At 38.0% G+C, this 72089-nt stretch overlaps 2 protein-coding genes across 4 annotated transcripts; one reads left to right on the plus strand and one right to left on the minus strand.

The window, feature by feature from the left end:
* The first annotated feature begins 6241 nt into the window (after window positions 1-6241).
* LOC136209933 (anthranilate synthase beta subunit 2, chloroplastic-like) lies at window positions 6242-9738 on the plus strand. The gene is made up of 8 exons (XM_066001566.1): window positions 6242-6473; window positions 6552-6706; window positions 8336-8406; window positions 8522-8559; window positions 8656-8766; window positions 8943-9042; window positions 9197-9332; window positions 9415-9738. The coding sequence occupies exons 1-8, from the start codon at window positions 6359-6361 to the stop codon at window positions 9523-9525; spliced, it is 837 nt and encodes a 278-aa protein (XP_065857638.1). The 5' UTR covers window positions 6242-6358; the 3' UTR covers window positions 9526-9738.
* Window positions 9739-10444: 706 nt separating this feature from the next.
* On the minus strand, window positions 10445-19300 carry LOC136209007 (protein PTST homolog 3, chloroplastic). Of its 3 annotated transcripts, none has more exons than XM_066000343.1 (13): window positions 18982-19300; window positions 18667-18786; window positions 17656-17798; window positions 16852-17577; window positions 15719-15920; window positions 15546-15609; window positions 14715-14765; window positions 14572-14625; window positions 13742-13861; window positions 13242-13366; window positions 12212-12263; window positions 11431-11581; window positions 10445-10934 (listed from the first exon to the last, which is right to left on the minus strand). In XM_066000343.1, exons 1-12 carry the CDS (start codon window positions 19047-19049, stop codon window positions 11483-11485), a joined length of 1824 nt encoding a protein of 607 aa, XP_065856415.1. In that variant the 5' UTR covers window positions 19050-19300; the 3' UTR covers window positions 10445-10934; window positions 11431-11482. The 3 variants fall into 3 exon arrangements, with proteins under 3 accessions (XP_065856415.1, XP_065856414.1, XP_065856413.1); XM_066000342.1 differs by having other exon boundaries at window positions 16852-17574; window positions 18876-19300; XM_066000341.1 differs by having other exon boundaries at window positions 18876-19299.
* Between the last annotated feature and the right edge of the window lie 52789 nt (window positions 19301-72089).

Raw genomic sequence — 72089 nt, forward strand, 5'->3', positions numbered from 1 at the left:
TGGTGTTTCTCGGGTATGTGGTCAGTGGGAGTGGTATTCGAGTGGATGAAGAAAAGGTTAGAGCTATTCGGGAGTGGCCGACTCCGAAGACAGTTGGGGATATTAGGAGCTTTCATGGGCTGGCTACTTTCTATAGGCGCTTCATCCAAAATTTCAGTGCTATCGTGGCTCCTATGACCGAGTGTTTGAAGAAAGGTAGGGGCTTCAAGTGGGGAGATGAACAAGAGAGCAGTTTCACATTGATAAAGGAAAAGCTGAGCACTGCTCTAGTTTTAGCATTCCCGGACTTTGATAAGCTCTTCGAAGTAGAGTGTATTGCTAGTGGAGTGGGAGTTGGAGGAGTATTGATGCAAGAGAAGAGGCCCATAGCTTATTTCAGTGAGAAATTGTGTGACTCGAGGCAGAAATGGGCCACCTATGACAAGGAGTTCTATGCGGTTGTGCGGGCTCTTAAGACGTGGGAGCACTACCTCATTGGAAAGGAATTCATGTTGTACACCGACCATCAAGCCCTCAAGTACCTAGGAAGCCAAAGGCAACTCCGGAGTCCTATGCATGCCAGATGGTCCGCCTATGTGGATAAGTTCCCCTATAAGCTTCTCCACAAAGCGGGTCAACAAAACAAGGTGGCGGATGCTTTGAGCCGAAGGGTAGCACTTATCAAAACAGTGGCCTTGGAGTTAGTAGACTTGGAGCACCTTAAAGGGGAGTACTGTGATGACCCGGACTTTGGAAGTGAGTGGGAGAAGTGTAGGAACGGCACCGAATGAGGGGAGTATCAGTTAGTGGACGGGTTCCTCATGAGGGGTAGCCAATTGTGTCTCCCGGGTACGTCCATAAGAGAAAGAGTGATCCGAGAACTACATGAGGGAGTGTTGGGAGGTCATTTCGGTCGAGATAAGACCTTTGAGGCAGTTAGCTCCCGATATTTCTGTCTTAAGATGAGGAGAGATGTGGCGTACATCGTGGAGTGATGCGAAAATTGCCAAACTATGAAGGGGCATGCTACTAATGCCGGATTACGGATGCACCTCCCGATCCCGGAAACCATTTGGGAGGATCTTTCCATGGATTTTGTGTTGGGACTACCAAGAACCCAACGGGGTATGGATTCTATATTCGTGGTGGTGGATCGATTCTCTAAAATGGCTCATTTTATTCCGTGTCGTAAGACTAGTGACGCCACCACCATTGCCAAGCTTTTCTTCCGTGAGGTGGTGAGGCTACATGGGGTTCCGAGGACCATAGTATCTGATCGGGACACTAAGTTTGTTAGCCACTTTTGGCGGACTCTTTGGGCCATCCTCGGATCCACTTTGAAATTCAGCACCACGGCTCACCCCCAAACGGATGGGCAAACTGAGGCGGTAAACCAGACGTTGGGGAATCTATTGAGAAGCAAATATCGAGATAAGCCCCAGATGTGGGATTATGTGATCGCTCAAGCCGAATTTGCCTACAACTCCACCGCGAGTTCGACCACCGGGAAGTCCCCTTTTGAGATTGTGTATACTAAAGCTCCGAACCACTCACTTGATTTGGGCGAAGTTCCGAAGGGAGAAAAGAAGAGTGTAGCGGCTCAGAATTTGGTCAATGACTACCACCAAATGCACCAAGAAGTTCGACATAGCATTGAGGAGAAAAACAGTAAGATTAAGGCCAAGATTGACGAACACCGGAGAGATGTTCAGTTTGAGGTGGGGGGTGAAGTGATGGTGTACTTGGGAAAAGAGCGACTCATGCACGCTACTAATAGCAAACTGAGGCCGAGGAAGTATGGTCCCTACCGGGTCACCAAGAAGATTAATACCAATGCCTACCAACTAACCCTTCCCAATTGGCTTGGGAAGATGTCTTCTTCTTTTAATGTGCAGGATTTGAGCTTGTGGAAGTCGGACGGGTCGTTACCAACCCCGAAACCCAAGGCGGAGTCCGACTCTTTCAAAGAAGGGGAGAATGATGAGGGCATCTTGTCCACGAACACGAGGACAAACCCGGATACTCAAAAGGAGGCACGAGAGGAACCAATGGAGGAAGGCAAGGACAGCAGCGCCAAACCAGATACGCGGGGCGTGACTAAAAGCACGCGGGGCGCAGGTAGCAGTTTCGAGCAAGAATCCTCTCAGGAGGTCAAGTACGCGGGGCGTACGCCTTGGACGCCACGCGTAGATCCAAGTCCACATGACCATCAAGTTCAGGAGCCTAACTACGCGAAGTGTGACCCCGAAGGCGCCACGTGTATACCTTACCCTACGGAGCCTCAAGCTCAGGAGTCGAGATACGCGGGGCGTAGTCCGGAAGACGCCACGCGTAAGGAGCATCAGCGAGCGTCCCCAAGCTCAGGGACTCACACACGTGGGGCGTAAGCCCAGGTACGCGGGGCGTACCGCGCTGGAGATTGCTTCCCCTCCAAGTTCTCAACCTGAAAGAGGGGACCATTTCACTTATGTTAATTGCTACTTTGCCATTACCCTTTTATTACTAAACTACCCTTATTCCCTATCTTCCCCATTTTACCCCTATTGTTATGCTTTACTAGGAAACCCTACTCAAGGGCTTTTAGTACTTTTTCATATGTTGGGAGAGAGTATTTAAGCCTCTCTTTTTGTAAGGATTGGCAACTTTTGATGAATTAAACTTAAGCCTCCATTGGAGCACCAAGGTTTCACCTTGTTTTGGGTTAACTCAACCTTCAAATTAAGCTTGAGAAGATTGTATTCTTTGTTGGTTTACGATTAAAACCTTCAATCGACTTTAATCTACATCAAAAGGAATTAATGAAATTTGTATAATATTATATGCTTACATGTTTTTTTTGAGAAGTATTATACTTACCTTAATCCATTATTAAGTATATAATATATATTTCATAAAATCCTAAAAATTCAATTGCTAGTACCAATTAAAAGGTAAAAAAATGATTTACTAAAAGATAATAAATAATATATATTAACCAAATCAATTAAATATTTATTTTACAATTTTTCATATTGTAAAATTTCCTTCATAATAAATAAAATGAAATTTTCAAAACTTAACCAAAATTATTATTTATAAAAATAGGAAAATAATAGAAAAATACAGTCCCCAACTTTAATTCCTTATAATTGAACACCCAAACATGTTTTTCATATTTTCATTCTTTTAATTAATAGATATAATAATTGATTTTGGTAAATGAAATCAACTATACAAAATAATTATAATAAAACACCTTATATTTGTCAAATATTCAAAACAATGGTCTGAATATAAAATTAATGTGTTCTTTTATTTTCCACAACTAAAATTGTAGAAAAAAAGATCAGCCACAAACTTAAAATCATACCTTCGTGAAGAAATTAATTCACTAAGAGATATCCATTACAATACATAAAGCTTCTTCATCAATTCTTCATCATAAGATTTGAAGAGTTTGAACACATCTACAGACAGTGAACTAAAAGTCAAAATGGGCAAATAACTCAAATTTGGGTTCGGCTCCATTTTGTTAACTTTTAATGTATGTTTTTACTCTAGATTCATGTTACTGATTTTTGCTCTAATACTTTTGGGACCGTCAAATCAACGATAGAGCTTAAAGATATGGTAAACTTTATTTTGTCCATTGCAAGAATAGTTTTTTTTACCCTCCTTTTATAACTTATTTTTAAAGGAAGGAAGAACAAAAGGTTCTCTAGATAATTAATGGATACAATTAATATAAGAGGAAGATGTTTCAATTAAAAAAAATGAAAAGACTCGTATGAGACAAATGTTGGAAATGGAAGAGGTTTTATTATTATAATAATTATAAAATAAAATAATTTTTATATTTTGAGATATCACCTTTACCGACTTATTAATCTTTTAAACATATTTATATTTATAAACTGAAATCTGTTATGCAACAAATTAAAAGAATGAAATAAAATAAAATACACTCAAAACTAGGGCTGCACAAAACTAATCGAAAAACCGAAAAACCGATTTCCGAAACCGAAACCAAACCGAAAAATAGGTTAACCGTAACCGATGGACTAGTGTACGGTTTTTATTTTAAAAACCGATGGTTAACCGAAATCGAAAAATAAACCGATTATGTATTAATACACATAAAACTAGTATAAATATATATAGAAATTTAATTATCAATCTATAAATCTACATATTTGTATTTAATATTTAAGTTAAAAATATCAAAATAACTTAAAACTTATTTGTTTTGGCAATTTTGTTAATTAAATTTGAAGTTACATATTTTTATTTAATATTTAAATAATTATATACTTATTTTAAAGTGAATAATTATAAATGTAAAGAGATATTTGCTACGAAAAGTCACTAATGGTTAACCGACCGAAATATAGGGTAACCGACCGAAGTTTATATTAACCAAAATATGGTTAACCGAATTAAATGGACTGGTTAATGGTTTTTGTTAATGGACTGGTTAACCGACCATGTGCACCCCTACTCAAAACCCTAATCTCCTCTCCTTAGGAGTTTTCTGTCTCTTTTTGGTAAGAGTTGACTGACTGCGTTTTCTACTTGGTAGCTGTTATGAATTCTAGTATGGCGAATCTCTCATTGATGGAGGTCAAACAAGTCGAAGCCTTGGACTTCACGGTAAGGCAAGAGGTGTTAGACGATTGAAATAAGGGATTATCCCTAGTGAGCAGATTCCTTACAAAAAAAAATTGCCATAGAAAATTCTGGTATTTTTATGGAAGCTTGGCAATAATTGCCTTCCCAATCATTACTATTTAATAGTCATGCATTTCAAAGTTCCGTTGAAATGTGTTATGTGCGATTCTGAAGTCGAACACGGGTGGCACTTGTTTATGGAATGCCATTATGCGGTCGTCTGTTGGACAGCTGCGGGGTTACCTATTCCAATTGGGTCATAGAGTGGAGGACTGGTTCTTTCAATACTCGTGTTCGAATAATATGGAGATGGTTGGCAAATACGCCATGGTTCTCTGGACTATTTGGGAAAATTGGAATAGTAGTTTGTGGACGGGACAATGTCTACTAACGGAAGCTACGATTGGCAGAAGCTTGGGGTTTTTTGGTGAGTGGAGGCAGGAGCAATGGGGAACTGTAACAATTCAGCAAGGGGTAGCAGCAACCCAGTCTCTTCACCGCCCTACCAGATGGAAATCACCGGGTGAGGGGCAACTAAAGTGTAATTTAGACGCGACTGTCTTTGAAGAATAAAGGAAAAGCGGTGTGGGTGGAGTGCTTCGAAACAGTGAGAGAGTTTGCTTAGGAGTGATGAGTGCGTTCATGGAGGGCAATTTTACACCGTGTATTGCTGAAACTGTATCACTCAGAGGGAGACTTTGTTGGGTACTTTCTCTTGGCCTGAATATTGTCTGTTTTAAGGTGGATGTAAAAAATGGTTGGGGATAGTGTGAACTCCTCAAGGTGTGATCTGACTGTATTTAGAGTCATTATTCAGGAATGTCGAGAGTTATTTAGTCAACGTCTAAAATATAGCGTGGCGTATATTTCTAAATTAGCGAATGGAGTTACCTATTTTATAGCTATATATGCGCTTTCCAATGCTGATTTTTTTTTACTTCTGATATTATTCCTAATTAGCTTGAAAGTAGCTTATGTAAAGACTTTGATTATGAGTAATAATATTTCTTCTTTTCTTAAAAAAAACGTATTTATATTTATATTATATAATTTTTTAATACATCTTTCTATTTATTTTATTGTCTCCTTTCATTGATATAATTTATAATAATTATTATTATCATGTTCATGTTTTAAAATACCACCAAATGAGTTTTTAGTCTATTCTACTAGAAGGATTTACTATTTAACAGTCTCGATCCCATGCACCTTAATAAGCATGTAGAATTTGCTCATTCAACTTAATGAGCATGTAGAATTAGCATGTTCATGTTAGAATTTGCTTATTAGAATCCTAAAGTGGAGATTCAAAGCATCTTGAGACTTAGATTTAATAAGTCTATATCTAACGGTGAATGAGCAAATTCACTTGCTCATTAAACGGATTTAAATACGGGTTTGAAGCTTATCTTTTAGAGCTTCGATTAAAGAAGAGAAAAAATAAGTGAAAAACAAATACAAAGCTAATCTGAGCCGCTCAAATTTGATGGAGGGCGACGATTAGAATAACAGGATGGCTCCTGTTTCAATTCAACTTTAGAGAATCCGAACCCAACCAAAAACAGTAGGAAAATCTGTGAAATGGTGAAACTAATAATTTCATGGCAGCTACTCATCAGAATGAGAGCGTTTCTGATGCACAAACAGCCAAATACTGCAACAAACTTCCTTTTCTTTCCCCTTCTTCCAATATATACCCATTTCCCCCCTTTCTCTCTCACTCTCACTAACCATGGCTGCTTCTCTTCTCTCTAACCCTTCTTCTCTCCGATCAAAATCATCTTTCTCTCTCAAAACGCCGCTCAATCCTCTTTCTTCTCGTGCCTCTACTCTCTCTGTTCCTTCGAGTAATGCCCTTTCTCTTCCCTTTCTCTTCTGTTTTATATCTGTCTGAATGATTGATTGATTGTATTTCTGTTTGGCAGGAGTGACTTCTTTGGAGAAGAAGGTGAATGGGTTTGCTGCAAAATGTTCTATGGTCGCCACAAAATCGACTTCTCCGTTATCTGATAGTAGGGAGTTGCAGAATCCCTTAGTTGTCATTGATAACTATGACAGCTTTACTTATAATCTTTGCCAGGTTTCAGTCTTTTTCTTGTTAGATTTTGTCTGCTACCTCTTGAATTTGTTTATTGTTTTTCCCTTTTCCTTTCTGAACAACGTTCTAATTCTTGTTTGGGTGCTCGGAAATGTATAGATGAAATTCAAATGGTCTCGTGCATCTATATCACATGATATAAATGTAGGATTAATCAGAGCAATTATAATTGAATTGAATTTGTGTGCAATTGTAAGAATTTTATAGATTTCTTTTAGTACTTTGTCTTAGTTCGATTTCTTATGATGTAGATCACAGATGATCTGATGGATTTTTGTTTGTTGAATTGAACTTCTCAACTGAAGCGCACACATCCTATCCTTTGTTTGTTTAGCATGAATGAGTAATGCATTGAGATCTTAAGACTGAATTTTCATTTATGTGGTATGAGCAAAAGGGCTAATAACAGAAATTCTTTAAATTTCAGCATTTCATGAAAATGCATACCATTTGTCGCAGCCTGGAATAGCATAGTAATTTAAATCCTTTGGGTTGAAGTGAATATAAACATGGGAATTTTCTATAGATCTCGTACTTCCGTTACTGATATCTAGTGAGAGTATCACTCTCTTGGATCAACATCGCAGCAAACTGTTTTTAGTTTTCAGTCAAAAGAATAAAACATGACAACTTTTTCTCAGAAAAAAACCAAACATTTTGTCGCGTGGTGCTTAGACGTTGTGATTTTAATTTCTGTAGTTTACAATGTGAAGAATATAATGTCAGTGCTGGTTGTGCTTCCGACATCCGTTTCTGTGAATGTTATGTTTAATTTATCCATTAATTCCTTGGCGTTTAGTTGGTGTTCTGTTAGATTTTACTAGGAATATCTTGTCTTTGTTAATGCTTCTAATTCTTAACCGCGACAAGCAAAAGCTTTTTATGTCCTGATTTTGTCGTGTGGCGTCTTTTGGAATATTCGGTATGCTGAACTGATTTGTCTGATCAGTTTCCAAACTGTCTACAGACGACAATTTATCCATTCCCTCAGATTTAAGTGAATCTGAAAATGGCAAGTGTATTGATTACTATACTTATGTCTTAATTACTCAACTTATCTTTAAAGCTGTTTTGTTTTGTGGTGGGATGTCATTTGTCGTGATCTGTCAGCGATGTTTTTTTATTATTTTCTAGTTGAAAGTCTAGAAGATGACAGGAAAAAACTGCATGAACGCTTAATTTCGATGAAGTTTTGTCATGTGGCGTCTTGGAACATTCGGCATCCTGAACTGATTTGTGTGATCAATTTCCAAACTGTCAACAGACAGACAGTTTATTCATTCCCTCAGATTTAAGTGAATCTGAAAATGGATTGATTGCTATATTTATGCCTTAATTTCTCAACTTTTCTTTTGTTTTGTATTTGTCGTCATTTGTCGTGATCTGTCACCAATGTTTTTATTATTATTTTCTAGTTGCAAGTCTAGAAGACGACAGGAAAATCTGCATGAACGCTTAATTTCGATGAAGTTTTGTCGTGTTGTGTTTTATAATATTTTGAATTGAAACTGATTTACTTGATCAATTTCCAAACTGTTCCCCCATCACAATTAGCTTAATGTATTCTTACTTAAAAGCCATTGCACTTATACTTGTGGTTCTTTTCTGAAGTACATGGGAGAGTTGGGATGCCAATTTGAGGTTTACCGGAATGATGAGATAACGGTAGAGGAGTTAAAAAGGTAAGACTTCAAATTTTATGCAATTAACTGTCATTATATAAATATAAATCTCATATGATGACATTTAGGCCATTGGTGTTAGCTAATATGTAATATTTGCTTTTGATTTTTATAGGAAAAATCCAAGAGGGGTGCTTATATCCCCAGGACCAGGTTGGTAACATTTATTTATGATGCAGAATCAAAGTTCAGCCGGACGAAAAGAAGAAAAGAAAAAAATTGAATCATATATTACATTTCCTTGTGTAGGCACACCACAGGATTCTGGAATATCGTTAGAGACAGTTCTGGAGCTTGGTCCTCTTGTACCTTTATTTGGTGTGTGTATGGGGCTGCAGTGTATTGGAGAGGCTTTTGGGGGTGAGTCTTCTAATGCGTTTTATTAAAAGCTCTTAAGAGTCTTTCACTCTTCAAATTTGTACTTATTGAAACTTATTTTTTATGTTTCCGTTTGACTGGTGATAATGTTTTTGATTGTACATGTATACGATGGTGGCTGTTGGTTTTATTGTCCCTATTGTTTCATTGTGTTTCAGGGAAGATTGTGCGAGCTCCTTATGGTGTCATGCACGGGAAAAGTTCTCCTGTATATTTTGATGAGAAGGACGACAATAGCTTGTTTTCTGGGCTACCTAAGTATGTTCATTTTATCTTTCTCGTTATAAAAAAAATGTTCAAATTTCTAGTTTCATTTCAGCACATTATGTTTTAGTGAGATGTTAAGATATAGTCTACGAAGTTGGGTTGAGTTCGTTGACATATTCTCATTTATGAATTTTGGTTTTTCCAGTCCATTCACTGCCGGGAGATATCATAGCCTTGTGATTGATTCAGATACGTTCCCCAGTGAAGAACTTGAGATAACAGCATGGACAGCAGATGGACTCATAATGGCTGCTCGGCACAAAAAATATAGGCATCTGCTGGTGAGACATTTCTTACTGATAACTGGGGTTGGTGTAAGGTGAAATTGCAATTATTTGGAGCTAATTTTAAGTGAAAATGCAGGGAGTGCAGTTCCATCCGGAAAGTATCATAACAACGGAAGGGAAGATCATCATTCGTAACTTCCTGAAAATGGTAGATAGTAAAGCGCCGAATCTCAAAACTAGTAGCTGAGTTCTATTGTGTATGAACTTAATTATATTTCAGTTGCCTGTAGTTGAGTTCTATAGGAATCTTGTCGGGTTTGAAGACAGTAGTCGTTATCAGTGTAATCTTGTCGTTTTTATGGTTGGAAATGTTATTTCAGAAACTCTGATTGCTCCTATTACTGATAGTGAGATTAATGAAGGTTTATGGAGTATAATCAAGTTTGAATTGTTTCTTCAAGCATTATTTGGTTGTGATTCCTATATCTCAATCTCTAGAAAAGCGTAGTGATTGTAAGCCTATTTCATGCTGCGTTGTTTTTTAAATATTTTTGACGTAATTGATGTTAAAAAATTTAATAACGAGTAAACCAATTTGGTCTTTTTTTTATTGAAATAAAAATAAAAACAATATTGGTTGAAAATATTAAATATAAATCTAACACTTCCCTAATAATTCGAACAAATTTCAACCTTATTTTTTTTAATCAAAAGACCACAAATTTTTTTTCTTTCTCCTCTCTTTTTCTCTCTCTCTTCTTCATCTTCACAGTTGAGCTTCAACTTCTCTTTCTCACAGGAGAAAATCACTGATTGTCATGAAGGAAGCAATTCGCCCATTAAACAATGCCGTTTCGTACTTTACTAGCTGGAATGCAATGCATCTTTAATCACTCCTAAATTGATCCAATTTATCGACATTTTAAGTGATCTATATTAAACCCTTAGAAATTGACTCAACTTATCGACATTAAACCCTCAAAAGTACCATCTATGATGCTAAAAATATTAAACCCTCAAACGTACCATTTATGATGCTAAAAATAAAATTACTCTTGGATGACTATGAAAAATGTATTTTGTACTTTATTTCATATAAGCTCCTTGAATGAATTAGAATACTGATTAATCTCTAGCATGTTGCTGAAGAATAAAAAATGCAAAGATTAAATGAAGAATTGCAACCATATACAGTTGTGAATCTATGAGTTCGATTTCTCACGTACGAATAGAACTTCAATTAGAAGATTGATCACTTAAAAGGTGTCTAATCAACCTCATCGAACCATCTATTTACCCAAAAGGAACATATAGCCCATATTCAAAAAAATTGATCCTTTCTAATAAAGAATTTACATAATTCTGCTGAAACTACACCTAAACAGCCCTCCTCTTTATTCATTAAAATTTGCCTGCTTGTTAACAGACTCACTGAGAATCCTGTAACCAGATTTCACCTACTGTAATCTTTCTTCTTCCTCTTCAGCGCATCGATGTCTGCTTGTTCCTGCAGCAAAAGTATACAGCAACGCCATCCCAATGAACATGGAAAATTTATACACGGCACATCCAGAGTTCAAGACTCTTGCTTGCATTGACCCAGAATCTCCAAAAGCTCCAAGCTTTTCAATGTTTTTCTGCTACTCCTGTGCCACACTGCAAGCAAGAAACCAGGAAAAGTAAGCTTATGATATATATACGTATAGTTTCCTTATTATCATCATTGCAGTCTGAAGTCATTTTAGAAAACCGTCGCAAACAACAAACCACCAATACACATCTCCGGAGGTGTATAGTTGGTGGAAGCCGGAAGTACCAAGTGTAAATACCACCAAATTACTCTAGTGACGGGCTGAATGGTTAAAGCGACTTCCTTCGGGGCGACAAAAAGGCTACTCAATGGCGGTTGGACCCTCTCCTCCTACGATGTCGAAGAGCTGATTTTTTTTCATGTGTCTCATTCCATATTATAATCAATATAGAATGAATTCATTACTAGCTAGGACTTGGAAGGTGTAATTTCTCTCCTATTTTAAATATTGAATATTTCATATCGAGTTTTATATCAGCGGAAAAGAGTTGAGAAAAACAAAACTTGAATAGTCTTTCAAACTAGTGCAAAGTATCTGAGTGAGAGTAAGTATTTAATTACCTCAAGGTTAGATAGAGAGCTAGAACTCCTAAGCATGATGGCTAGAAAACTTTCATCTGATAACTCGGAGAATGTTGTTACAAATTCCCGCCTTGGTGATTGACTCTCTCTCTTCATCGACGGTCCATTCGCCATCAACAATGAATTTAATCTGCAATTGTAATAAATCAAATTTGGAGAATAGTTACATTATAGAAGGTGAAATACAGACAGAAGAAGGTAGAGCTCAGAAAAATGTACTACGCATCTCACTCAGAGAAATATGACAGAGAGAAGAAGACATATTCTGTGAGAAATAATTGGGGGATTCCTTAGTTAATTGCTAGAATTAGGGGTGGCACATCGTGTTTTTATCGTGTCAGTTATCCGAGTAGTGTCGAATGAGCCACCCTAATGCAACACAAAAAGTTCCATGTCGTAATGGTGTCAACCCACTCGGATTAGTGGCGTTTTAGTGTCATGTTCGCTGATCACATATGATTTTACTACCTCTATAATATTTTGAAACAAAGAAGGAAATAGTAATACTTCTAAATATTTATGTTATTTTTGGATTAGCATGTTTAACTCGACCATCCAAAAGTTTAACCCAAAATCTATTTAATAAACCCCTAATATTATGTTGGGCTCATGTAATGTGTTCACAGGTCACGTGTAATATTACTCTCTCTTTTAAGAATGACATGTAAAAATATGGGATGTTTAGAATCGTGTTCACTAGAATTATAATATTATTACTTCTATTAAGGTGACGTAAATCTTTGGCAGAAGAAATTCAGACCTCATAGAGACCAGGATATAGCCACAGCATTGTTGACCAAAGTCTGGGTTGCCTGGAAAAAACATGTCACCACAACGAGAAAACAATTCATTACCAATTTCAATAAAACAAAATTGAGAAATAATCTCAAGGGAAAAGGACTAAAACAAGAATTATTTGGGACTAAATGTATGGTGCAAAGGAATCGGTATGTTACAATCATGGCCCCTCAACTATAGCGCTACTAACATTATAACCCCTAAACTTCGTTTCTTAACATAAAAATCATTCAACTTTACATTAAAGTCCAAATCAACAAAAATGCATTACGTCAAGAAATAAAGTTTAGGGGCCATAATGTTAGTAGCGTAATAGTTCAGAGGCCATGCATGTATTTTACCGGCAAAGTAATCAAACTGAGACAGGAGAATTTTGATGACTTAATGTAATTGACACTTATGGAAGGAATTAAAGAAATAGACTCATAGTAACACATTAATAAACATATAACACTCTGCAAGAACGAGGATAAATTGCAATGACAGTACCTGAAGTTTGAGGTCTGTTTCGCAAAGGTAACTTAACTTCGTTTTCTTTCAATAAAGTTATTGAACTTCACTTTTGATTTCAATAAAGTCATTCCGACCAATTTGTGCACAAATATGTAGTTGACAATAAGCCAACTAAGTGTCGTGTCGGACAAGGATATGATTTTCTAAAAATATTTTGTGGCTTAGGATGTGTCACGTGGCCGTCACGTATCTGCCACGTCAGCCATAAAAGTCAGATATATTCGACGTGGTGCTTAGTTGAAATATAATCAATTATCTTATGTCACGTCAACATTCCGGTATGTTTTTGCACACAAATTGGCCGGAATGATTTCATTGAAACCAAATGTGAAATTCAGTGCTTTTATTGAAAAAAAATAAAGCTCGGTTACCTTTGAAAAGACTGTCTATACATTTTATCCGCAAGAACATACGTAACTAAAACTTAACCACTGCAACATGATGGTAAACAAAGAAACTATGCTTATTAATTTGGGCACCTTGATCCAGTAGAATCTACATTACTAGAAGATGGGTAAGGATCCATTTTTATTGGGTGATGCCAGCCATTAAAGCTGCCTGCAACCTCCACAATTTCACCTTCCCCACTGTATTGGATGTTAACCTGATAAAAACATGACACCTTGTCAGTATCATAATCAAGTAATCCCAAACAGAAAGTTCAGAAACTAAACTTTCATTATTACAAGTTTTTTCAGGTATAAGATTATCTGATTTTAATCTATTATAATCGAAATCATGTCTTTGACTGTCCTGAAGTTTATTAGGTATATAAGATTGTGCGACTTCCTTCTATTCTTAAAAGATTGGAATTGAACCCTCGACCAGTTGGTCTAAGAGAATCTGATACCATGTGTCAAGGAACCAATTGACCTAAATTTAAGTTGATAGGTAAGGTGCGAGAATTGCTTTTATTATTATCTCTGACAGTCCTAAAATAGTCAATCTTATGTGCACGGAAAGTTATCCATAACGATACCTCCACTAATCCAGAAAGGCCCTCTTCAGCAGCAAGTAACTCAGCTTCTTTTTCTGATATAAATTTTTGAGCTTTGATAATCTCTGTTTCGGTCTTCATTTGCAAGTCAGATAAAGAAAGCTGCAGGTAACAATCAACAGAGCAAACTGATTAAGGCGTCAGAAACAGTATGTGTAAAAGAATAAAGATGCACATGAAGCATTTGTCAAAATTTGCAAACACCATCCAACCTCTGAAATCCGGGTTAATTACATCCATGGTCCTCAAACTCTCAGAAATGAAACAGAATTGCCACAAAACTTAAATTCTTAATGAGAAACCTCTTGTCGTTTGACTTCGTTTCTTCTGTGGCCAGAAATCAGTAAACCCGTTTGCCGGAGATGCCACATGAATCTCAAGTCATTACTCTTTTGACATGAGAGTTAGGGATGCAAGTAAAAAAAAATTACTTTTGTTGATTTTTTTTATTCCCTGCGTGGTTAAAAATGTTTGACACGGCACCCAAGTGACATCTCCGGCAAATGAGTTCGCTAATTTCCAGTCAAATGGTGAGGGGTTTCTCGTTACAAAATAATGAAATTATGACAATTTCATCCATTTTTTATAATTGGACCATTAGTGTAATTAACCCCATGAATTTCAAATATCAATTTAAAGATCCTAATATATACTAAACCATGCTAAGGAAAATGCTATTATGATTAGAGCAACAAATTGGACCGATCTGGCCCGAAATGTCAAGTTGAAGGATCAATCAATGCCCAAAGTACATTCCGGGTAAAAAGATCCCACGATCCTCAGTCTAGCTACTTAAATGAAGTAGGGCATACCTTTTCCTTCTCAATCTGTTCCTTCATATGGGATAGTTCCAACTCCTTTTGGTGCTAAGAAACAAATATATCCAACAAGTTAGCCAATTAAATGAAGTTACATTATCAAATAACTAGAAAACCAGCAAGAACATGATTGTTACCAGCAAGAACTTGAGACGATTTATCTGAACATGATTGCCACTTACGCTGATCTGTATCAGAAACATAAAAATAAATCTTAAGACAAAACAGTATATGAAACCGCAATGAAAACTGTAAATAAAGGCCTAACTCTCCACAACAGGTACTTCAAAGTAGGAGGATTGTTTCACACAGTGGTTTTCACCTGGTCAGTCACTGACCAAGTGAATTTGGTCGGTCACCGGTAGATCAAAGAGGTGTAAATCTAAGCCATACGATTGTTTTAATCTCCACCTTATGATTTTAACAAGTCTAGATCTAACGGTGACTGGCCAAATTCATTTGATAGTCACTGACCAGGTGAAAATCACTGTTGTTTCACATATATAAGAAGTCGTATATTTACGAAGCAATGTGGGATATCTGACACACACACCTTCACACTCAGAACCATAGGGAGGGTGAAGCAAATATTTACGGGTGACCCAACATTTAGTATAGGGCTATGATACCACATAAATAAGGACCTAGCTCACCCCAAAAGGTACCTCAAATGAGGAGGAAAAGGAGCCATATAGTCTCTATTTAAGCAAAATGAGATAAAAAAAAAAAAAGGGCGGCCCGGTCGCACTACGCGTCCCCGCTGAGCGAGGGTCCGGGGAGGGGTCCCACCACAAGGGTGTACTGGGGGCAAGCCTTCCCCTGCCAATTTATTTGGCAAGAGGCCGCTCCTAAGAATCGAACCCGTGACCTCTTGGTCACACGACAACAACGTTTACCGTTGCGCCAAGGCTCGCCCTCTTTAAGCAAAATGAGATATTTAACGAAAAAAAGAAAGACATTATAACAACCTCATCATCCACATCCTCCCTCATATTAGAGCTGGCTAGATCTTCGGCTGACAAATCATCGTTCCTACAAATATTTGAAAACAATAGGAGATGCACTTAGAAATAGAAGGGTAAAAAGAGCAACAATAATGGCCTATAAAAGTAAAATGAGTTGCAAACTTGGATCTACCAACCTAACAAGATGGTTTGCCCGCGCAGGAATCCTAAACTGTTCAGACATGCTCCCATTTGATGCTGAAGCAACACCATTTCTGATAAATGCATGTTCACGGTTTCCTTCAGAAGGAGACTTCGACCGACTTTCAGTCTCATTTTGGGGTTCAATGAATCTTTCACTTTCTTCTGTTCTCTCATCTAACGTGCCGTAGACATCATCTGATCCACAACAAGTCATATACTCAGCTTCAATTCCCAAAGACGTCAAATGAATGTAGATAGACACCATGGCAAGTAAGCTATGTTGCAAGGAAACTTTGATTTTAAAGCATTTCACGTTTCAGGAACCGAAAATCTCGGAAATGTTTCAGAATCAGATCAATGCTGGTCACACATATTCAAGAAATTGGAAACTCGTATCTTAGAATTTGAAAACTGGTTTCCTAGGATGTAATGTGTTTTCAGAAGTAGATCAATGCTAATCACACATGTTCAAGAAATCCCCAGTATTTTCTAGATCATCTTCTACAAGTTTTCAAAATGAAAAATCTCTTTTTTTCCCTCTATTACGCAACATAAATGTAATTCTTTTGATGTATATAAACATACATCCTTAACAACAACAAAGCTTTAGTCCCGAAATGATTCGGGGTCGGCTAACATGAATCATCATATGAAACCGTGCAATCAAGTCGTGTCAGCGACACAAATTCTCTCCCTCCACTCTGTCCTATCCACTACCATATTCTCCTCAATCCCCAATAAACATACATCCTTATAATATTAAAATTTTTATAGATACTCTTATATTTTTATTATTTACATGTTTTCCCCACATTTCCTTTTTCCTATATCTTTTACGAGTGTCCTTTCTCAATATCACTTTCAGTTTCCGCATTGGTTTCCCTTTCCATGTAACATAGCAAGCAAGGCATTGATTTTACGAGAAAAAAAAAGAAGACGAAAATTGACGATCAGATCAACATATATCAGTCAGTTGAAGAAAAAGTATTCAAGGGACATATGAGAGATTTCTTTGAGCTCAATGAAAAATTCCATTCCAAAACCATGCCTCTGTTGTCCCGTTGTATCACAAGGAAAAAACAATTAACGAAGAACAATTTAAATAGATAAATTTCAATAATCTTACCTCCAATAGCATCTAATTCTCCATCTTGAATAAATTTAGCTACTTTATCTTCCAAAGAAGTATTTGCAGCAAGATCCATAGGCACAAGTTCATGATCACCACGATTGAGACCCGAAACAACGTTAACATCATTGGCAGGATACTTCGAGTATGAAACTCTAGGTGAATGTGAAACGGGTTCAGCCATAACGTTGGCCTTCTCGTCCTGAGATTGTGAATTTTTTCGGGCCTTTTCCTCTGACAAGTAATTATCTGAAGTTTCTTCGGGAATGCAGTCGATGACATCAGACTTGGTCTCTAAATTCTCATTCAATTTACCATGAAACTTCACCATGATCAAAACTTGTCTCGATGAGGAGTTATCTTCGGCTGTGCTCCAGACCTCTCTGTCGTTATGTTCTTCCTTGTCATAGGATGTTGACAATGAACTATCTTCAACCCCATCTTGAAGTTCCTCATTCTCTGAAGATGTGAGTTCCTTGACCATGCTTTTAACCACAAAAGTTTGCCATCCTGCATTCGATGATTCATCGGCCGATGATTCTTCAGATATCCGATGGTCACTGTTACTGCTTTCAGGATTAATGCCTACGCTGCTAGAGGACCGATGGTCACTGTAACTGCTTTCAGGATTAATGCCTGCATTGCTAGAATCATCCTCGATGATGCGAATATCAGTTGAAGAACTATCTTCAACAATATCCTCCACCTTCTCATCCTGACCTTCTAAAGAACACGAGTCGATCAACAAAACGGAACTTCAAATAAAGAACCAAGAACATATTAAGAAAAACATATATTGACCTGTATTATGACTGATTGCATCTTGTTGTTCTGCTAATTTTTGCTCTACATTGAATCCACTAATTTCTGCTTCTCTGGAGTTTGAAAGGAGATCTCTAACAAGTTTATATCCTCTCCTCCTCACAATGTTTGCAAGATCAGTCCTTTTCAATTATTTGCCAAAAACAGAAAACTAAATAAGTTTACCAGCACAAGTTTAGTACCATAGTTATTAAAAGCGCAAGACGCACTAAGACGCAAGGGGTCCTGGAGCCTATGGGCAAGGCTCAAGCGCCCCACGACACAAGGCGCATTAAAACAAAAATAATATATAAAATCATAAATAACAAAACAACAACAAAGCCTTAGTCCTGAAATGATTCGGGATCGGCTAACATGAACCATCATACAAAACCGTGAGATCAAGTCGTATCAACGACATAAATTCTCTCCCTCCACTCCATCCTATCAATTACCATATTTTCCTCAATCCCCAATAAACTCATATCACTCTCGATCACCCTCTTCCAAAGTTGCTTAGGTCTTCCCCTACTCCTCACATTGCATCCCTTTGCCACTCTTCAGCCCTCCTAACCGGCCAGCGCATCAAGCGCTCTTCGTCTTACATGGCCAAACCACCTTAGTCGGTTTTCCCTCATTTTATTCTCAAAAAATATAACCCCTACTTTTGTCCTAATTATTTTATTACTCCACACATCCATCTCAACACTGCCCAACACTATTAGACATACCGGGGTCACAAAGGAAACCCGTAGCACTCTTCCACTTCGACCAAATTTAATCCTATGAGCAACGTCTCCATCCGCTTCTCCATCCGTTTGAATAATAGACCTGGAAGCAATCCGAGCCCTGGACAACCCTCCCATCCAGAGTGATTGTCCCTGCCTGCCTCCCTACTCCTATAGCCACTAAAGTGCAGTGAATAGTCAAATACTAAATCATATCCAATTATCCATAACCTTGATCATAAAATGCATGAAATAAAAATCCCAAATTAATAGAGAGTCCAACCTTCCATGAGCAGAAAACTCCTTCATTGTGGGAAAATGACCCTCTGGAAGTCCAACACCAGAGATAAATTCTCTAATGTCATTGCAAAGCTCTTCATTGCTCTTCACATTATTCCTGCGCCTAAAATCACCAACCCAGAATCAAAAACAAAACAAAAAACAAAACCCATCAATCATATAGCTGTAAAAGCAAAATATAAGAATAAAGACCTGGACTTTTTGGCAGCACAGACGCAAATTCTGAAACCTTTTCGACGTGTACGAAGATGGGTATTCAAATTAAACCTGAACTCAGCCTGATTTGGGGAAAACTTACGAGAAGGAAGCAAAAGGAAGCAAGGAGATTGATAAAGCGTCGCCATAAGAGAGTTGGTGGGCAAGCATTGATAAATTTGAGAGCTTGATCTTGGTGGGGAATGAGTGTATAATGATGAAGTTTAGAAGTGATAATTGTTCGATCGATTGAACTTTAATTGTAAACTTTTGCTAATAGATTGTCAAATGTTAATCATAGTATTCTTTCTGGAACTAACTCAAAGCTCTTCCTTTTGAATGTGACTGCTCACAAAATTTCCGCCGCCCATTGGTGAACAGTAAGTTTTCTTCAACCTCAATGAGTATCAGAATGAATATAAATTTGGAATTATCCTTTGGAAAATACATGATGAGGTCTCTATTTTTCCGGAAGTTTGTTGATTAACCTCTTCATTTTAATTGGGCACATTAAAGGGCTAAAAGCATTTAAGGCTTAGATTTAATAAGTTTGGATCTAACGCGAATGACCAAATTAGCTATCACATAATCAAATATTAAAATAGGATGATATAGGTTTAACATTTAAAACGAGCAATAATTTAGGTCTCAATAACGGAACATGACATGTCATAATATCATTTATATTATTTTATTAAGTTCGATAATGGAGTAATATGAATAACGTCTCACGTTCCATTATGAAGACCTAAATTAGTATTCTTTTTTAAACGTTAACTTAGATTGTGTTATTTTTATACGTAGAGTCTAAACCGATACTTCAAAAAAAAACCTTAACTTAGGTGGCGTTTGATAAAACTTAAAATTAAGTGATGAAAAAATAAGTACTGAATTTTAAGTGCTAAATATTATAAATGCTGAAATTAGTAAATGATATAAATGTTTGATAAATACTAAAAATAAGTACTGAATTTAAAAATATTAGTTAATAATGTTCAACTTAAATTTTAAGTTAAATCTTTTGACTTATCAGAATAAGTGATTCTGCGACTTAACTGAAATATTTAAGTTGTGTTATCAAACAATCTTAAACTCAATAAGCACTTCACATATTAATTTTAAGTGTTGAAACTGGTTATCAAACAGGGCTTAGTTTGGAGTTTTTGAACTTTTTTTTTACCCAAATAAATTTAAGAATATTTAGTTGAAAAATAATTGCTAAGACTTATTTTGGAACGAAAAATATTCTAAATATAACAGTTTGATCCGAATATGCGGTTATCATCTTTATCTTTATGAGAAGTTTAACAAAATCTTGATCGGATGTTCCTAGGAGCCTTATAGAAGGTTCGGATGCAGATACACGAGAGGCCAACAAGGGATACTAAATTCAGAACTCAAAGATATGGTTAAGAGTTAATACGGGATCGTTTCAAACTCCTTTCATTAAGGCCAAGAGTACGAGATTCGGATAATAGTCAGCATCGGTAGCCAAAAGATAAAGGTTCACTAGTGTGAACACAATAAAGAAAATGTGATACATGTGTAGGTTTTCTACTGTGATATCATGATCTCCTAGTAGGAAAATCACCGACCACAAATTGACTGGCTTGAACCATGTTGACTGGTCCAAGACTGTCAAAATTTACCTTCACAGTATTAGGAAAAGTTGTCACTTATCTGATGCTCCGAACACAAATGATGAGGATTGGATGGAGGACGATGCTCGGTTATTCATTCAGATTAAGAATTCAATTGATACGAGTATCGTCGGTGTGGTTCAACATTGTGAGTATGTTAAAGAACTCATGGATTTCTTGCAATTTGTATACTCTGGTCGAGGTAACATCTCGCGCATATATGATATCTACAAGTCTTTTTACACTGCTGTGTGACAGGGTCAATCTGTTCAGAACTACTATATGCAACTAATGCAAATTTTTTAATAGTTGAAAGAGTTGGTGCCCTTGAGTACTGATATTAAAGTCCTACAGACTCAATAAGACCAAATGTTTATTCTTAAATTTTTATGTGGACTTGGCTCCGAATATGAGGGGGTTACTTCTCAAATTCTTTCTGGTGCTGATATTCCTGACTCTTAAGAGGCTCTTACTCGTGTTCTCTGTAATGAGCTTGTTATCTCTCCACCTCTTGTTGTTCCCGCCTCTAATGCTCTTATCAATCACAAGAATGAGTCTAACCACTTTTCTACGGGTCCGACTAAGGGTATCACTTGAGATGTTAAACACTCGAGAGAGGGAAGTTGCTCTGTTGTGTGCTATTATTATTATAAGCCTGGTCATATCATGCATACCTGCCAGAAACTACACAACAAAAATCCATGGCATCGGTTTGCTCATGTTGCCACTACTGATGTTGCATCCTCCTCATCAGATCCAACATACACACTTACTGCAGTTGAGTATGCCACGTACTAAGAAACATTAGTTGCACGACATTCATCTTCATCTATCACTGCTCTTCCCGAGTAAGGTAACACAAATAAATGCCTTCTTTTGTCTTCCTCAAAATGGGTTATTGATTCTAGTGCCACAGACCACATGACATGTAATTCAAAAAATGTACCGTCTTACTCTCATACTTTTCCTTCCCATGTAACCCTAGCTGATGGAAAAACTTCATCGGTCATTGGCTCTGGCACTATTAACCCCACTCCTGCACTTTCTCTTTCCTCTGTCCTTAATGTCCCACGTTTTGATTTTAACTTGATATCCGTGAGGAAACTTACTCGTTCATTAAATTGCTTTATCTCATTTTTTTCCTGATCATTTTATGTTTCAGGATCTCCTGACGAAATAGATTATTGGTAGTGGACAAGAATCCGGAGGTCTCTACATGTTGGACACTTATGTTAGACGACCTATTAATTGCTCCACCATATCCACTCCATTTGATGAGCACCGTCGGTTAGGACACCCATCTCTTCCTCTTTTGAAGCAGTTGTGTCCTTAATTTCAAAAGTTATCTACTTTGGATTGCGAGTCGTGCCAATTTTCTAAACACCATCGTGTGTCTTCCTCTCCGCGAGTCAATAAGAGGTCCAATTTTCCCTTTGAATTAGTTCATTCTGATGTTTGGGGACCTTGTTCGGTTGTTTCTAAATTTGGTTTTAAGTATTTTGTTACCTTTGTAGATGATTTTCACGTACTACATGGTTATATTTAATGAAAACTCGCTTCGAATTATTTACTCATTTCACTGCTTTCTGTGCTGAAATTAAAACTCAATTTAATGTCTCAGTTCACACCTTAAGAAGTGACAATGCTAAAGAATACTTTTCTGGACCATTTCAAACTTCCATGCTCCAGAATGGTATTTTTCATCAATCCTCATGTGTTGATACCCCATCTCAGAATGGTGTAGCTGAACATAAAAATCATCATTTAGTTGAAACAACTAGAGCTCTTTTATTTCAAACACATGTTCCTAAACAATTTTGGGATGATGTTGTTTTGACAACCTACTTTCTTATCAATCGTATGCCTTCCACGGTGTTACACGGTGAGACTCCTTATGGTACTCTATTCCCTACCAAACCGTTGTCCTATCACACTACGAATTTTTAGGAGTACTTGCTTTGTTCGGGATGTTCGACCATAAATTACTAAACTTGACCCCAAAGCCCTAAAATGTGTCTTTCTCGGCTACTCCCATTTCAGAAAGGGTATATATGCTTTTGTCCATCTCTAAATAAGTATCGCATATCTTCTGATGTCACATTTATAGAACGCCTTCCATTCTTTCCCACATCATCTGATTTACCTCCTACTCTAGATGACGCTAATGTGTTAGTCTATCAAGTCCACCATGCTCCACCGTCTATGCCCCCAACTACGCCTAAGCCACTAATCATTCAGGTATATTTTTGCCGTCAGAATCTATTTGCTTCTAGTCCAGTACCAATATCTGTTCCGCCATCAGATCCACATTCCCATACAAGTCAAGACGACCCTAATCTTCCTATTGCCCTACAAAAAGGTAAACGTTCCTGCACCTACCCTCTTTCAGCTTTTATTTCTTATACTAACCTCTCACCCACTTCATGTTGTCTTGTTACTACTCTTGACTCTACTTTGTTCCTAAATCCGTCTCGGATGCCTTATCACATTCTGGTTGGCACAATGCAATGATCGATGAAATGAATGCTTTAGATGCTAACGGTACTTGGGATCTAGTAGATTTACCTTCTGGCACAAAGTCGATTGGATGCCGATGGGTGTATGCTATTAAACTTAATTCTGATGGATCAGTGGCTCGCTTGAAAACATGTCTTGTAACCAAGGGGTATACTCAGACCTATAGGGTCGATTACTCTGATACGTTCTCTCTGGTGGCTAAAATGGCCTCCATTCGACTCTTTATCTCAATGGTGGCATGCTCTAATTTGCCCTTACATCAATTGGATATCAAAAACACATTCTTACATCGGGACCTTCAAGAAGAATTCTATATGGAGCAACCACCAGGGTTTGTTGCTCAGGGGGAGTATGGCAAGGTCTGTCATCTTCGTAAATCTCTATATGGCCCGAAACAAAGTCCTCGAGCATGGTTTGGGAAGTTTAGTTAAGCAGTTGACAAGTTTGGGATGAAGAAGTGCAAGTGTCATCGTTCTATTTTCTATAAACACTCAACATTGGGTATCATTCTCTTTATTATCTATGTAGAAGACATTATCATTACAGGAAGTGATATTTTAGGAATTTCATCTCTAAAAACCTTTCTCCATGGTCAATTTCATGCCAAGGATCTGGGAGCTCTAAAATACTTATTGTGAATTGAAGTATCAAGAAGTAAGAAAGGAATCTTCCTGTCTCAAAGAAAATATGTTCTTGATCTATTGTCAAAAACAGGAAAATCTGGAGCTAAGCCTTGTAGTGCACCTATGACTCTGAATTCACACCCCACATCAAAAGAAGTGCAAGTGTCATCATTCTATTTGGTAGGAAAATTGAACTATCTTACAGTAACTAGACTTGATATAGCATATGTTGTCAGTGTTGTTAGACAGTTTATGTCTTCTCCCACCATTGATCATTGGACTGCGCTATAATAGATCTCATGTTACTTAAAAGGAACTCCTAGACGAGGAATATTTTACACGAATCATAGTCATACACAGATTAAATGTTTTTGTGACGCAGACTGGATAGGAGACAAGGAAAATCGGAGATCCACTACAGGTTATTGTGTTTTCATTGGAGGATGTTGGTCCCTTATAACGTTACAAGTATAGTTCCAAGGGGGGTTTAGGAACTATTTAAAAAATTTTGTTAGGGCAGACTTCTTTTTCGTGAGAAAAAGGTTTTAACAGCGGTGCTGAGTGAATAGCAAGATACTGGCTTAGTCAACTGGTGACTAGGTCAGTTTCTTTACTTGAGTCAGGAGATAGCACTTAGAGTCTATTCCTGAGCTCACATATTCAATGCGCACAACTCAGCTTGACCTCTTTACTTGGTCAGTTTTTGTTTAAGGAAGCAATAGATATATAAAGGAAAATATGTTACTCAGCAGATTTATCCAGGTTCGGTCTCCAAGCCTACGTCCTGTCCCCGGAACACGTTCCGAGATTTCAAATTCTCTACTGAGCTCTTTAACGGTAGAGCATCAAACCTTTTACAATCTTAGAAACTGAGTATAACAAGAGTACCTTCCTCTATACCTCTACTCAATCCTAATCTCTCGCTGAGTACTATAAACGAGTACTCAGCCTCTCCTTTCTAACTCTAGAAATGATAAGTGTTTGTCCTAAACAACGATTGCTAAGACACCTTAGATGATTGAATAATCACTCTAGACTTTTACACAAAAGATATGAAATTTAGTGTAAGATTGCTTTGCTTTTTCTTGCAGAACTTTGAGTAGAATTTTGGTCAGCATAATGGCTTGATTAAGTTCTGTATCGAATGAAGCAACTGAAGGGCTCTATTTATAGAGACGTCTGAGGCATCGGTCATTTCGAATTTCGAAATAACCATTGGAGGGAAACGGCTTCCTGTCGTTGTCACCTAGTCTTGCTCAGAGCTCTCGGCCAATCAGATTTGAGTATCTTCCGTCCTCGGTCAGCTTTTGGTTAGCTCGGCAGAATATCTCTCCATTTATGGTAAGGTCAACTCGACAGCATTCTGTGTCTTCTGAACTTTACCCAAAGTGGAAACACTTTGTCTGGAAGTTGTTCTTGCTCAGCTGATGTCTTGTACTCTTTGTCGAATCAACTCAGCAGCTTCGTCCCGAAGTTGTTCCACGAAGGTCTTCTAGATCCTTCTTTTGCTGAGCTGCGTTTTGTACATAACGACAGAGTTTTGATATACGTGGGCTGAGTTGCCTTAAACTCTTTGACTTGGGCTTTGACTTCCGTATTGGGCTTTGGGCCTTTTAATCTTTGTGTCTTATAAACAATTTAACTCAACATTGAACAAACACATTAGTAGAATAAATCAAAGCATTTAAACTTAGTGTGTTTAGAATATTTTTTAATTACACTTAAACAATTTTGTCAAATCAAAATTATGTGGAAAGGTGTTTCAACAAACTCCCCCATTTTGATGTTGGCAAAACTATTCAGCGAAGAACTCAGTATTGAGCTCCCCCATGATAGTTGACCTAATATAACTTAGCAAACTCCCCCGTCAGGGTTGAGCTACTGACTTAGTTTTACTCTAAACATTTAAAGGTTTAATCAAGTAAGTCTAAGGTCAGTTTTCAGATATAGGTCAGCTCATGGAACATATTCTATTTTACTCAATGTTTAAGCGGAAGTTTTAACATTCAGAGAGCGCTGAGTAATTTGTTGTTCAATGAGTCTTATAAGACAATGTTTTATAAACATACAAGTCAATGTCAAACATGTTATCAGCATTGGGTACGATCAATAAGTTTTATAAGCATTAAACATAGTTGATGTAATTGAAGATACATAATAACTTAATACTCAGCATCGTATAAAATAACTCAGGTTTTGGATAAAAAGATGCAAGTATTGATAATAATAGAAGTAGTCAGCGTATACAACAAAAGATAAGTAAAAACATAGAGACTACAAACTTAGCATAACTGAGCTAGCCTAATTTCTATTTCTTTTTCTTAGGATCATGCTGTGTTCTAGCTTGTTCTTTCTCCCCCGTTTTGTCAGCATCGGGAGGAGGAATCCTAAAGGCGTCGGTTAAGACGGCTCTGGTCAGTTTCGTGGATAGCACCTTAAGTCTATCGGCGCTTTCATTGACGCCGTCAAAGATAGCAACTCCATCATCTGAGACCTCTGTGGGTATATTGAGTTCAGCAGCGCTGATCATGCTTACTATGAAAGCGTGAGTTTTACCTATCCAGGTAAGTGCATCTGACAGACCAGCAACAACTTGATGAAATGTCTTCAGTAAGGCTGAGTCGTAGTATTGACGCTGAATGTTGTTGTGACGTACATGGTTGAAGGTTTGTTTGGTGACAGACAATATCTCATTTTGCTTCATGGCGTCAGTGTCCATCTCTTGTTTGTTCAAGTTCAACAATCGAACAGCCTCTCCAATTTGCTCCACTGAGCATTGAGAATAGGAGACCATTTGCTCGTTGGTCTTGATTTGCTCAGTGTGAAGCTGAGCAAAGAGCATTTTGACTTTATCAGAAGTTGCATATCGCGTGTTCGCAGCTGACAAGGTCTGAACTTGACCTTGAAGAGTGTTGAGGTGTTGAACTATTGTCAGCTGGAGCTCAGCCAGCTTTGTGATGGAATCCTGCTTAGGTTGCTGTGCTTGAATGGAGACTATGACACTCAGCAAATCCTTGAATCCCTTAACTTCATTTAGAAGCTGAGTTACGTGGGAGAGCTGAGTTGTCTCAACAGTAGAAGACCCAACAGTAGGTGGAGTGGTTTGATGAAGGTCTTTAATTAATGTTTGCATCGAGTCGATGATTCTTTTACCAAACTCGGTGGTATGCAAGTAGCTGAGAGAGCCTTCATTAACTTGCCTAGTTTCCTCAGTATGACCGGTTGGAAGAGGAGTCAGAGGAATAACATGGTCAGTGACTGGAAGTGTGTTTTCAATCTGCACTTGAGTCTCGGGTAGAGCTGATTGATCGGCAGAAGTGTTGATTGGAGAAGAAGTAATTCGAATGCTGTCTGTGCTGACTGGAGCAGGAATGTCCTGAGTCAGCACAATGCTTGGAGTAACAGCATTGACGGGAATTTGCTCCATTTGGCTTGTAGAGTTAGCGGAAGCATTCAAGTCGGCGTGTTCCTTTGGTGAAGAAATAGAGGCTTGCTTTTCAAGAGAAGCCGATGGAGTAGAAGATGTTTGTTTTCTGAAAAATTTCAGCTTGAGTGTAGAAGGGTCTTTGGTCGGCTTCTGGATAATGAGGTCAGGGACAGTTGGTTTTTGAATAAGAAGGTCAATGACAGACTTCTGACTTGCCTTAACTAATCTTCTTCTGCGAGGAGGAGTGTCAGCTTGGATAGACTCTCCTGAGTGAGAGGGAGAAGTTTCTTCTTCATCAGCAGTAAGCTGGTCAGCTTGTTCTTGTTCTTTATCTGTACCCAGCTCAGTATTAGTTGGGTCAGCAACTTCTTCTTCACTAGCTGTCTCCTCAGCGTCCTCAGCGTCATCCTGACCGCTTGCTTCTTCTTCTGTTTCCTGATCATCATTATCTAGTTCTTCTTCCACCTGTGTGATGAAGTGATCATCCAGTTCCACATCATCTTCTTGATGCTCAACTTCAGTTCCTTGACACTGAGTGTAGTGAGAATCACCAGGAACGATGATGTCAGTGGGGATAGCATCAATAGGGGTCAGCGTAGAAGACTTCTGTTTCTTTTGAGGTTGCTCATCAGCATCTGTTCTTTCCTCTATTTTAGGCTCATCTTGCCTGCTTCTCTTCTCAGCTGACTTAGGTCTCTCCTGACCTTGTTCAGCAACTGACTTAGGCTTCTTGGCCTGAGGCTCAGCTTTCTTTGAAGGAGTCCCAATAGTTTTTCTCTTTCAGGCAGCTGGAGCATTTGTCCTTTTGCCCTTCTTTGGGACATTTGTCTCCTCATTAGCCTCATCAGTAATTTTCCCTTTCTTAATTGGCTGATTGTACTTTAAAGCCCTCAGTGTAGCAGCGGTTATCTCAGATCCTCTAACTTTAGTTTCCTCAGATAGATCAATTTGATGATCTAAGAGGATTCTGGTGATGAGCGAGCCCAGCCTGAGAGTTCCAGTGCTCCTTAAGAAACCAGCGATCAAGAATACTGGCATGTTAATCGGCTTGTATGTCAGCATATGCCATATGAAGCATTGCTCAAAATTCGTTGCTGAGGTGGTGCAGTTGATCTTGGGATAAATGAAGTAGGTCAGCAGATAGTGGGCCATCTTTTGGTGCTGACCCATTGAGGTGCTGGAGATTTCTCCAGAGTGGCCATCGGGCTTGCAGAAGGTGGTATTGTATCCAGTTCCTTCGTGATCCCCAGACCGCCTCAGTTTTGTTCCCTCATTCTTTAACTTCAGCAAGTTAGCAAGATAGGTAGGGTTTATAAAAATGGTCTTTTCCTTTACCACAGTTACCAGATAGTCCTAGTTATCATTGGCAACTCGGAGGTTGTGGTAGAACTCCCTTACTAGGTTAGGGTAGGTGTGATCTCTAATGGAGAATAGCTCGGTCCATCCATTCTTCGATATCCATTCGCAGAAGGGTTGCTTAGTTTTTACGAAGGCTTCTGAGACCCATCTAGAGAAGTCTATCTTCCATTCTCTAACGTCTACGAAAACTTTGGTGTAGGTTCTGACCTTGGTCGGCTTTCCCTTAGATGAGGTGACTTGGCCAGCTTTGCCTTTGCTCGGCGTAGTGACCTTTGTAGTTTCAGGCGAAGTAGCTTGCCTGGAGGGTTCATCGGAACTGGTCTTGGGGTGACCGGCACCGGAGATGTTAACGGAAACCTTAGTCATAGTTTCAGAACAAGATTGGAAAGCTTTGAGAGTTTTTAGAGAGAGAATGCTTTGCCAGAGAATTCGGTAAATGTAAAGAGATAACAATGGGGATTTGCCCATTATTTATAGCGGTGAAAAGTGGATCTTATCGAATCCATGTGTCAGTTTTACCTTGGGATTGTGAACCGACAATAATCCTGGCTTTTATGACACATTTGGCGCATACGTCATCCTAGGTGGCTATTCGCGTGCTCTAGCATTAAATGCAATGGATCTAACACTCAGTGTTTAGAATACTAAGCGTTTTATATTCTGAGTGGTCAGTAGTATATAAAAAGATGATTTCTCAGTTTGAGATTACTACTCGGTGTGCACATTTACTCAGTATTGATATATATTTTGCGTTAATTACTCAGCATAACAATCACTCAGTATGCATTTGCATAAATCATTCAGCGTAGTAATTCACTCAGCATAAATTTACATTTAGAATAGGAATTTACTGAAGAGGATTAAACATACCAATGGCTTCTCTCAGTATGCTGAACTGCTCACGAGCCAGTGGCTTCGTGAAGATATCCGCAAGTTGCTCATCCGTTGGGACATAGGTCAGCTTTATCTCACCCTTGAGTACATGGTCTCTAATGAAGTGATGTCTTATGCTGACATGCTTCATCCTGCTGTGTTGAATTGGGTTCTTTGATAGGTCAATTGCACTTTTGTTGTCACATTTGACCTCAATTGTCTTTGTTTGAACATCATAGTCTTCAAGCTGTTGCTTAATCCATAGGACTTGAGCAACACAATGTCTAGCAGCAATGTACTCAGCTTCAGTGGTAGATAAGGCTACTGACGCCTGCTTCTTGCTGAACCAGGATACAAGACAGCTTCCTAAGAAATGACATCCTCCAGAGGTGCTTTTCCGTTCTAGCTTGTCTCGACCATAGTCAGCGTCAGTGTATCCAATGAGTGTAAAGCCATGAGTGTTGGGATACCATAAACCTGCGTTCACTGAGCTTTGCAAATATCTAAGGATTCTTTTTACAGCTATGTAATGTGATTCCTTATGGTTAGATTGATATCTAGCACAGTAGCATACTGAGAAAAGAATGTCCGGTCTACTTGCTGTTAAATAAAGTAGAGACCCTATCATACCTCGATATAATTTGCTGTCTACCGACTTACCATTATCGTCGGCGCAGAGGACAGTATCAGTGCCCATAGGAGTGGATATTGGCTTGTAATTTTCAAGATCATATTTCTTCAATAGCTCCTTGGCATATTTAGCTTGACTGATGAAGATGCCGTTTTTCCCTTGTTTGATTTGAAGTCCAAGGAAGAAGTTGAGTTCTCCCATCATCGACATTTCAAACTCAGTCTGCATTTGCTTGCTAAATTCCTTGCATATTGATTCATTAGTAGCACTGAAAATAATATCATCAACGTATATTTGAGCCAGCAGGGTATCTTTACCCTTTCTCTTAATGAATAAGGTTGTATCAGCTTTGCCCCTGACATAGTTTCTAGTCAGCAGGAAACTGGTCAGCCTCTCATACCAAGAACGTGGTGCTTGCTTGAGACCGTACAGAGCCTTTTTGAGTTTATAAACGTGGTTTGGGAATTTAGGATCCTCAAATCCTGGAGGTTGATTAACATAAACTTCCTCGTTTATAACTCCATTAAGGAATGCACTCTTAACATCCATTTGAAACAGTTTAAAGTTCATATAGCTTGCATAAGCGCATAAAATCCTAATAGCCTCTAGCCTTGCCACTGGGGCAAAGGTCTCACCGTAGTCAATACCTTCTTGCTTACTGTAGCCCTGAGCTACAAGCCTTGCTTTGTTCTTGACTACGTTTCCTTGCTCATCCAGCTTGTTGCGGAAGACCCATCTGTTGGTCCCTTATAACGTTACAAGTATAGTTCCAAGGAGGGGTTAGGAACTATTTGAAAAATTTTAAGCTAGGGCAAACTTCTTTTTCGTGAGAAAAAGGTTTGGACAACGGCGCTGAGTGAATAGCAAGATACTGGGTTAGTCAACTAGTGACTAGGTCAGTTTCTTTACTTGAGTGAGCAGATAGCACTTAGAGTCTATTCCTGAGCTCAGATATTCAATGCGCACAACTCAGCTTGACCTCTTTACTTGGTCAGTTTTTGTTTAAGCAAGCAATAAATATATAAAGGAGTTAAAGGTTAGAAATATGTTACTTAGCAGATTTATCCAGGTTCGGCCGATTTATCCAGGTTCGGCCTCCAAGCCTACGTCCTGTCCCCGGAACACGTTCCGAGATTTCGAATTCTCTACTGATCTCTTTAACGGTAGAGCATCAAACCTTTTACAATCTTAGCAACTGAGTATAACAAGAGTACCTTCCTCTATACCTCTACTCAATCCTAATCTCTCGCTGAGTACTATAACCGAGTACTCAGCCTCTCCTTTCTAATCTCTAGAAATGATAAGTGTTTGTCCTAAACAATGATTGCTAAGACACCTTAGATGATTGAATAATCACTCTAGACTTTTACACAAAAGATATGAAATTTAGTGTAAGATTGCTTTGCTTTTTCTTGCAGAACTTTGCGTAGAAATTTGGTCAGCGTAATGGCTTGATCAAGTTATGTGTCGAATGAAGCAACTGGAGGGCTCTATTTATAGAGACGTCTGAGGTGTCGGTCATTTCGAATTTCGAAATAACCGTTGGAGGGAAAACGGCTTCCTGTCGTTGTCATCCTGTCTTGCTCAGAGCTCTCGGCTAATCAGATTTGAGTATCTTCTGTCCTCGGTCAGCTTTTGGTCAGCTCGGCAGAATGTCTCTCCATTTGTGGTAAGGTCAACTGGACAACATTCTGTGTCTTCTGATCTTTACCCAAAGTGGAAACACTTTGTCTGGAAGTTGTTTTTAGCCAGCTGCTGTCTTGTACTCTTTGTCGAATCAACTCAGCAGCTTCGTCCCGAAGTTGTTCCTTGAAGGTCTTCTAGATCCTTCTTCCGCTGAGCTGCGTTTTGTACATAACGACAGCGTTTTGACATACGCAGGCCGAGTTGCCTTAAACTGTTTGACTTGGGCTTTGACTTCCATATTAGGCTTTGGGCCTTTTAATCTTTGTGTCTTATAAACAATTTAACTCAACATTGAACAAACACATTAGTAGAATAAATCAAAGCATTTAAACTTAGTGTGTTTAGAATATTTTTACTTACACTTAAACAATTTTGTCAAATAAAAATTATGTGGAAAGGTGTTTCAACAAACTCCCCCATTTTGATGTTGGCAAAACTATTCAGCGAAGAACTCAGTATTGAGCTCCCCCATGATAGTTGACCTAATATAACTTAGCAAACTCCCCCGTCAGGGTTGAGCTACTGACTTAGTTTTACTCTAAACATTTGAAGGTTTAATCGAGTAAGTCTAAGGTCAGTTTTCAGATATAGGTCAGCTCATGGAACATATTCTATTTTACTCAGTGTTTAAGCAGAAGTTTTAACATTCAGAGGGCGCTGAGTAATTTATTGTTCTATGAGTTTTATAAGACAATGTTTTATAAACATACAAGTCAATGTCAAACATGTTATCAGCATTGGGTACAATCAATAAGTTTTATAAGCATTAAACATAGTTGATGTACTTGAAGATACATACTAACTTAATACTCAGCATCGTATAAAATAACTCATAACTCAGGTTTGGAGAAAAAGATGCAAGTATTGATATTAATAGAAGTAGTCAGCGTATACAACAAAAGATAAACATACACATAGAGACTACAAACTTAGCATAACTGAGCTAGCCTAATTTCTATTTCTTTTTCTTTTGTTTGGACTGACTATGCTCATGCTGTGTTCTAGCTTGTTCTTTCTCCCCCGTTTTGTCAGCATCGGGAGGAGGAATCCTAAAGGCGTCGGTTAAGACGGCTATGGTCAGTTCTGTGGACAGCGCCTTAAGTCTACCGGCGCTTTCATGGACACCGTCAAAAATAGCAACTCTATCATCTGAGACCTCGGCGGGTATATTAAGTTCAGCAGCGCTGATCATGCTTACTATGAAAGCTTGAGATTTACCTATCCAGGTAAGTGCTTCGATCAGACCAGCAACGACTTGATGAAATGTCTTCAGTAAGGATGTGTCGAAGTATTGACGCTGAATATTGCTATGACGTACATGGTTGAAAGTTTGTCTGGTGACAGACAGTATTTCATTTTGCTTCATGGCGTTAGTGTCCATCTCTTGTTTGTTCAAGTTCAATAGTCGAACAGCCTCACCAATTTGCTCCACTGAGCATTGAGAATAGGAGACCATTTGCTCGTTGGTCTTGATTTGCTCGGTGTGAAGCTGAGCAAAGAGCATTTTAACTTCATCAGAAGTGGCATATCGCGTGTTCGCAGCTGACAGGGTTTGAACTTGACCTTGAAGAGAATTGAGATGTTGAACAATTGTCAGCTGGAGCTCAGCCAGCTTTGTGATGGAATCCTGCTTAGGTTACTGTGCTTGAAAGGAGACTATGACACTCAGCAAATCCTTGAATCCCTTAACTTCATTGAGAAGCTGAGTTACTTGGGAGAGCTGAGTTGTCTCAACAGTAGAAGACCCAGCAGCAGGTGGAGTGGTTTGATGAAGGTCTTTGATTAAAGTTTGCACCGAGTCGATGATTCTTTTTCCAGGCTCAGTGGCATGTAAGTAGCTGAGAGAGCCTTCATGAACTTGCCTAGCTTCCTCAGTATGACCGGTTGGAAGAGGAGTCAAGGGTATAACATGGTCAGTGACTGGAAGTGTGTTTCCAATCTGCACTTGAGTCTCAGGTAAAGCTGATTGATCGGCAGAAGTGTTGATTGGAGAAGAAGTAATCTGAATGCTGTCTGTACTGACTGGAGCAGGAATGTCCTAAGTTAGCACAATGCTTGTTGTAACAGCATTGACGGGAATTGGCTCCACTTGGCTTGTAGAGTTAGCAGAAGCATTCAAGTCGGCGTGTTCCTTTGGTGAAGAAACAGAGGCTTGCTTTTCAAGGGAAGCCGATGGAGTAGAAGATGGTTGTTTTCTGAAAAATTTTAGCTCGAGTTTAGAAGGGTCTTGGGTCGGCTTCTGGATAACAAAGTCAGGAACAGTTGGTTTCTGAACAGGAGGGTCAATGACAGACTTCTGACTTGCCTTGATTAATCTTCTTCTTGGAGGAGGAGTGTCAGCTTATATAGATTCTCCTGAGTGAGAGGGAGAAGTTTCCTCTTGATCAGCATTAAGCTGGTCAGCTTGTTCTTGTTCTTGATTAACATTGGATTGGTCAGGTTCTTGTTCATTTCCAGCAGCCAACTCACTAGCTGTCTCCTCAGTGTCCTCAGCGTCATCCTAACCGCCTTCTTCTTCTTGTTCTTCATCTTCTTCACTATCGCCATCTAACTCTTCCTCAACTTGTGCAATGAACTGATCGTCCAGATGCACATCATCTTCTTGATGCTCAGCTACAGTTCCTAGACACTGTGTGTAGTGAGAATCACCAGGAACAATGACGTCAGTAGGAATAGCATCAATAGGAGTCAGTGTAGAAGACTTCTGCTTCTTTTGAGGTTGCTCATCAGCATTTGTTCTTTCCTCAATTTCAGGCTCATCTTGCCTGCTCCTTTTCTCAGCTGACTTCTACTTCTTTGTCATAGGCTCAGCTTTCTTCGAAGGTGTCCCGACAGCTTTCCTCTTTCGGGCAGCTGGAGCCTTTGTCCTTGTGCTTTGCTTTGGAGCTGTTTCCTCAGCTTGTTGTTCAGCAGTAACTTTTCCTTTCTTTAGTGGCTGATTGAACTTCAAAGCCCTCAGCGAAGCCGCGGTTATCTCTGATCCTCTAGCCTTAGTTTCCTCAGATAGATCAATTTGATGATCTAAGAGGATTCTAGTGATGAGCGATCCCAGCCTGAGAGTTCCAGTGCTCCTTTGGAAGCCATCAATCAAAAATACTGGCATGTTGATCGGCTTGTACGTCAGCATATGCCATATGAAGCATTGCTCAAAATTCATTGCTGAGGTAGTGCAGTTGATCTTTGGATAAATGAAGAAGGTCAGTAGATAGTGAGCCATCTTTTGGTGCTGACCCATTGAGGTGCTTGAGACTTCTCCAGAGTGGCCAGCGGGCTTACAAAAGGTGGTATCGTACCCAGTTCCTTCGTGATCCCCAGATCTCCTCAGTTTTGTTCCCTCATTCTTTAACTTCAGCAAGTTAGCGAGATAAGTAGGGTTTATGAAAATGGTCTTTTCCTTTACCACAGTTACCAGATAGTCCTGGTTATCATTAGCAACTCGGAGATTGTGGTAGAACTCCCTTACTAGGTCAGGATAGGTGTGATCTCTAATGGAGAACAGCTCTGTCCAGCCATTCTTCGATATCCATTCGCAGAAGGGTTGCTCGGATGTCACGAAGGCCTCAGAAACCCATCGTGAGAAGTCTACTTTCCATTCGCTAATGTCTTCAAATACCTTGGTATAGGTTCTGGCCTTGGTCGGCTTACCCTTAGTTGAGGTAGCTTGGCCAGCTTTGCCTTTGCTCGGCGTAGTGACCTTGGTGGTTTCAGGCATAGTAGTTTGCCTGGAGGGTTCATCGGAGCTGGTCTTAGGGTGACCGGCACCAGAGATGTTGACGGAAACTCTAGTCATTGTTTCAGAAAAAGATTGGGAGGTTTTGAGAGTCTTAGAGAGAGAATGCTTTGCCAGAAAATTCGGTAAGTGTAAAGAAAATAAAAAATGGGGATTTACCCATTATTTATAGCGGTGAAAAGTGGATCTTATCGAATCCATGTGTCAGTTTTGCCTTGGGATTGTCAACCGACAAAGATCCTGGCTTTTATGACACATTCGGCACATACGTCATCTTAGGTGGCTATTCGCGTGCTTTTACATTTAATGCAACGGATCTAACACTCAGCGTTTAGAATACTAAGCGTTTTATATTCTGAGTGGTCAGTAGTATATGAAAGGATGATTTCTCAGTTTGAGATTACTACTCGGTGTGCATATTTACTCAGTATTGATATGTATTTTGCGTTAAGTACTTAGCATAACAATCACTCAGCATGCATTTGCATAAATCATTCAGCATAGTAATTCACTCAGCATAAATTTACATTTTAGAACAGGAATTTACTGAAGAGGATTAAACATACCAATGGCTTCTCTCAGTATGCTGAACTGTTCACGAGCCAGTGGCTTTGTGAAGATATCCGCAAGCTGCTCATCCGTTGGGACATAGGTCAGCTTTATCTCACCCTTGAGTACATGGTCTCTAATGAAGTGATGTCTTATGCTGACATGCTTCATCCTGCTGTGTTGAATTGGGTTCTTTGATAGATCAATTGCACTTTTGTTGTCACATTTGACCTCAATTGTCTTTGTTTGAACACCATAGTCTTCAAGCTGTTGCTTAATCCATAGGACTTGAGCACCACAGTGACCAGCAGCAATGTACTCAGCTTCAGTGGTAGACAAGGCTACTGACGCCTGCTTCTTGCTGAACCAGGATACAAGACAGCTTCCTAAGAAATGACATCCTCCAGAGGTGCTTTTCCGTTCTAGCTTGTCTCGACCATAGTCAGCGTCAGTGTATCCAACGAGTGTAAAGCCATGAGTGTTGGGATACCATAAACCTGCGTTCACTGAGCTTTGCAAATATCTAAGGATTCTTTTTACAGCTATGTAATGAGATTCCTTATGGTTAGATTGATATCTAGCACAGTAGCATACTGAGAACTGAATGTCCAGTCTACTTGCTGTTAAGTAAAGTAGAGAGCCTATCATACCTCGATACAATTTGCTATCTACCGACTTACCATTCTCGTCAGCGCAGAGGACAGTGTCAGTGCCCATAGGAGTGGATATTGGCTTGCAATTTTCAAGATCATATTTCTTCAATATCTCCTTGGCATATTTAGCTTGACTGATGAAGATGCCGTTTTTCCCTTGTTTGATTTGAAGTCCAAGGAAGAAGTTGAGTTCTCCCATCATCGACATTTCAAACTCAGTCTGCATTTGCTTGCTAAATTCCTTGCACATTGACTCATTAGTAGCACCGAAAATAATATCATCAACGTATATTTGAGCCAGCAGGGTATCTTTACCCTTTCTCTTAATTAATAAGGTTGTATCAGCTTTACCCCTAACATAGTTTCTAGTCAGCAGGAAACTGGTCAGCCTCTCATACCAAGCACGTGGTGCTTGCTTGAGGCCGTACAGAGCCTTTTTGAGTTTATAAACGTGGTTTGGGAATTTAGGATCCTCAAACCCTGGAGGTTGATTAACATAAACTTCCTCGTTTATAACTCCATTAAGGAATGCACTCTTAACATCCATTTGAAACAGTTTAAAGTTCATGTAAGATGCATATGCACATAAAATTCTAATAGCCTCTAGCCTTGCCACTGGGGCAAAGGTCTCACCGTAGTCAATACCTTCTTGCTGACTGTAGCCCTGAGCTACAAGCCTTGCTTTGTTCCTGACTACATTTCCTTGCTCATCTAGCTTGTTACGGAAGACCCATCTTGTTCCAATGGTCTTCTGACTCCTTGGATGTGGCACTAGCTCCCATACATCGTTTCTTCTGAATTGGTCAAGTTCCTCTTGCATTGCGCTCATCCAGAATTCATCTTCCTCAGCATCAGCGAAGTTCTTGGGTTCCTGAACTGAGACGAAGGCTACATTGTTGAGGTACCTCATGAGTTGGTTTCTTGTCATCAGGGTATTCTCAGCGGCATCAAGGATTGCACTCTCTGAGTGCCCTCTTGGAATCCTTATCTCCTTGGGTAGATTGATGTCTTGTGTTGTCTGTGTTTCAACAATCTCTACAGGTGTAGACTGGTTAGTGAAAACAATATTAGGTTCACTTTTACCTTTGGTCAGCCCTTGAGGGAATGACTCAGCGACTGTATCTTGATCAGCGGATGCTGAGTGTGGATCATCCTCGGTCAGCGGCTGGTATCTACCTGCAGGGTTAGTTTCATCGAACTCAACATGTACTGACTCTTCTAAAACTTGAGTTCGTTTATTGAAAACTCTGTATGCTTTGTTGTTTGTTGAGTAGCCTAAAAAGATAGCTTCATCAGCTTTTGAGTCAAACTTAGCTAGGCTATCTTTAGTGTTTAAAATAAAACATTTATAGCCAAAGGCACGAAAGTATCCAATGTTGGGCTTTCATCCTTTCCAAAGTTCGTAGGGGGTTTTCTTTAATATAGGTCTAACAAGAGCCCTATTAAGAATATAGCACGCTGTGTTAACAGCTTCTCCCCAAAAGTACTTTGGAAGCCTATGCTCACTCAGCATTGTCCTGGCTATTTCAACCAAGGTTCTGTTCTTCCTTTCAACAACCCCATTTTGTTGAGGCGTTCTAGGAGCAGAAAAGTTATGGTCAATGCCGCTGGCTTCATAGAATTCAACAAACTGTTGGTTTTTTAATTCTCCACCATTATCACTTCGGATGTGAGCCAGTTTTAGGTCTTTATCATTTTCAAGTTTTCTAACCAAATTTGAAAATGTCTCAAAGGTCTCATCCTTGCTACTCAGCAAGATGACCCAAGTGTACCGAGAGAAGTCATCTACAATGACCAAGGAAAATCTTCTTCCACCCAGACTCAGCGGCTGGACTGGACCGAAGAGATCCAAATGTAGTAATTCTAACGGACGCTTAGTTGAGACAATGTTTTTGCTATGAAAAGATTGTTTGGTTTGTTTTCCAGCTTGGCAAGCGTGGCATAATTGATCTTTTTCAAATCTAAGTTCAGGCAGTCCCTCAACCAATTGCTTTCTTGCTAATTTGGCCAGGAGGTCCATGCGTACATGACCAAGTCTCCTGTGCCATAGCCAGGAATTTTCTTCCTTTGAAACTAAGCATACAGTTTTTGAAAACTTTTTCTCTAAGTCTAGCATAAAGACATTATCAATCCGAGGGGCAGTTAAAATTAACTCATTTGTTTTTCCCTCGTATATTTTACATCCAGTAGCATCAAATATAACTTTTCTCCCATTGTCACATAGCTGAGCTACGCTGAGTAAGTTATATTTGAGTCCGCTGACTAGGGAGACTGACTCAATAGTAGGATTACCTCCGATGGTTCCTGACCCTACTATCTTACCCTTTTTGTTGTCTCCAAAACTTACGCTTGCTCCTCGTTTACGCTCAAACGTGATGAACTGAGTTTCATCACCAGTCATGTGCCTTTGAGCATGCGCTGTCAATATACCACATCTTTGACTTCTCAGCACACCTCAGGCTTACCTGCATTGTAACTAGTTACTTTTAGGTACCCAATTCTTTTTGGGTCATTGCTTGTTAGGTTCAACAGGTAAAGCATCATATTTTATTTTATGGCGGCATACTTGGATGGTATGGCCATTCTTTCCACAGAAGTCACAGCTGACCTTCCGTTTAGGATTTCTCACTGACTGGTCAGCACACCTTTGTGGTGTGTCCTTTCTTCCCACAGAAGTCACACTGGACATTCCGCTGGGGATTCCATCTCTGCTGACCAGTACTTCGGTACTGAGCATTCAGAGGAATATTTCTTTTGTTTTGAACCTTTAGTTGGTTCTGGATATTTGTGACGTCCTTTCTCAGTTTCTTTGAATCTGATTGGACTTCAGTGACAGACTTATGTATGATCTCCATGTTATCATGCAAAGTTGAGTTGTCCTGAAGAAGGAATCTGAGGTCACTTAGCTTGACCACTTCAACCTCATCACAGTGCCTGCTGAGTGCTCTAATTTTCTTATTACACTTTTTGACAAGTGTATAGAGGTCATTCAGGGCATTACCCATTTCGTTTCTGAGCTGGGAAAGTGATATTACCTCATTTGATTGCTCCTCATCATCAGATGCAATGGAGGGGTCAGCATGCTCAGAGACGCACGACTCAGCAAGTTCGTCAGCCATGAAGCATATCTTCGCTGACTCGGTGGCCTCAGCTTCTGTTGATGAAGACTCATCACTGTCGCTCCATGTTGCCACCATTGCCTTTTTGCCGTTCTTCTTTTCTTTCCTCAGCGTGGGGCAGCTTGAATATGGCCAGTTTGATGACATTCAAAGCATGTAATGGGCTTTGAGTTGTCCTTCTTGTATTTGCTGTCGCTGGACTCAGCTTTATACTTATCAAACTTTCTGTAAGGCTTCTTAGAATATTTGTCATTCTTTCTGAACAACCTTTTCATCTTCCTTGTGAACATAGCCATCTCCTCATCATCTGTTGAGCTCCCATCAGTGGAGTCAGCTTTCATGACAAGAGATTTTTGCTTCTTGTCTTCAGACTTTTCCTTCACCTCGAATTCTTCATTGAGATCTCATGGGTCAGCAGCGAGCCGATGAGCTCATCATATTTGTAGATGGTTAAGTCCTGAGCTTCCTCAACAGTGGTCTTTTTTGCTTGCCAGTCTTTGGGAAGGCTCCTGAGTATCTTCTTGACTTGTTCTTCCTCAGTGAATATCTTCCCAAGTCTCTTGAGCTCATTGATGATGTTGGTAAACCTTGCATTCATGTCAGATATTTCCTCATCATTGTTCATTTCGAACAGCTCGTACAGTCTCATCTGCTGGTTCAGCTTGGACTCCTTTACTTTATTGGTTCCTTCGTAGGTGACCTCCAGCTTCTTCCAGATCTCTTGCGCCGACTCACAACCTGAGATTTTATTATATTCTGCAGCATCGAGCGCATAGTGAAGCATGTTTATAGCCGAAGCATGATTTTGTAGCTTCTTGAGATCATCCTCTGTCCATTTGGCCTCAGCTTTAACAACTGTTTGGCCAGCCACAACTTCGACAGGTACAAATGGACCTTGGACTATGGATAGCCAGGCACTCATATTTGTAGCCTGAATGAAATTTTTCATCCTATTCTTCCAAAAGGTGTAGTTAGACCCGAAGAATAGGGGAGGCCGAGTAATGGACAGCCCCTCAGGTAAGATCTGAGTTGTTTGGTTTCCTAGGAGAAACCGAGTGCTGTTTTCGCCCATAGTGGGGATCAGTTCAAGGTGGTTAAACCTTTTACAGTGAGCTTTTAAGCTCTGATACCACTTGTTGGTCCCTTATAACGTTACAAGTATAGTTCCAAGGGGGGGGTTAGGAACTATTTGAAAAATTTTAAGCTAGGGCAGACTTCTTTTTCGTGAGAAAAAGGTTTGGACAGCGGCGCTGAGTGAATAGCAAGATACTGGGTTAGTCAACTAGTGACTAGGTCAGTTTCTTTACTTGAGTCAGGAGATAACACTTAGAGTCTATTCCTGAGCTCAGATATTCAATGCGCACAACTCAGCTTGACCTCTTTACTTGGTCAGTTTTTGTTTAAGCAAGCAATAAATAAATAAAGGAGTTAAAGGTTAGAAATATGTTACTCAGCAGATTTATCCAGGTTCGGCCTCCAAGCCTACGTCCTGTCCCCGGAACACGTTCCGAGATTTTGAATTCTCTACTGAGCTCTTTAACGGTAGAGCATCAAACCTTTTACAATCTTAGCAACTGAGTATAACAAGAGTACCTTCCTCTATACCTCTACTCAATCCTAATCTCTCGCTGAGTACTATAACCGAGTACTCAGCCTATCCTTTCTAATCTCTAGAAATGATAAGTGTTTGTCCTAAACAATGATTGCTAAGACACCTTAGATGATTGAATAATCACTCTAGACTTTTACACAAAAGATATGAAATTTAGTGTAAGATTGCTTTGCTTTTTCTTGCAGAACTTTGCGTAGAAATTTGGTCAGCGTAATGGCTTGATCAAGTTTTGTGTCGAATGAAGCAACTGAAGGGCTCTATTTATAGAGACGTCTGAGGTGTCGGTCATTTCGAATTTCGAAATAACCGTTGGAGGGAAAACGGCTTCCTATCGTTGTCATCCTGTCTTGCTCAGAGCTCTCGGCCAATCAGATTTGAGTATCTTCTGTCCTCGGTCAGCTTTTGGTCAGCTCGGTAGAATGTCTCTCCATTTATGGTAAGGTCAACTGGACAGCATTCTGTGTCTTCTGATCTTTACCCAAAGTGGAAACACTTTGTCTGGAAGTTGTTCTTAGCCAGCTGCTGTCTTGTACTCTTTGTTGAATCAACTCAGCAGCTTCGTCCCGAAGTTGTTCCTTGAAGGTCTTCTAGATCCTTCTTCCGCTGAGCTGCGTTTTGTACATAACGACAACGTTTTGACATACGTGGGCCGAGTTGCCTTAAACTGTTTGACTTGGGCTTTGACTTCCATATTGGGCTTTGGGCCTTTTAATCTTTGTGTCTTATAAACAATTTAACTCAACATTGAACAAACACATTAGTAGAATAAATCAAAGCATTTAAACTTAGTGTGTTTAGAATATTTTTACTTACACTTAAACAATTTTGTCAAATCAAAATTATGTGGAAAGGTGTTTCAACACCATCTTGTTCCAATGGTCTTCTGACTCCTTGGATGTGGCACTAGCTCTCATACATCGTTTCTTCTGAATTGGTCAAGTTCCTTTTGCATTGCGCTCATCCAGAATTCATCTTCCTCAGCATCAGCGAAGTTCTTAGGTTCCTGAACTGAGATGAAGGCTACATTGCTGAGGTACCTCCTGAGTTGGTTTCTTGTCATCAGGGTATTCTCAGCGGCATCAAGAATAGCACTCTCTGAGTGTCCTCTTGGTATCCTTATCTCTTTTGGTAGATTTATGTTTTGTGCTGTCTGTGTTTCAACAATCTCTGCAGGTGAAAATTGGCCAGTGAAAACAATGTTTGGTTCACTTTTACCTTTGGTCAGCCCTTGAGGGAATGACTCAGCGGCTGTATCTTGATCAGCGGGTGCTGAGTGTGGATCATCCTCGGTCAGCGGCAGATATCTTCCTGCAGGATTAGTTTCGTCGAACTCAACATGTACTGACTCTTCTAAAACTTGAGTTCGTTTATTGAAAACTCTGTATGCTTTGCTGTTTGTTGAGTAGCCTAAAAAGATAGCTTCATCAGCTTTTGAGTCAAATTTAGCTAGGCTATCTTTGGTGTTTAAAATAAAACATTTACAGCCAAAGGCACGAAAGTATCCAATGTTGGGCTTTCGTCCTTTCCAAAGCTCGTAGGGGGTTTTCTTTAGTATAGTTCTAACAAGAGCCCTATTAAGAATATAGCACGCTGTGTTAACAGCTTCTCCCCAAAAGTACTTTGGAAGCCTATGCTCACTCAGCATTGTCATGGCTATTTCAACCAAGGTTCTGTTCTTCCTTTCAACAACCCCATTTTATTGAGGTGTCCTAGGAGCAGAAAAATTATGGTCAATGTCGCTGGCTTCACAGAATTCAACAAACTGTTGGTTTTTAAATTCTCCACCATTATCACTTCGGATGTGAGCCAATTTTAGGTCTTTGTCATTTTCAAGTTTTCTAACCAAATTTGAAAATGTCTCAAAGGTCTCATCCTTGCTACTCAGCAAGATGACCCAAGTGTACCGAGAGAAGTCATCTACAATGACCAAGGAAAATCTTCTTCCACCCAGACTCAGCGGTTGGACTGGACCGAAGAGATCCAAGTGTAGTAACTCTAACGGACGCTTAGTTGAGACAACATTTTTACTATGAAAAGATTGTTTGGTTTGTTTTCCAGCTTGGCAAGCGTGGCATAATTGATCTTTTTCAAATCTAAGTTCAGGCAGTCCCTCAACCAATTGCTTTCTTGCTAATTTGGCCAGGAGGTCCATGCTTACATGACCAAGTCTCCTGTGCCATAGCCACGAATTTTCTTCCTTTGAAACTAAGCATACTGTCGCACCCTGGCTTCCGTTTTTTACGCAGGTCGGGATGCGTGGCCGGCTCAATTCGTGTTTTCGTGTTTAAGGTTTCGAGTCGCCACCAATCATCACTTGGAAATACGTGTGCGGGCGTGATTGGTCGCCCTATCTGTTTGGATTGACTCTGTACAGTTTGGTTTTGATAAGGATGGTCGTCGGAGAGATTTAGGGTTCGTTTTTCCGGTTACGTGTAAGGAAGAGATGTGATCTCACCCTACCCCGCCCGACGTATCGGTACTATTATGATATCATGTGTTTGCTATTTGTTTTGCTTTGAATTGTCGATATAAACCAGGCACTCGTGGATTTTGGGAATTTGGGTTTAGTACATAATTCTAATGACGTTTTCACATTGATTAGAATTAACTTGGTTTATGAGTTCGAATGACGTTTTCACATCAATCCGAGTTAATTTAATATTCAAATGACGTTTTCACATCAATTTGAATTGATCTAATTTATAAATTCAAATGACGTTTTCACATCGATTCGAATTAATTTAGTTATGAATTCGGATGACGTTTTCACATCGATCCGAATTAATTTAGTTATAAATTCGAATGACGTTTTCACATCTATCCGAATTAATTTAGTTATAAATTCGAATGACGTTTTCACGTCGATCCGAATTCATTTGGTTTTGGATTAGAATGACGTTTTCACATCAATCCGAATTAATTTAGTTGAGAATTCGAATGACGTTTTCACATCGATCCGAATTAATTTAGTTATGAATTCGAATGACGTTTTCACATCGATCCGAATTAATTTAGTTACGAATTCGGATGACGTTTTCTCATCGATCCAAATTGATATGATTATGAATTCAAACGACGTTTTCACATCGGTCCGGATTCATGTGGTTTACGAGTTCGAATGACGTTTTCACATCGATCCGAACTCATTTGGTTTACAAATTCGAATGACGTTTTCACATCGATCCGAATTAATTTGATTAATTGTATTGATTCGAGATAACATCTCGAAATTTGACTTATTACTTCTCTGGGCACAGTGTATATGATGCGTGTATATTTATATTAAGCGAGCATAAGTCCGATTTTTTTTACTTTATATATATTACATATACAATAAGGTAAGAATTTTTAATAAAGAATATTTTCATACGAGTATTCGTGTTTAAATGATATTTTCGTATCGATTTAAACTAATCTCGATTTTATTGATTCAAAATTGTACCTGTTTAGTTTTTCTTATCCAGTGTTTAATCCTAGGGGGGAATGATCTTCACTATTTATATTATTATCATTTTTTAGCCCAATTTATTTACGACGTCATTAAGAGAATGGTATTGTACGGTTAATCATCGCGGGTCACCGATATACGAAACCGTGCAATTAGACTAAACTAGTGTGATTAAACCAAGTTTAATCTAATGTAATTAGATCTAATAAATCATAGTGGGCTTTCATTTACAATTTCGGCCCATCAAAACAAGAAAGAAAGAAAAAAAAAACAAAACAAAACAAAAGACCCAATTACTAATCTACTTCTAATCCCTAAACCTCCCAATTACTAATCTGTTTCTCAGAGCAACATTACTAGTTGAAACATACATAAGTTACAAAGAGGTGTCACATGTGCACAAGAAACATCTTTAAAAAAGACCCCACTATAATACTTTATTACTTCAAATTTTAGTAGGGTCCACTTGTCATACAACTTTATACATACACTTAATTTTTTTGGTTAAACCATCCGGTACTCCGAACCACATTGTCCGATTAATCCGGATTCGAGACGGGTCCAAGGATTACGGTATTTAAACCCCTCCCAATCGTCGTTGTGGGGGATCGATCCTGAGACCTCCCTACCAAGCGCAGCCTCATGCTACCACTGCGCCAACCAACGATTGGTATACATACACTTAATTAATATATAAATAATAATTTTTTATCTAATAAAATAATTAATTTAATCTTATTAATATAAAAATTATATATCCAATGAAATTTTTTAATTTTTAATAATTAAATAATTAATTTAATCTTATTAATATAACAATTATACATTCAATGAAAATTTAATTTACAATAAAAATTTATAAAATTTTACTGTTTATATTTATTTAAATTTAAAAGAATAAAAAAAAATCAATTATTACCGTTGAGAAAGAACAAAGAATAAAATTTGTAAATTAACAAATAAAGCATCAGTTATAATTTAAAGGAAATTTATAATTTATGATATAGTTAGAATTTTGGGTAAATTCCAAAAAAAAACCCCTGTGGTTTGATGTTGTTCCAAAAAAACCCTTGTGGTTTGTTATTACAAAAAAAAAGGACTGTGGTTTGCGCCGTTAACCAAAAAACGGAAAATGGCTTAACGGTGTTAAAATGATGACGTGACACAGGGGTAGAGTTGGAAATTCGAATTTTTTTTTATTTTTTTATTTTTTTTTCTCTCTCCTCTTCTTCTCCTTCCTCCTTCTCCTCCTCATTCTTCATTCTTCTTCATCCTTCTCCTTCTCCTCCTTCTTCTTCTTCCCCCTCCTTCTTCCTTCTTCTTCCTCTCCTCCTCTTCTTCCTCCTCCTTCTTCTTTTTTTTTCTTCCATTCTTTTTTTTTTTAATTTCCGATTTCCGAAGAAATCAGATTTCTCTTGAAATCTGGAAAATTTCCGACTGCCCCTGCGTTTAATCCTTCCTCCGCAGGAATCATTGCTGCTATATTCCATACCTCCTTCAATGATCTGGCCTTTAACGTTGCTGCTTCGCGTAATGCTGCAAATTAAACCTTTAATTAAATCCCAAACTCATACCACCAAATTAATTTCAATCCATAAGATTTCAAATGTTACTCTGTAATTGAATAGTGCAAATCAAATTAAATCTTTAGATAGCAGCAGCCATATACAAACAAATCAAAAAGAAAAAGAGAACCTTAAATGAAAGAGATAAGCAGAAGAGAAGTGTGCGGTGATAACAGTCCTCCTTGCGTCTTCTTGAAGGAAGATGAGATCGTAAGGAACCTACAATATATTTTCTTTTTTTCTTTCCTTGAAGTTTCCGTCATCGAGTCAACTGAAAATGGATTTTGGACAGAAGCATGAACAGTAGCCTCTGTGTAAAAGGGTGTGAAATTTCCAGATTTCTGGAAATTTTCCAGAAATCTGGAAATTTCTAGATTTCCGCAAATCTCCAGATTTCTTCGAGTATCGAAAATTAAAAAAAAAGAATAGAAGAAAAAAAAGGAAGAAGAAGGAGGAGAGAAGGAAGGAGGAGGAGAGAAGGAAGAAGAAGAAGAAGGAATAAGAAGAAGGGAGAAGGAAGAAGATGAAGGAGGAGGGAGAAGAAGAAAAAGAAAAAGAAAAAAGAAAAATTAAAAAAAAATAAAAAAAATCGAATTTCCAACCTTACCCCTTGCCACGTCAGCATTTTAACACCGTTAAGCCATTTTCCGTTTTTTGGTTAACGGCGCAAACCACAGTCCTTTTTTTGTAATAAAAAACCACAAGGGTTTTTTTAGAACAACATCAAACCATATGGGTTTTTTTTTGAAATTTAACAAATAAAGCAGAAAATTTAAAAGAATAAAAAAAAAATCAATTATTATCGTTGAGAAAGAACAAAGAATAAAATTTGTAAATTAACAAATAAAGCATCCGTTATAATTTAAAGGAAATTTATAATTTATGATATAGTTAGAATTTTTTAACCAAAAGAATTCAGGAATTCAGGACAAAAAATTTAATAGTTACAGAATAAGACCCAATTAGTTTGTTGCTTCAGTTTGCAACTCACTACAATTTGTAACATCAATGTTACAAGCTATATAATGGTTGAGTGTTACAAGTCACATGCTTAACACCCATTAAAGTTGCTCTCACTTCTCTCATTTTCGCGATTCTTCTTCTCTCTACCCCCTCTCCTATTCCGATCACTCACCTCCCCCTTTCTCACGGGTTCCGGCCGCTCGTCTCACCATTCACGCCCCCCTTGCTCTCCTAAGGGTGTTTTCCGATCTTTAGGTTGTTTTTTTTACACTCGATTTAGGCTCCTTGAGCCTTCTCGAGCGATCCGAGCACGGGGTCATTCTCGCCTCCGATGATGAGTTTAATCCCTTGAGGAGGTGGTTCTGATCATGGGGAACCTACATGTAAAGGTCGATTACAAGGTTGGTATCTTCCAACCCCTCTCTCTCTCTCTCTCCGATCTCGGCTTCTATTCTAGTTTATTGCGATTTTTATTCTATTGCCCCTGATTTGAGATACTTGTTGCGTTGGCTTGGGTAGAGATGGGTTTTCACTGAGCTTGCTTGGTTTGAAATAATTATGGTGATGTTTATGGGATACTTGGCTGTGTTGGTTCAGTTTCGTGATTTCCTCCCCCCATTCTAGTCTCTGTTTTACTTGCCTGAGTCTGGTCTTTGTGGGGGAGAGTCCTTTGAGACTCTCAAAGGGGTTTTGTAAATGCAACCAGAGCCATTACAGGCTCTGGAGGTTGTTTTCGATCCTCATTTCGATCGTTTCGGTTCTTGTTCGTGTATTTTTGTGCAATGAAAAATAATGAAAAGATAACAAGCAAGGTATATATATAAACTGAAAATATGGAAATGTGTTAACCTTGCTCTTTTGATTGATTATCTGGTGTTACAGTGTTGAGGAAAAAAGAACTTCTTCCTTTTTCTTTTGCATTCTTCTGTGTTACAGTGAAACTATCTATTACAGTGATAGAAATTTCAATCTTCTCCTCCTTTACATTGAGATTACAGATATTTTCTCCCCCCTTTACAGCAATGGATCCCTTTCTATTTATAGTAAGAAATTGACTGTGAATTATTGATCATCATTTTTATCTATTTCCTACTGTGCCCTTGAGGGTTGTTTTGTCAATCTGCTTGCCCCATTTTACAGAGTGAAAGTTTCTCGATACTTGCTGAAATGATGTCATCTCTCTGTGTTGAATTATTGATTTTTCTTTTGGCAAAAATGCCGTTTGGTCCCTGTAATTGTGATTTTTTGCAGACTGACGCCGTTGGACTGAATTCTGACCTGAATTTGACCTGAGCGGACTCTGTTGGACTCGTGCGGACAAAATCCCGAACTTTGGAATTTGTTAGGCTTGAACTGATAGTTATTTGTGCCTTGGAATCAGCCTTGAACGGACAATTACCCGTGCTTTGGATTTTGTTGGACTCGTACGAATAATTCTCCGAACTTCCGATTTGTTGGACTTGTACCACAATGAGATAACTCAGCCACTTGAATATGATTCGGTCACTCTTTAGAATGTGCGTTCTGATCTTGCTTTTCGGGGACAACGGAAATTTTTGGGTATCTCAGACATTGGCGAGCGGATCTTTGGATCTGTCAAAATTACTGTAAAAAAAATAATAATAAGAGAAATATTTATATACCAAAAATTCCATTTTAAGCGTTCAATTGTCGTTAATTTATTGACTTTCAATTTTCGAATCCATTCGTCATAATTCGTTATTTAGAAATGGACTATATTCTAAACGTTTAATTATAATATAAATCGCAATCAAAGTCAATATTAACTTTAACTTTAATATACGATGTTACATCATAATTCGCAATTCAGACTATAAGCATTTCTAAATATAGTTTACGACAAATAAACAAATATTGAAATGTTAATTCGATGGATTGACATCTGAACCTTAATTAATAAATTATAACTCGAATTCAAGCAAATTCAATTTTATTCAGAATACGAGGAATATATCTCGAATAAAATTCATAATAGGTTAGAATTATACCTTAATTCTATTAAGTTGCACTTTGAATATAATTCGATATTTTTACCGATTTATACCGAAATACGACAAATTAGCCTTAATAGCATAATTTTTCCCCCAATAAATCATTTTCGAGATAATGCCATATATTCTGGATAATTCATGAATTGTTCAAATTTTGAGTGAAATTTATTAAAAACTTAAAAATTGGTCCGGACAAAAATGGGTATCTACAGCTGCCCCCCTTTGTATATCTCCATTAAAAATGGAGTATACAAAGTACACATAGATAGCCATTTTTGCATTTTATTGAGCGAAAAATTAAAAACTCAAAAACAAAGAAAGGTTTAGTAAAACTCCCTGAATATTTGGATCAATCTGTATTGATCTGACTTGATTTGTGCTGATTTGATTATGATATGCGAGCTTTTATAGCGACTCCCCGCAACTGATATGTGAGTGTTTAGAGCGGTTCCCCGCAACTGTTATGTGAGTGTTTAGAGTGGCTCCCCGCGGCTGGAATGAGCTTTTATAGCGGCTCCCCGCAACTGATATGAGCTTTTATAGCGGCTCCCCGCAACTGGAATGAGCTTTTATAGCGGCTCCTCGCAACTGGAATGAGCTTTTATAGCGGCTCCCCGCAACTGATATGAGCTTTTATAGCGGCTCTCCGCAACTGGAATGAGCTTTTATAGCGGCTCCCCGCAACTGATATGAGCTTTTATATCGGCTCCCCGCAACTGGAATGAGCTTTTATAGCGGCTCCCCGCAACTGATATGAGCTTTTATAGCGGCTCCCCGCAACTGATATGAGCTTTTATAGCGGCTCTCCGCAACTGGAATGAGCTTTTATAGCGGCTCCCCGCAACTGATATGAGCTTTTATAGCGGCTCCCCGCAACTGGAATGAGCTTTTATAACGGCTCCCCGCAACTGATATGAGCTTTTATAGCGGCTCCCCGCAACTGGAATGAGCTTTTATAGTGGCTCCCCGCAACTGGAATGAGCTTTTATAGCGGCTCCCCGCAACTGATATGAGCTTTTATAGCGGCTCCCCGCAACTGGAATGAGCTTTTATAGCGGCTCCCCGCAACTGATATGAGCTTTTATAGCGGCTCCCCGCAACTGGGGCATAAAGACATTATCAATCCGAGGGGCAGTTAAAATTAACTAATTTGTTTTTCCCTCGTATATTTTACATCCAGTAGCATCAAATATAACTTTTCTCCCATTGTCTCATAGCTGAGCTACGCTGAGTAAGTTATATTTGAGTCCGCTGACTAGGGAGACTGATTCAATAGTAGGATTACCTCTGATGGTTCCTGACCCTACTATCTTACCCTTTTTGTTGTCTCCAAAACTTACGCTTCCTCCTCGTTTACGCTCAAACGTGATGAACTGAGTTTCATCACCAGTCATGTGCCTCGAGCATGTGCTGTCAATATACCACATCTTTGACTTCTCAGCACACCTCAGGCTTACCTCATTTGATTGCTCCTCATCGTCAGATGCAATGGAGGGGTCATCATGCTCAGAAATGCACGGCTCAACAAGTTCGTCAGCCATAAAATAGATCTTTGCTGACTCAGTGGCATCAGCTTCTGATGATGAAGACTCATCACTGTCGCTCCATGTTGCCACCATTGCCTTTTTGCCGTTCTTCTTTTCTTTCCTCAGCGTGGGGTAGCTTGACTTAATATGGCCAGTTTGATGACATTCAAAGCATGTAATAGGCTTTGAGTTGTCCTTCTTGTATTTGCTGTCGCTGGACTCAGCTTTATACTTATCAAACTTTCTGTAAGGCTTCTTAGAATATTTGTCATTCTTTCTGAACAAACTTTTCATCTTCCTTGTGAACATAGCCATCTCTTCATCATCTGTTGAGCTCCCATCAGTGGAGTCAGCTTTCATGACAAGAGATTTTTGATTCTTGTCTTCAGATTTTTCCTTCACCTCGAAGTTTTTCATTGATATCTCATGGGTCAGCAGCGAGCCGATGAGCTCATCATATTTGTAGGTGGTTAAGTCCTGAGCTTCCTCAACAGCGGTCTTCTTTGCTTGCCAGTCTTTGGGAAGGCTCCTGAGAATCTTCTTGACTTGTTCTTCCTCAGTGAAGATCTTCCCAAGTCTCTTGAGCTCATTGATGATGTTTGTAAACCTTGCATTCATGTCAGATATACCCTCATCATCATTCATTTCGAACAGCTCGTACAGTCTCATCTGTTGGTTCACCTTGGACTCTTTTACTTTATTGGTTCCTTCGTAGGTGACCTCCAGCTTCTTCCAGATCTCTTGCGCCGACTCACAACTTGAAATTTTATTATATTCTGCAGCATCGAGCACACAGTGAAGCATGTTTATAGCCGAAGCATGATTTTGTAGCTTCTTGAGATCATCCTCTGTCCATTTGGCCTCAGCTTTAACAACTGTTTGGCCAGCCACAACTTCGACAGGTACAAATGGACTTTGGACTATGGATAGCCAGGCACTCATATTTGTAGCCTGAATGAAATTTTTCATCCTATTCTTCCAGAAGGTATAGTTAGACCCGAAGAATAGGGGAGGCCGAGTAATGGACAACCCCTCAGGTAAGATCTGAGTTGTTTGGTTTCCTGGGAGAAACCGAGTGCTGTTTTCGCCCATAGTGGGGATCAGCTCAAGGTGGTTAAACCTTTTACAGTGAGCTTTTAGAGCCCTGATACCATTTGTTGGTCCCTTATAACGTTACAAGTATAGTTCCAAGGGGGGATTAGGAACTATTTAAAATTTTTTGTTAGGGCAGACTTCTTTTTCGTGAGAAAAAGGTTTTAACAGCGGTGCTGAGTGAATAGCAAGATACTGGCTTAGTCAACTGGTGACTAGGTCAGTTTCTTTACTTGAGTCAAGAGATAGCACTTAGAGTCTATTCCTGAGCTCAGATATTCAATGCGCACAACTCAGCTTTACCTCTTTACTTGGTCACTTTTTGTTTAAGCAAGCAATAGATATATAAAGGAGTTTAAGGTTAGAAATATGTTACTCAGCAGATTTATCCAGGTTCGGCCTCCAAGCCTACGTCCTGTCCCCGGAACACGTTCCGAGATTTCGAATTCTCCACTGAGCTCTTTAACGGTAGAGCATCAAACCTTTTACAATCTTAGAAACTGAGTATAACAAGAGTACCTTCCTCTATACCTCTACTCAATCCTAATCTCTCGCTGAGTACTATAACCGAGTACTCAGCCTCTCCTTTCTAACTCTAGAAATGATAAGTGTTTGTCCTAAACAACGATTGCTAAGACACCTTAGATGATTGAATAATCACTTTAGACTTTTACACAAAAGATATGAAATTTAGTGTAAGATTGCTTTGCTTTTCCTTGCAGAACTTTGAGTAGAATTTTGGTCAGCGTAATGGCTTGATTAAGTTCTGTATTGAATGAAGCAACTGAAGGGCTCTATTTATAGAGACGTCTGAGGCATCGGTCATTTCGAATTTCGAAATAACCGTTGGAGGGAAACGGCTTCCTGTCGTTGTCACCCAGTCTTGCTCAGAGCTCTCGGCCAATCAGATTTGAGTATCTTCTGTCCTCGGTCAGCTTTTGGTCAGCTCGGCAGAATGTCTCTCCATTTATGGTAAGGTCAACTAGACAGCATTCCGTGTCTTCTGAACTTTACCCAAAGTGGAAACACTTTGTCTGGAAGTTGTTCTTGCTCAGTTGCTGTCTTGTACTCTTTGTCGAATCAACTCAGCAGCTTCGTCCCGAAGTTGTTCCACGAAGGTCTTCTAGATCCTTCTTTTGCTGAGCTGCGTTTTGTACATAACGACAGCGTTTTGACATACGCGGGCCGAGTTGCCTTAAACTGTTTGACTTGGGCTTTGACTTCCGTATTGGTCTTTGGGCCTTTTAATCTTTGTGTCTTGTAAACAATTTAACTCAACATTGAACAAACACATTAGTAGAATAAATCAAAGCATTTAAACTTAGTGTGTTTAGAATATTTTTTAATTACACTTAAACAATTTTGTCAAATCAAAATTATGTGGAAATGTGTTTCAACAGAGGAAACTTGGTTTCTTGTAAGAGTAAGAAGCAACATGTTTTATCTTGCTCTAGTGCCGAATCTGAATATCAAGCCATGTCCCAATCAGTTGGTGAAATTATATGGATTCGACAGCTTTTATCTGAACTTGGATTCAAGGTTAATACTCCAATAAAACTATGGTGTGACAACCAATTAGCACTTCATATTGCTTCTAACCCAGTATTTCATGAACGAACCAAGCATATTGAAATACATTGCCACTTTGTCCGAGAAAAACTGGAACAAAATATCATCTCTACAGCCTATGTCAGGACAGATGAGCAACTTGGAGATATGTTTACTAAAGCCTTAAATGGGGTTCGGGTAAACTATATTTGTAACAAGCTAGGCATGATAAATATCTATGGTCCAGCTTGAAGGGGATTGTTACAGATAGGTTAGACAATTATGGGTAATACATGATAGGGTGTTAGACAGTTATAGGTCTTCATATCTCAGGAATTTTCACATGCACTTTAATAAGCAAGTGAATTTGCTCATTCACCGTTAGATATAGGCTTATTAAATCTAAGCCTCAGGATGCTTTGAATCTCCACCTTAGGATTCTAATAAGCCTAGATCTAACGGTGAATGAGCAAATTCTACATGCTCATTAAGGTGCATGTGATCAAGACTGCTTCATATCTATACCCACCCTGTACCAGTTCTACCATACTTCTTCTTCTGTATATATAGACATGTAATATTCTGTTAATAATATGAAGTAAATATACTTTCATCGCAATAGTGTCTTAAGTTAAAGAATATAAAATGAAACCTCTTAGTGAGGAAGACTTACTTACATTACTTCTTAGCTGTGTATGAAACCTATTAGCTAAATGATTAAATTTAAATGTGAATATCCAAAACTCCAACTAGCACCCAAAGTTCTGCAAAATCCTGAGAAACCCCTAAAAACCTAAATCCAAGAATGGGTACCATAAGAGGCTAGAAGGGAACGAAAAGGATAGAGCAAAATCCCTTCATATCTCTCTCAATATGTCCACAACTTTCTTTTTGCCTCCTTATATAGCGTATACAAATCAATGTTGGTACCATTGAAAGCTTGAGAAACGAAAAACTCCTTTATCTACCTAGCCGTGGTTGGAAAGAATGTTTGAGTGTATCACGTGATGACTTTTAGTTCCTTTAGTTTCTCAATGGAAGGGTTCCTATCTTCTTCACTAGAATCGTTGGTCCAAGAAATATTTAGGAAAGAGAAAGTTTGAGTATCTCGCGAAGAAGTAAAGGACATGTTTTGGATCCATAGAATTAAGAATTCAATGTAATTGAAAAGAAAGTATGAATGTGTTGGGAAAAATGGTAGAATGAAAGACATGGATGTGATAGAGTTATTTTGTTTTGGAGTTCAAGTGCGAATGTAAGATAATCTCTATGCCTTATACTCGAGAAATATTATAAGTGAAAAGGTTTCTTATGACTTGACTCGAGTCTGTATACCTTTTCATCATTCAAAGTAACTGTCAATCTTACATCAAAGATTATGCATACCTCGATTGACAATAACTAAACCGTGGGATAAGAGACATAACTACTCCTTCACATCAATGTTCATAATGGATGGAAAATGGGGAGGGGGAAGGGGCATATTTTTTGGACCAAGTCTAAATAAAAGTTCAGTTCTTTTTCTAATGCCCATCTAACTATAAGAAGCCCACCGACAAATGAGAAGCCCATGAAACCCAACATGATGAAAACTGCCCATACGTCCAGTCCAAGGGCAAAATGATACTTTCACACGCATATAAGCTTATAAATAGATAATATATATTTTTTTATCTCTCATCATCATGTTATATTCCACTTTCTTTATTTTTATCGATTACATGGCTTTGCCACGAAATGTACCCAAAGGTCCATCCCAACACACATCAACTTGAAAATTGGACTAAACCCAATAATAAGCCATGTCGTCTTCTTATAATTCTCCAGATTTTGCCAAGAATGTAATTCTACCCAATTCAGTTCAATGGTATGCTCACTATTTTTTTTAAGTTATGCGCAATTCACTTACATTAAACAAAAAAATTACATGAAAGATAAAAGAAAACCGTCAACCCACCCCACCCTCAACTCACTATTTAAAAAAAGAGAAATAAATTATGTGTATTATAAATAATTAATGTTTTAACTTGTAAAATTAAAAAATTGCTATTATAAAAAAAGGGTAAATAATTTATTAGTCCCCTACTTTTTACCTAACACACTGTTTAGTCCCATATTTTGAAAAACACATTATAAGGTCCCTAGCTTTTGCCAATATTAACCCTTTGGTCTTTTTGTCTAGTTTTTTTAGACTTGTAATCGTTATATTTTAGCATAAACAAATATATATATAAAATAACAAAGTAACATGGTCAATTTGTTGTACCGTTGTTGTCCTAAAAACTAAGATATGTTCGGTTAAAAATCTAAAAAAATAGATAAAAGGACCACAAGGTTAATATTGATAAAAGATAAGGACCTTAAAATGTGTTTTTCAAAATAGAGAGACTAAACAGTGTGTTAGATAAAAACTAGGGGACTAATAAATTAGTTACCCCCAAAAGAATTACTAGCTTAAACAATGAAAAAAGGAAAAGGTCACATGGGCCTAAATATGTTACTTTTCCATTATCCACAGGAGCCATTAGTACTGTTGAGGGCCCATTTGGGTCCTACTGGTCAAAGATCAAGCTTTGGATTATTCCAACATTTTGTATTGGGCTTTTTACATAAAATCATAATTAATTATAAAAATTATAATTATATCATATTATAAAAATTAATTTTAAATATATCATTAATTTTATATATTTTTATACCCTAATTTATAAATTTAAGATTACAATTTATAAATTAATTCTAAAGACTAAAAAATATATTACAGACTCCTAATTTATAAACTCTATTTCTTAAAATATATTAAACATACTAAAAAAATTAATTTTATATAATTTAAATATGGTTGGAAACATACTTTGTTTTCTATTATTAAATTAATTTAATAATCAAATGATAATTTCCAACAAAGTAATATACATATTAAAAAAAAAAGTTAACATTTAATAGCTCCTTTTTTTTTCCAAAAACAAAAAACAAACAAAAAAAAAAGGTCATTTGGATTATAAAAAATGACTTTCAATTTATATATCATGATTTATATATATATATATATATATATATATATATATATATATATATAGATTAATTTGTATAATTTGATCCATTTAGATAGACAATTTTAGTTATTACATGTTATATTATGTGCATTTTAGGAAAATAATTGATTGTTGAATTCATAAGCTCGAAATTTATATAACAATTTCTCTAAATTCCTTGAGAATAAATTGGTTCGTTAGAGTTGTCAAAAAAAAAAAAAAATTGGTTCGTTAGGTAAATTTTGAATTTTTAGCTAATGAACAATCTGTTATAAATTTATTGAAAAAAAAAGCAATATTGTGTTCTTATATTTAATTAAATTTATCAAATTGGATCATTACTTTAATTAGAAAATTATATGACTCTTTAAATATACGAGACAATCATTCTTTTGTGACATATCTCCTGAGATGAGTTGCTTATTTATTTAATTAAATTTATTAAATTGGATCATTTCTTGAATCTTTAAACTATTCAAGATATTCTATGGTTTTGAAATCCGCAGCTCTTGTGCGACAATATATATGTATATGATTAGGTACTTTTAAAAATTAATATAAGATCTATGACTGAACATTAACTATAAACTTGAGGTTTTAATTGAATTAGTTCATAACATGGTATCATAACCTTTTGGAATTCTGACAATGAGATGAGTCTCTATTACACTGTAATTTGAGTTGTTAACCAAAAAAGAAAAAAAAGGTCAATCTTTCAATTGTCAGAATATTAAATAAACTAATGAGAATGGAACTAAAGAGAGTCAACCCATGTTGGTAGCTCATCAAGTTCATGGCGAGATTGATGCAGAAAAAACCAATTAAGGATTAATTTAGTATAAAATTAAGTTTAGGTACCAATTTAGCTTTTCAATACTTAGAATTAGATCAGTTAGAATAATACATGTTAGTATATTATTAGTAGTTATTTGACACATGTCAACTTTTTTTTTTATGAACTGTTTTGATCTCAAATATCAAATTAATGGAATGAAGCTTTGTAATTAATTACATTCACGATCCTTCAATTATCGAAACTGAAACAATAATACCATAAGCTTTATATTATTAACGAGAAAGTCTATCCCTTTTCACGTCCTCAAAATAATTAACCACAATATTCAATTTTCATATGGTGTAGTATGTAATTTTCTTTTATAGATAAGATACTAAAATAGTCTCGAAGTTTCTAGGAGCGCTAATTTAGCTCTCACGTATAAAGTAGAACGTTTGTCAAATGATGTAATTAAAGATTTTACTAATGGAAATTGACGCATAAGATAAATGCGTCGTACACCTAGGCACCACATCATGTTTTTACCCTCTACAATTTTTCTGTGAGGTTGAAGCTTTTAATTACGTCTTTTGCTAAACCTTGAAATTGAAATCGTATTGTTTTGTACACGAAGGCTAAATTAACTTTAACTAAAAAAAATTAAGGCTATTTTTTTATTTTATATACTTTTTTTTTGAAGCATTTTATATACTCAGTTACTAACAAAGTAGAAAATTGTAAAAAAAAAAAAAAAACCCTAAATAGGATGTTTAAGCAATTTCAAACTTATTAATCGGGGTTTAGAAAAATTCTACTAATATACTTCTCCTTGCAATACACTCTAAGTTAATTGGTGCTATTTATTTACTTTTATTCTTAACACCAATCATCTTTCAATAAAATGTCATAAATGTTTATGTTCATTATTTGAGTACGTTACACTAGAAGTATTGTAAAAAGTCTTCGAGCTTAATTAAAAAACTACGAGTAAGATTAAGGGCCTATTTAGTTTATCTGTTAGCTAATAGCTGTTGCGGTTGTTGTTAGTTGTTTGCAGTTGCAGTAAGCTGTTAGTTGTTTGTTATTAGTTGTTTAATTATTAGTGTTTGGTAAAATTATATTGAACTCTTGATGTTCGGATTTAAAATTTCTAATATGGACATGTTTTAAATGATGAGGACATCCGGTCCCTAAAGGTTGAACCGGAGTTGAAGGATGGGACCCGTAGAAAGCCAACCGATGGGGATGAAGGAAAGGGCGAAGAACCGAGCACGCGGGGCGTGTCCACTGGGACGCGAGGCGTGAAGGACTCGAAGTCGGGGGAACAACCCAAGAGGTCATACACGCGGGGCGTGTATGGCGAGGCGCGGTGCGTGGATCCAGCTTCCGATGAGAGTTCAGACCAGGAGGTCGAGTACGCGGGGCGTATGTCTCAAGACGCGGGGCGTATGCCTTATGACGCGGGGCGTAATCTACTAGGCGCCTCGCGTACCGAGTTCAAGCCAGCATCCTCAAGTTCAGGAGCACATCCACGCGGGGCGTAGCTAGTAGGCGCGGGGCGTATCGGACCTGGAGAATACTTCCTCCCCAAGTTCTTATTGTTAAGGACAATATCTGCCACCTCTTATTTACTGTTTTGCCATTGAACTATTTACCATGTTGCCATTGAACTTATTTACCCTAATATCTATCCTTATGTATTTCTTATTTTACCCCTAGGGCTCCTTAGTTGTTGGTAACGCTAGGGGTGGTCTTTTAGTCTTTATCTTTTAATTAAGGGGAGTATATATTCTCCATCTTTGTAATGTTGGTTAATTTGGATGAATATTATATTTTGAAGCCTCCATTGGAGCAAGGATTCATTCCTTTTGGGTTTATCCAACCTTCAAGTTAAGCTTGAGAAGTTTGTAATCTTTGTTGGTTTACGATTAAAACCTCCAGTCAATTTTAATCTACATCATTTGGTATCAGAGCCGAGTCGTTTTCCTTGACCGGAGACTTCTTCTCGGAGATGGTTCAACCACGTATCACCACCGAAGCCATTGGAGCCAATGATCAAAGGTTTGAAGCCTTAGAAGCAAATATGAAGGCAATGAATGACAAGATGATGGAGTTTGAAGAGAAGCAAGAAGCGGGTAGAAGAGAAATGCAACTTGCTATGGAGAGACTTGTTCTTGAGATTCGGAATACCCACACTCAACCCACCGGAGACCTTCACCGGAAAAATGAAGAGGCGATCCGGCCTCCACCGGATAGACACCCGACGCCACCTCCTTTGAGAAACCAAGCACCACAACGAGTGGACCCTCGGGTTCATGAGGTAAGGCATCCTAACACCATGGTCATTAGAAATGCCGATAGTGATAGTGACGGCGACCTATTTGATGATTTCGACTTGAATAGGATTGCTAGAAACATGGGTATTAAGCATGATGTCGGTATTGGGAATGTTAGGCATGTGAATGATATGAATATGCATGATGTTGTTGGTCCCGTGCATGTGCGTGTCGGGAATTTGGATATTTTGAATGATGATGATGTAGGTGGTCATGGAAGGGGAAATTATGGAATGAATGATCCGTATGGGGGTCATGCTATTGATAGGGGCGGATATAGAGACGGAATGAATGGGAGAGTGGGGTATGGAGGACACTATGATAGGGATGATGCTTTCAAACTCAAGGTTGATCTACCTTCGTTTGGAGGGGAACTTGACATTGAGGGGTTCCTTGATTGGTTGCTTGAGGTGGAGAGGTTCTTCGACTATGCGGGGATACCGGAAGATAGGAGGGTTCGGTTAGTGGCGTATAGGTTGAAAGGGGGAGCCTCGGTATGGTGGGATAATGTGAAGGAAGAGCGGAGAAGAGGAGGAAGGGAACCGATTAGGTCTTGGAGGAGGATGAAATCGATGATGAGAGAGCGGTTTTTACCACCCGACTACGAGCAGTATATCTACAGCTCCTACCGGAATTGCTCGCAAGGACCGAGGAGCGTGCACGAGTATACTTCAGAGTTCTTAAGGCTTTCGGCAAGGGCTAACTTGTCGGAAATCGAAAGCCAAAAGACTTCAAGGTATCTAAAGGGGCTCGGTATAATATTCAAGACAGAATTGGGACACAAATGGTAATCCGGATTCAAGATGCAAGGAACCTAGCTTTGAAGGCCGAGTCTCAATTGAATGTTAGGGCACGTGACGGATACCGGAGGCCGAGAATTGAGGAAGTTTGTGAAGAGGGGGAAGAGTCCAAAGAGGTGGGCAAGGATAAGAATGGTGCTTGTTCAAGTGGAACCAAGATCTTGAGTGGGGGAAAATCACCTAGCGGAGATGTGCGACCCTTTAGGACAGCCGCCCTTCCTAAGGGCAACAACCCGTACACAAAACCGGCTCCGTTTAAGTGTTTCCGATGCAACGAACCGGGCTATCGTTCGAATGAGTGTCCAAGGAGGAGGAGCGCTAACATGGTTGAGCGATATGATGATGGTGATTATGGGGGTAATGCTGAGGTGTATTGTGAGCCCATTGATAGTGGATCATCCGGGGATGAGCGGAAGGTCCATGTAGTGAAGAGGGTACTGATGTCGGTTGAACAAGAGCATGACCCGAGGCACCAATTGTTTAGGACTAGAGGTCTAATCCACGGATTGAAATGTGAATTGATTGTTGATGGTGGAAGCCAAGAGAACATCCTTAGCAAAGCCGCTTTGAGCAAATTTGGCTTAGTGCCCGAGCCACACCCGAAGCCCTACCGAGTGGGCTGGATCAAAGAGGGGGAGAAGCTTAATGTCACCCACCGGTGCAAGGTTCCTATCTCTATTGGGGCCTACCAAGATGAGGTTATGTGTGATGTGGCTGATATGGATGTGTATCACGTGCTTCTTGGGAGGCCTTGGCAATTCGACCGTGACGCCTCACATGCGGGACGGGACAACACGTACACCGTCTTCAAAGATGGGGCCAAGTATATTCTCATACCGTTGATGGGTCCTACTAAGGGAGAAAAGAAAGCGGCATTGATTGCGTACCCTAGCCGGGAACCGACGCCGCTAGAAGAGACCCGCGTTGAGCAACCCGTCGGATTGTTAGGTGTGGGTGAGCCGACCCAAGAGACGAGCATTGCTAGTGGGGATAGCGGAGCATCAACCTTGGGGGTGAGTCATCCTTGTGCTATCAATGAGTTGGGGTCCAACTCCTCTAAAGAAGGAGAGTATGATGAGGACATCCGGTCCCTAAAGGTTGAACCGGAGTTGAAGGATGGGGCCCGTAGAAAGCCAACCGAGGGGGATGAAGGAAAGGGCGAAGAACCGAGCACGCGGGGCGTGTCCACTGGGACGCGAGACGTGAAGGACTCGAAGTCGGGGGAACAACCCAAGAGGTCATACACGCGGGGCGTGTATGGCGAGGCGCGGGGCGTGGATCCAGCTTTCGATGAGAGTTCAGACTAGGAGGTCGAGTACGCGGGACGTATGTCTCAAGACGTGGGGCGTATGCCTTATGACGCGGGGCGTAATCTACTAGGCGCCTCGTGTACCGAGTTCAAACCAGCATCCTCAAGTTCAGGAGCACATCCACGCGGGGCGTATCGGACCTGGAGAATACTTCCTCCCCAAGTTCTTATTATTAAGGACAATATCTGCCACCTCTTATTTACTGTTTTGCCATTGAACTATTTACCATATTGCCATTGAACTTATTTACCCTAATATCTATCCTTATGTATTTCTTATTTTACCCCTAGGGCTCCTTAGTTGTTGGTAACCCTAGGGGTGGTCTTTTAGTCTTTATCTTTTAATTAAGGGGAGTATATATTCTCCATCTTTGTAATGTTGGTTAATTTGGATGAATATTATATTTTGAAGCCTCCATTGGAGCAATGATTCATTCCTTTTGGGTTTATCCAACCTTCAAGTTAAGCTTGAGAAGTTTATAATCTTTGTTGGTTTACGATTAAAACCTCCAATCGATTTTAATCTACATCATTAAATTAATCAATAATTTTTTTTTATGTTTGTAATATGTTACTAATGATGATAAAATGATGCACATGTGAAGTGTAGATGACAATATTCATGACCAAGAAGACAGTTTGATGAATTATTTCTCAAATTGACCAAACTAGAGGTAAAATTGCTCTTGGCTACCGATGTTAGGGGGTATAAATGCACTATTTTAGACGTTAAGGGTAAAATTGCTCCTAGCTATAAACGTTAGAGGTATTTTTGCACCTTATCCTATTATAAAATAAAAAACGTGTTACACAAATTAATAAAAATAATCTGTATAAAAAATTATTGAACGCAACAAAACATTGTTCTTCCCGTAATTATGTTGTAGAAATATAAATAATGTTAAAGAAAAAACATATTTTTGTGGAAATAAAAAGTATAATTTTTATCAAAAACAAATAACTACAAACAAACAGATGTTTATGAAAAGCTTCAAATATGAGTTTATCGTGAAAAGCTCCAAAACATTGTTTTCCAAAGAAAATGTTAAATGTTGCAGTTATATAAATCTAACCAAATACTATATTTTCTACGGTTTGAAATGAAACGTTAAACGCTCTTCCGAAAAGCTGAAACAAACACCCTAAGATAGTAAGTAGTCAAAGTAAGGATGAACAACTCTAACTAAAAATCAATTAGTTGAGTAAGATTAAGACAATAATTAGCCATTTAATACCCTATTGCGTGTGCTTTTGCATTTTTTGACAAAAAGATTCCAATTATTAGGTGCCAAAATATCCTACCAATTTTATCACTTCTTTAATTACTCACTTCAGTCTTCTTTCAATTAATTTATATCATTTTATATTACTTTTTGGTGCAAATAATTTTCACATTTACCTAAATCATATATATTAAAGAAATAATTTTTTAAATTGAAAGCTGGAAGACGGAGGAAAAATGAAGCTCAAACATGTAAGGGTGGTAATAGGTACAAGTTCCATGGATACCACTCTATCCAACCCTAATGAAATTACCCAAACCATATGTAAAAGAATATGGGATTCAAAACTTATTTGTGACGGGTATAAAATTACCTCCTAGGTACATAGACCTGGCAATTATCGTGTTCGTATCGTGTCAAAAAGAGTAAACCCAAACCCAACCCAAAAACTTTCGTGTCAAAGTCGTGTTAACCTGTTCGAGTTAGCATCGATTTCGTGTCGTGTTTTCGGGTTACATGTAATTTTGCTATGCATATATATTAATAATAACTCTTAAAAATATAAGAAGATATGGTGCTGTTTTTAAACATTTTATATCATTTTTAGATTAGTATATTAACAATAATTATCGAAAAGTTCGATAATATCATGTTAGAGGGTCATGTAATGTGTTTATAACAATTTAGAAAATTCAAATCAATATTTGCAATTAATAATTATAATTTTGTTATCTTTATTAATAAAGTGACATAAAAAAACACGAGAGAATATAACAATAATTTTCAATATCCGTGTCATTTCGTGTCGTTTTCGGGTTCACATATCAACACTAACCCAACCCAAAAATTAGCGTGTCAGTTTCGTGTCAACCCAAAAATGACCCCCATTACCTATTAAGCTCAACACTAACACTAAAAATTTGTGTCGTGTTCGTGTCGTGTAATCGGGTCGTGTGTCATTTTGCCACCTCTATAGGTACATGCCACCTGATATGTAATTTACTAATTTGTGTATTTTATTCTCTTGATGAACTCTAAATGGACGAAAAATGAAGATTACTGTTGTATCAAAATGTATTTATTTTTATTTTTTAGTGTTTTAGTTTATTGATAATTTGAATGATTTAAAATGTTTGAACTAGAATTTGTTAAATTTGTTGATTATTTTTAAAATTTCTGTTTTGTTAAATTTGTAATTTATTTTCTTTATGTGTTGATTCTTAACGGGTAAGGGGAACTGCGAATTAAATGGACGAGTATGAGATTCAGGAAGTATACTCGTTAGTGTAATTAAAAATAAACGGAGAATTGAAAGGAGAATTTTAGAAAAATTGATTATAAAAAAAAATTACATTTTTTAAACCTGAAATCAAAGTAATAAATGTTGAATCTTAAATTATTTTCGTATATTTATATACTCATGTTTTTTTGAAAGCAAATTTACTCATATTAATTAAAGGCAAACAATCAATGGACTAGGTCTACTTCCATTTATTTGGTATGTTAGCATTTATTTTATGGAAAAAAATTTAATTTGAAAAATTTATCTTTTTTAATGAATTTTTTTATTGTGTTTTATTTTATTTTTAAATGAAACTTAGTGTCTATTTATTCTACTTATTTTTAGTAGACATTAATATTTGTTAAAAACAAAGTAACCATAAAAGGTACCTGTATTGTTTTACTTCAAGATATAAGAAATAGTTAAGAACAACATTTCTCGTTAAAAAAAACATTTCTAAAAAAAGAAAAAAAATGGTCAAAAACAATAAACAATAAACAACAATTAAATTAAACAGGCTGAAAGACAATAATTTTCCAGGAAAAATTACCAGTATTAATTTTAATTAATTTTCCAGGAAAAATTACCAGTATTAATTTTGACTTAATTAAAGATTAAAAGTTAATTAATTAATTAGTGGCTTTCTGAATTCAAATTAAAGCCTTTTCAATTCATAGTTAACTAGTACTAATAAACAAATTGTTAATTACTATAAACCAAAGTCAATGCAGGCTAAGAGCCTAAGACTCTTGTCCTTTTTGTTTAGGTGTGATGTGTCCAATTATATATACTTAACATGAGTGCCACACAAAATAATAGTATTAAACTAATTAAACTTTTATTTAGCTTAATTAATTTGGTGTTCCCCAATGAGTTTCTAGTCAAGATCCTAAATTTTCTTCAACTATCTTCTTGTATCATATATAAGAACATAGTTAGAGATTTTTTTTTCAATGTAGAAACTAATTAAACTTTCATGGTATTGGCAAGTTTTAACCGGCTTGAGGAATTGATAAGTTTTGTTTGGTTTCTTTAAATCTAATGCATGAACTACCGTGAGTTGGATAATCGACGAGTAGTAGGTGTTTTTATGGATGTTGTCCATCAATATAAACCTGATACCATTTTCCTTTCCGAGATTCATAGCTATCTGAATTGTTTAGATTCATTTCGAAGAAAAAATAAGTTTGTTGGTGTGAGTGTTGACTGCGAAGGAATGGGTGACGGTTTGGGTTTGTTCTGGCATTTGCCGGTGATGGTTAAAATTATAAATTCTGATCAAAATTTTGTGGATGCTGAAGTCAATTTGGGGGTAATATGCCCTGCTGGTTTATTCATTATTATGTGATGTTTAACCGTGTTCGCCGGTCTACTTCTTGGGATCTACTGCGTAGTCTTTCAGGGGATTTTGCTCTTCCTTAGTGTTGCACGAGAGATTTTAACGATATCTTGTTGGCTTTTGAAAAAAATGGGAGAATCCCACAGCCTAGTTGCTTAATGTAAGGGTTTCAAGAAGATAACTTCTGATAGTGGCCTTTGTGAGTTGGAGTTCCATGGTTATCCATTTACGTGGGAGAGAGGAAGGGGTACTGGTTACTGGGTTGAAGAGCATATTAATCGTTCAATGTCGAATGAAGATTGGCTTGGTCTTTTCTCGAATCCTCTACTTAAGGTTTTAAAATTTTCCTCTTCAGATCATCTACCTTTGTTGTTAACTCTAAACCCTTGAGCCAAATGGTTTGGGTCAAGAAATTCCGTTTTGAGAATGTGCTGCTTAGGGATATAAAGTATAAAGAGTTGGTGACCTCAGTGTGGAGCATGGTTGATTTGAGTGATATTCAATGTAAAATTGCGTAGTGTTTTGTTATTGTGTTTGCGAGCTGAGGGATGATTATTTATCGGATTTAAAAAGACGACTTGAGCATGACCCTCGGGGCATGGAGGACTGTCGATAGAAGAAGTCAGAGTATCTAAATGTTTTAGTTTCAATTGAAATTTATAGGAAGCAGAGAGCGAAGGCTCATTGGCTCAAAAAAGGTGATTCAAATTCTAAACTTTTTCATTCCTATACTTCTAATAGGAAAAGTAGGAATCACATTGATAATATAAAATATAGCGAGGGGTGTTGGCAGGATTGGGATGGACAACTTGACACTGTTATTATGGATTATTTTCATGATATTTTATGTTCGTCTAATTCTTTCTTAGTTGGAGTGTTGGATTGTATTAATCAGGTTATTACTGAAGAACATAATTCTTGTTTGCTTGAGCATATTTCAGTGGAGGAGGTTAAATGGCTTGTTTTTATTATGTATCCAGACAAGGCCCGGGTCCGGACGGTATGAACCCGACTTTCTTTAAAACTTTCTAGGATTTGGTGGGTGTATATGTGGTCAAGATTTTTTTTATACGGGTTAGTTGCTGTCAGGGTTGAATGATATCAACATTACTTTAATTCCAAAGAAGGAAAACCTTAAATGTACGTTTGACTATCGTCTAATATCTTTGTGCAATGTTTTCTACATAGTTGTGGCAAAAGTTATGGCTAATAGATTGAAGCTGTTACTTGGGGGATGATCTTAGAGATGCAAAGTGCTTTTATTCGGGAAGGATGATTACTGATAATATCTTAATAGCATTTGAATTGACTCACTTTTTCAAAAGGAAATCATAAGGTAAAGAAGGGGTAGGGGCTCTAAAGATCGATATGAGTAAGCGATCACCTCGAATGGAGCTATATTCGAGATGTTTTAAGAAGGTTTGGTTTTTATGATAAATGAGTTAATCTCATAATATTACATATTTCCTCAGTTCAGTATGGGATTGTGACTATTTAGCACCATCTTGGTCCAATTGTTATGTTTAGAGGTGTTAGTCAATGAGACACCTTCTCCCCTTACCTCTTCATTTTCTGTGCGAAAGGGCTGAGTTTGTTAATAAAGAGGAAGGAGCGGGAAGGGATGTGACATGGTTGTATGATAGCTCACGGTGCCCTTATAGTCAGTCATCTGTGTTTTTGCCCACGATTGTTATCTCTTTTTCCATGCTTATGAAGAGGAGAGTATTGTTGTGCAAGAGGTCCTTAATAAGTACGAGTTGGCTTCAGGACAAGTGATCAATTTCTATAAGTTCGCTACGTTTTTTAGCCGAATGGAAGAAGATCGTGATAAGATCTACCTTATTTTGAGGGTCAGTGAGACTTCAAACCAATGGCATTATTTGGGGCTGCTTTCACTGATTGGCCAAAGCAAATGTGAGGTTTTGGGTTTTCATTAAGGATAGGGTGTGGCAGAGACTTTAGGCTTGGCACTCTAAGATTTTCTACACTGTAGGTAAAGACGTCTTGTTAAATTCTCTCCTTCAAGCAATTCCTTCTTTTGCTATGAATGTTTTTTTTTTGTTGATTGGTCTGTATCAAGAGATTGAGCGATTGTTTAATTCCTTTTGTTGTGTAGTGGGGGTAGAGTGGCGAAGTGGATGTTTTGGGATAATTTGAGCATTCCTAAGGTGATGGGCGGGATAGGTTTCAAGAAGTTAGGGAGTTCAATTTTTCCATGCATGGTAGACAGGACTGAAAATTTATTATTGAACCAAATTTGCTCGTTACTAGGCTTTTCAAGGCGCGTTACTTTAGGGATTGTGATTTCCTTAACTCTTAGAATGGTAACAATCCTAACTATACCTAGAGTAGTATTTGGGAGGCTCGTCGTAGTCTCGAAAAAAGGTGTCGGAGGAAAGTGGTAGTGGTGATACTATTCACATAGGCCTGGATCCGTGGTTAAATGAGGCACCAGATGGAAGGATTTACTTCTCTTCCACATCATATTAATGAGGCGAAGGTCTCCTCTTTATTTCAGTCGAGCCTCATAGGTGGGATAGGTATATAGTTAAAGACTTATTCTCCATCAAGGATCAGAATCTGATTTTAAGCCTTCCTCTTACGAATCGTTGGGTGAGTGACGATTGGTTCTAGGGTCTCGAGCATTGATGGGCCCTCACCTAACTCGAGATGAGAACTCACTAAGGGATAAGTGTACCACGTCGTTATCAAGTAATAAATTTCTGGTTTAAGTCCAGGTTATCGTCCACAGGATTTATTTCTGCAAGTACCGAGCTACTCGATCTCGGATGTTACCTAGGCTTAGGGGGTTTTGAGTTTGTTTGATTAAATTAATCTACTCCTAGGTTGAATTACACTATTCCTAGCTAAGTTATCTGATTCTAACTAAGTTACTCTACCCCTAATTAAGTTAAACTACTCCTAAGTGATCTTTTACCAATGCAATTAACCGAAGGAACATGAAGGGATACGATGATAATGAAAATAGAATGTTTAAACAATTGAATTGAAACCTAAGTCACTTGTGTCCAAGGCGATTAACCCGACCTATCCTCCTAAAGTCCCTAGTTCGTGATTCCTTTGTAAGGCCGAAACTAGCTCTAAGGCTCAGTAATTTGGGCTTAATCTTCTATAGGGTCGTCAATCCTATAGGCACTGACTAGGTCAGATTCAGCTCGCAATATGTGCCAACCTAATTTTGGGATTATCGAATGAGTTAAACCAATCAGACAAAGCGTAAGACAAAGATTAAAACATCAAAACAATTGAATAAACAAGAACTATAATATATATCAAAGATGGAAACATTGTCACGAAGTTACAATAAACCTAGAATTCATAGCATGTATCAGAGGCTAGACAGAATGTAAAAGAAGAAAAATCCCTTTCAGGGAACCTGTCTACCAATGCAGGCGTTTTTCTAGGATTTAAGGACGAAGCTTGAGCAATCCTCGGTGAATGGAGCTTCGGAGGTGTCTTCAGTGGAGGTTTGAAGGATATGGGGGAGGTGGAGAGGATTTCTCAAGGTGAAAAGTTAAGAAAATTACAAAGGAAAAAGATCCCTAAATTACAATGAAAAAATCCTATTTATAGACGCGGCTCGGGCCTCGTTTTGACCTATTTTCGTGTCCTTATTGGTGTAGGAAGACGTGGGGCCAATCGTGGCTTCGTGGGGGCGGAATTGGTCTTTTTGACCAATTCCCGCAGGGCTGCTCGCCGAGCAGGGCGAGCTGCTCGGCGAGCAGGGCTGCTCGCGACGAGCAGCCCCCTGCTCGCCGAGCAGGCGCCTGGCGGCCTGCTCGGCGAGCAGAAATGGCCCACGGGGCCCTGCTCGCCGAGCGTTTTCGCCCGGAACGCGCTCGATTCTTGCCGAGTATCCTTTATGTCCTTTTTCGCCCGAACTTACACCTGCGCACGTATAGAAACTCCAGATAACATTAGTCCGAAAGCTAAATTGATCCGTCAATCGCTTATTTTGAGCAAACGCTTCGTTTGGTGCGACTTTTGACGGACCAATTAGCTTCAAAAGATAACGGAATTATACTATGCATGCTATTTCGGCCGTATTTGCCTAAATTGATCATAAAACGAGCCTAAACGACGAAAAGTAAATAGAACGTTTCCAATTTCTAACTAACTCACACAAAAGCATTTAAATGCGAGAATTGCTCGCTTATTAACTAAATAACTCTAAAACCCGTCCTAAAACCGTACCCAAAGATAGGGTTTTTGACCCCTATCAAGCATCATGGTCATTTTACTGTTAAAAGCTGTTATAGAAGCTTGGAAAACATCCAAGCAGTTGTTTCTTCAATATGGAAGCAGTTGTGGAATTTGAAGGTTCCAGTGAAGGTTAGGAATTTTGTTTGGCGTGTCTGAAATAATGTTCTTCCCTTTTCGAAAAATCTGGTTACAAAGCGGGTTAATGTGAATCCTACTTGTCTTTTTTATGGTATTCATAATGAAACAATCTTGCACATCTTTCGTGATTGCGCCTTCGCTTATAAAGTTTGGATTCTCTGTGCTTTCGATGATATCTTTAGGGTAATGCCTGACAGTTTTATAGATTGGATGAGTTTGTGTGTTCAAAATTGAGTTGTGATAAGGTTTGTCTTTGGGCGATGATTTTGGGGAGTATTTGGTTTGGTAGGAACCAATGTTTATGGAATGATATTTAAATGAGTATTGCTGATGTTTTTAGAATGGCATGTTCTTCGCTGGTGGACTAGCAGTGTGCAAAGTTGCCCTTGTCGAATGCCTGCAGAATCGTCCCAGCCTAGACTGTTGATGGGTATGTTCATTCTTGGTAGTGTCCTTCCCTGCTTAAGTTGAAGTTGAATGTGGATGCTTCGGTGATTGCAGGTTTTAGGATCTTGATGAATGTCGTTATTGTGCGGAATGATAAGGTGAGTTTTTTTGGGCATTTTCTCATCATTTGCCTGGTAGTTCCGACCTCATGATGGGGAAGCCATGGATATTCGAGAGATCTTGAACTGGTTAAAGGCTATGAGTTTGGATGAGATTGGGATTGAGTCAGATGTACGACATTTGTTGCTTATTTAACTAAGCCAAGTTTCTGGTCTTCCTATAGTATTTTGATTGATGATTATAAGTTCTTGTTAAATTTATTTACTAATACGAAAGTCAATTATATTAGTCGTGTTGCGAATGCGGTAGCTCATGTCTTAGCTAGAACTAACCATTATTTATCAGGACCTATGAAGTGAATGCATAACCCTCCTTTGATTCACCGAGGTTTATATATTAGTCAGATGCTACGACATTTGTTTATATATTGATCTTGTATAATAAAATTCCTTTTTTTTTTCCTTAAAAGAACATATTTAACATTAAATAATTAACACTTATATTGTTATATTAGGTTCTTATGGGCTGAACTAGGTTTGAGTTTTGGGCTTTTTCCCAAGCCAGTCCAGTCCTTATATTTAACACTTTTAACATGATCAGACCATGTAATTGAATTCTTGTGTTTGTATATTATTTCAATGACTAAAAAGTGGTTCATAATTGTTAACAATAGCAAACTAAGTAAACATGTGCATCTATTAAAAAAAAGACAAAGACAAAATTTGTTTCCAAATTTATTGAAAAAATTCAATTTATACTTTTATGATATAAAACTGTTCAATTTTAATCTATGACAGAAATTTTATTACAAATTTATGTTTGTGGTGGAAAATATAGTTCAAAAGTTAACAATTTTAAAGGTAAAATTGACCTTTATCTCTAAAAAAATAAAAATAAAAGCAATTATAATTTCAAAGAGAAAAATGTATTATTTTTCTTTTTTTTTAAACTAAAAATGTATTATTTTTCAAGAATATGAAATTAATTCCCATTATTATTATTATTATTATTATTATTATTATTATTATTATTATTATTATTAGGTCTAATGCTACCCAGCCCCCTTAACTTGTCTAAATTGGTCATTTTACCCTCTCAACTCATCGAATATCCTATTTACCCCCTTAACTCCATAAAAGTGGTATTTCTCACCCCCTCAACTTGTTCATTTGCCCCATCAACTCATAGAATGTCCTATTTACCCCGTTAACTCCATAAAAATTATATTTCTCACCCCTTACAATCCATTATCGAGGTATAAATTGATACTATTTTTAAGCGTTAAACCTATATTGGTGCTATTTTGTACGTAGAACCTAAATTGATACTTCCCCAAAAACTATAAACCTATTTTGGTACCTTATCTCTACGTATAATGTCTTTAACTTGTTTATATTAATGTTTTGTTATTTGAATCTTTTATTCGTTCTTTCTCTTTTCAACTTTTTTGGCTAGTTAAATTTTGATTATCTAATTATTGTAATACAATATTATTGTAATAAACACATGAATGGTCAATATAATTATCAAATTAAAACAAAATAAAAAGTTGATATTAAAAAAATATATTTTCAAACTCATTTGAATAAGTCCTATTAATTTTGTACTATAAAGGGGTAAAAAATACCACTTTTATGGAGTTAAGGGGGTAAATATGATCATAAGGGGTG

The sequence above is a fragment of the Euphorbia lathyris genome, chromosome 10 (genome assembly GCF_963576675.1).
Source record: "Euphorbia lathyris chromosome 10, ddEupLath1.1, whole genome shotgun sequence".
In the NCBI taxonomy this organism is placed as follows: Eukaryota; Viridiplantae; Streptophyta; class Magnoliopsida; order Malpighiales; family Euphorbiaceae; genus Euphorbia; species Euphorbia lathyris.

Bases quoted from the DNA above. Each gene is read 5' to 3' on its own strand.
- LOC136209933 (XM_066001566.1), top strand. From the start codon at position 6,359: ATGGCTGCTTCTCTTCTCTCTAACCCTTCTTCTCTCCGATCAAAATCA. The intron at 8,560-8,655 runs GTTGGTAACATT...TTCCTTGTGTAG, and splicing joins GCTTATATCCCCAGGACCAG to GCACACCACAGGATTCTGGA. The intron at 9,333-9,414 runs GTGAGACATTTC...GTGAAAATGCAG, and splicing joins AAAAATATAGGCATCTGCTG to GGAGTGCAGTTCCATCCGGA.
- LOC136209007 (XM_066000341.1), bottom strand. From the start codon at position 19,027: ATGGCGACGCTTTATCAATCTCCTTGCTTCCTTTTGCTTCCTTCTCGT. The intron at 18,787-18,875 runs GTCTTTATTCTT...TGGTGATTTTAG, and splicing joins TGTGCTGCCAAAAAGTCCAG to GCGCAGGAATAATGTGAAGA. The intron at 13,367-13,741 runs GTATCGTTATGG...TGTTTTTATCAG, and splicing joins GCCTTTCTGGATTAGTGGAG to GTTAACATCCAATACAGTGG.